The following is a 69868-nucleotide window of genomic DNA, read 5'->3' as shown; positions in this document are numbered from 1 at the left end:
TTGGGCCTGAGATTTGAAGAGCTGATTTGTCCAAGTGTGACCTGAACTACAGAGACTAAGTGGTCACTTCCTTCAAATAAGGGGAAAAAAATCCCGTAGGGATGATACTACTTTTTTAAGTGGTAGATTCTGTAGTGTCATAGAGAAGCCTGTCTGAAGCCTTCAAGGGTTAAAAGCAGTGTGTCATGACAACGCAAGTAGCTGAACAAATACCGGATACCAGCGTTTACTGCAGTTGCCAAAGCATTTGGTAATAATGGGAGCAACTAGGCTGGTGGAGGGCAGCCGGTGCACACCGGCCCTCGCTGCTGTGCCAGCATCTGTGTTGTACAAGGGATGGAACAGCAGCACTTGGGTGAAAGACTGATAGAAAAGACAGGGAGAAAGCAAGCAATGTAGGAAAGATTCAAGAAAGAGCCACTGTTTCCCCTTCATTTCTAGCTTAAGCTCATAAATTCCAAATGTAAACCACTGTGCGTGTGTGTGAGAGGGAGATTTGCCTACCAGCACAGAGAGGACCATGTGCTCTGTCCCACAGACCGACACCAAGCCCAAGTCACAAATACTCTTTTCTCAAGCTTGATGTTTGTTCCTTGTCTGCATCGGGCAAGAAGTGAGGAAGAAGCACCATCCCAGGTGCTTGGCTTGGCAGGGGTTGGGAGGGCAAGGCACAGCAGCAGATTTGGGCTGGACCTGCTGGTGAGCAGGGTTTGCATTTCAGCGACCAGAATGGGCACAGTGTGTGGATGGGAGCGACAGCCGCTAGCCCTGTTGGGCCAAGGCCGGGAGAGGTGGCAGAGGTGGCAGGTTTTCCTCTGGGGTCTGACGTGCTTTGGGTGCTGGTGCACTGCTCTGGGCCCCAGCGCAGGCTGACGAAGCCACAAGCACCGCGCCAGGGCGGCGCGGCCGCTGCAGAAGCCGGGGCGCAGCGTGGAGGGGCCCGCGCGGGCGGCCCGGCCGGAGCTATGTGAGGAATGCGAGCGGCATGCTCGAGTGGACGGCTTCAGAGCCCGCGCCACCATCTGTTGGGAAGCCGGCGGGCCCATGGCAACAGCGTCTCGGGAATGGGCCGCTGCTTTTTTTGTGAAGAGATTCTTGCCGGTCCTCTTCCTTGCTCATGAATAAGCACTGTTGAGGCTTGGGTTCCTGCTACAGCGACGCGTGCGAGAGGAGGAGAGGGGCTTTGGGAGCTCAGCTTGCATTGGGTTTGGGGAGGCAGTTTTCCTTCAGAGTTGTGACATCCAGGGAACTTGACTGGATGTGTCGGCAACTGAAAAAATGTCGTTTTGTTTAAATTGGTAGTAGGTCCATATTTGCTAGGAGGTATTTTCAGAAAAGTCTCATACATATATATATACATATATATATATATATATATATATATAGCCACACAGTTTTTCTTAGTCAAGCAGAGACTTCTGCCCTGCTTTTGCACATGCCAAGGCTGTAACTTCTCTAGCTAACCCCTGTTTATTCATTTATGGTACCTGACATTTTCCTCCAGTCCTGCAAAAGTCACGTTGTATCTGAGGGATCTGCTGTAATATCTAGTGATGGGGCAAAGGCTGGTGACTCTCAGAGGCTTTATAGCTTCACTGAGCCACACAGGCTCTTATGCCAGGAGAACTTTTGCCACACAAGAACTGTGTCTCCTAACAGAGTTTCAGCGGGTTAATGCTGTAGGAGCCTTGGTGCATCAGCAGGAACAGGCTCTGAGGCTGCGCAAATGGTTCTACTTCTTCCCTTTCTCTGCAAAATCACCTCTTACATGCAGGCTTCTTTTTCCTTACATCGGAACTTTTTTGCTGCTGTCAAGTAACTGTGGCCTGTGTAAATTGCCCAACCTCCTGTCCTGACTCAGCGCAGGAGATTTTCTAAGTGTTTTGATTCCTGTAAGATAGGGAGTTACTGGTAATTTTACATAGGAGTTTGACGAGGTGTGAGGTGAGGCTTAAGGGCTACTTAACTTTTCCAAACAGCAGTATATTGACTTTTTAGTGGTTCCTATTTCTACATTTCTTTAGCCTGTAATAAATACAGAAATGTGTGGAGAAATCCCCTAGACAAGCAGGGTGGGAGACCTGGCAGACTGAAACCACTCAGATGTGTTATGCAACTCCGGAAGGTCTTTTGCATGGGGAGAGGGAAGAAAAGCATCAAAAAAACCCTTCTGCACATTAGGTTGTGTTTGAAGTGAGGCAGGCAGCTGTAGTGGCTTGGTTGTGGGGAGGAGAGTTTAATTTCAGTGAAAGCTGATAGGTATGTGGTGGGGGTGAACGTCTCCCTACAGGTATTTATTATCACTTGACAGCTGTCATTTTCGAATAGGCGACTTGCCTTCCTGACAGCTCTCTGAGAACTAGGTGTATTTACCTAAGGTTGTGGAAAAAAAATCCTGCTTTCAAGTGCAGATATCATTTAACCCTGATAAGAAGGCAAGTAAAGCATTTCTGCTGCAAGACGGTGGCGGGGAACAGGGAAGTAAAGTCTCTCTGGGCCTGCTGAGTTGGGAAAAACAAGTCATTAAAATCTGATACGTACCGGCTTTTAATGAGAGAAAGGTTGCTCTAAGAAATAATCCCAGCCCTATCGCAGCAGAACTGTCTTCAGGAGCCATTAGCCTTTCACCTGCTCAAGTTTTGCTTTTGTTTTTGATCTCGCTCAGACAAAATGGCTATGCTTCTGCAACACGAGATTTAGCTGCAGTCGGGGACTCGGTGAGAGCTGCCTTCTGCATGTCTTGCCTTCAAGGAAAGGATCTGTCAAAGAACTAGGGGTAAGACAGGAAAAGCAGTAACAGCAGGAGGTGAAAAGTGTGCGACCTTCACTTCTTGGGAATTCCCAGCCGAGCAGTGAGACGTGGATGATCTCTGAACTCACCAAAGGATTCAGGAGAAAAACTTTCTTTACCCTTATTTACTCCCCACTTTAGCTGTGTTGGCTTGAATGAGGAGTACTACCCTGCTAGTAGAGCTACCTGCTGCAGGTTTTCTAACGATCCTACACCGCTCACTTCATCTTTAGTCTCTCCCCACAAACTTTTGTTTTCCCCAGCAGCTGGGGCCTCGTCTCCTAGTTACAAGCTGGAACTGCGAGCAGAGTTGCTGAACAAGCACGAGGCTCCTAATATTTCTGGTCTCACTAGAAAAAGCGAGGAACAAAAGCAAGCTACAAATGGATGTTTTGAGGTGCATTGAGCAGAAACAAAATCCAGCTTAATTTAGAGTAAACTGCCAAAGTCACCTATACCTTGATATCTAGTTATCCCTCTGATCTCTCTGAGTTTCTGCATTCTCTGCTCAAAGGCTGTTGTAAGGTAAAATCAGATCCTTCAACGGTGTGTGGACACTCCCATAATCCCTGCTGAAAGTATAAGTGGTGTTGGGTTGTTTTATTTTTCCACAGTGAGATCAGTAACGGAAGTAGGGAGATGATTAAGCTCTGTTACGGTTCAGTTTTTTTCTCCCTCCTCAGTTTTTATTGCAGTTTTGCACTTTACTCCCTCCTGAGTATTTTTAAAAACAAACCAGAGAAGAAGGCTGGGCTCTTTACTTAGAGAACATTGCCCGCTCATGTGACAGATAATATTTGTTGTAAATCTCTGGATCCGGCGTCATCAGATCTGTGAAGCTATTGACTTTGATCAGCTTCAAGTTTCTAGCCCTCACGATTCAAAGCCTGGAAGACAAGTCATGCCTTCCCTGTACTACCTCCGAGAAGTGCTTTTAACCTGCACATCTGATTTGGTAAAGATGATTTGCTTCTATCACTGCTCCTGGAGCAGCACTATCCCGGAAAATCCAGCCCATGGCGTAAAGAGAGCATCCACCCATGTTGGTTTCATGGGAGGCTGCTTCAGCTGAAATCTGTTTGAGATAGTACAGTGTCACTTATCATCAGGTTCCAGTAACTCCTTCAGGGATGAGGGAGGAAGGAGAATGAATTGCTTCCTTTGGCATCATTTCAGTGCACTCCTCCACCCTGAGAAGCATTAAGATTTCAGGAGTGAAGTGTCTGCATCAGAATAACCATCTAGGTAAACCTCCTGTTGACTCACTACAGCAGGCCTCTAAAATGCCTCCTTTGGGCTATTTTCCACCTCAGCCCCTGCATGCAGCATTAGATGAGCTTTGATGGTGATTCTTTTGTGCATTTGTTTACCTGAAACTGGGTTCTGTTTCAAATCCAACACAGCTGAATTTTAAAAGTTCTCTCTCTTCCAAGTGTGGGGAAATTTCTTTGCTAGAGATGGAGTGAGAAAGGATGTGAGAAATAAAGCCTAAGTGACCCACTCCGGCATGTTTAATCCAGTATGCCAGTTATCCCTATCTCCCTCTCTTTCTTCCTTTTGTCTATGGCTATCAAAAAGCAAAAAAATGCCAGGAATGCCGCGTCCTATTGAGGTTATGCTGACACTATATTCAAAGCAATGCCCAGCAACAGCTGTATTGCCTGTATATCTTCAAGCAGAAAATTGTACATGACCCAGGACAAAGCATCACATTGCAGCCCGACACAAAGGCCACATTGCAGTCCCGGTGGGAACCATCACGCGAGTCCTCTGCGCTGTTGGTGTGCACAAGAATCATGCTTATGATGGGGCTGCAACATAGCACTTTGCATCTCATTTAAACAATACTGTGGCTTTTGTTCGTCTTGCAAGGTTTAACGTAAAGACAAAAGACAGGGTCCGGCCTGAAGTTTATGAGATGTTACCAGACATTCATGTTCACAGATCCACGCTCTGTCAGAGGAATTTATGGCCATTACCATGTTCTTTAATGAGCACAAAATGAGACCGTTACATCTTCACTTAATTAGTTTGACAGATTTTCATTTAAATATAAAAAGGCTTCTAGTCTTTAGGGAACAAAAAGGAGGGCCTCGTTTCCCTGTGCAGTTTTTGACTCTGCTTTGGTGGAGTAGGAGACTGGGGGTGACAACTGAAGGGAGATCATTTAGTGTCAATAGTTCTCATCTTTTGGTTTCGTGTTGCCATTTCATTGCTGCTTTTCCCCTTCTCCTGGAGCACCTAGAGGAGCGTGGAGGGATGTCGCTCTCATTTATGGCCAAGAAAGTCCTAGTGAGCACTTTCTCAAAGCGTAATGGATGCTCTGAGATTTGGGGGAAGGAGGAATATCAGGGAGCTGGTGTGGGCCCTGAGATACCTTTTGTTTCCAAGCCTGTTAGCCCCTTCTCTCCATCTGTCTAGTTCTTTGGCCTAACTTACATGGTGCTCTCTGCCTGTTTTTTCTTCCCTGCTGCCCTTTAACTCTACAGAGTCTGACAGCACACGAGCCAGCACATTGCAGCTGTGAGAGCAGGTTTCTCCAGACACCTATTTCTTCTGCCACAGAGGAAAACTGCTCCTGAACTTAGCATCTGAAGTGTTTCACCCCTGTGTTAGGGACTTGCAGGCTTCCCCCTCATCTTTCTTACTTGAAGGCCTGAGAGCAAGGAGACAAAAGGCAGATAGCTGCTCTGGCACAGCCAACTTTCTGGGTTTGATGGTGTTCCTTAAACAGGGCAGCATGGGGAACTGAGATTCTGCTGGGAGCAAAACCCCTTTGATCCTCTGACTCGGCAGATTTCCGTAGGCTGAGTAAGTAGTTCTGGCTGCCCCACAGAAACTGCTCACAGCGATGTCTGGTCGAATTTCAAACATAGGGGAGGTGCCCAGGAGCATTTCTGAGCCTCTCTCCTAGTCTGATTGTATTTCTCAGGATTTTTCTTATTTCGCAAGGATCAGCAGGACCATGTTCATGTAAGGAGCAGTCAGTGAGGTAAGGAACACATTTGGGCCTCCCTTTGTAGCCTGTTTTCCTGCAGAGGAGACACGTTTGGAGCAGAGGGAGAAGGACATGGTGTGGGCATGCAACACATGAGTGAGAGCCCGAAGGTGGTTCACAGAGGCTGCTGCCCGGCCAGCAAGGAAAACAGCAGCAGGGAAGGTATTCTCCAGACACCAAGGCATCAGCTGAGCTTGGTGTAGGCTGGGAGCAGACAGTCCCTTTCCGTTGAGAGCCAAACTTGCAGGGTTGCCCCATTACTGAGGTAAGACTAGCCTCAGGAGATGGCATGTCACTTAGCAAAAGTATCAGGTAAGTGCTCCTTGGTACCGCTTTTTTCATGGTGAGGCAAGGTGCTGAACATGCCCTCTCTCCTAATGCTGTGCCAGATACTGTGGTGGTTGTTGGTGACGTTTGGTTGCAGATTGTTTTCACCCTTTTAACTTCAACGACCAGGAATAACAAGCGGAGCCACCCAAGCCATGAGGCGCATGAGCAGGGAGCTCACTAGAGCCTGTCCCAGGCTGCCCCTTGGTGTGCTCCATGCAGGCAATAGCACCCTAGGGCACCTTCTCCACCAAGGACCCCTTCCTAGCTGAGCCCAGAGCTGCACCTTGCACCAGCGCACCAAAGGAGGTTTGTGCTACCTCGGGTGTTATCACCAAGTGCCTTAAGCTGGCACTTGGTGCCTCCTTTTCCAGGTCCCTTCCCGCCTTTGTTTCTTCCCGGCACTAAAGCTGGTTAATCTTAAACAACCTAGGGCTGGGCCGAGCTCTGAAAAATGTCCTCGCTCAATTTGCATGACAGAGACAGACTAAAGCACAATCCTTTCTGTAGGTTAATAGTATTTTAGCAGCATATGAATGACCCTTTCTAAAAAGATCAGTGTTCCCTTTAACCTAGTATTTTGTCTCTAGCATCAGTTAACAAAGGGAGCCTCAGAGAATGTGTAATTGCTGCTTTTCTGTCCTGTACCTGGCAAGCTCTACGCTTGGGAAACTGATTCTTCCAGCCTTTTTTTCAGCCTCACGTTTTTAAGATTTTTTTTTCCTCCTTGATAACATCCTGCAGCAGCAAGTTCTTTTTCTCAGATACTTCAAGGGAAAGTTTATTTCATTTTCAATTTTAACAATTTTTCCTTGAAAAGGTCAGCAACATTCTATCAGATTGCTCTCTTACCTTTTCTTTACGCACTTATTGTCACATTTTTGCCCTCTCAAGTTACTTGTCCTTCGGTTTATTCATCTATTCTATATGCTTGGATTCCACTTCAGTTATGTTTTTTGTTCTACATGGTTGTTGTATGCATTTCTTTCTGTGACTCATGAAAGAGTACTTGCTTTATTTTGCTCATGTTTTTAGAGACTGCACATCGGCTCAGTCATATTTACGTTGGGAGCACTAAGCAATGCCTTAGGGTTCTTCCCGGGTCTCCTCCAAAGCCCCCGTGCACCCGCGGGCTGCCCCTGCCCTGGCCTTCCTGGGAGGGGCCGGCTTGGCGGCCGCCTCTTGGAACTGACCTTCCCGAGCAAACACAAACCTTTGGACAGAGGCAGTGCTTGGCATAATCCGTTCAGGAGCCGAGGGCGTTTATTTGGTGCTGTTTTGTTCCATCCCCCTTGCCCGGCAAAGGCTTTTTAAATGATCTAATGAGAAGTTTTGCCCCCATGATGAGTTAGTACTAGGGGAATTTGAAGTCTTCTTGTGTGTTTCCCCCCCTTGCCCCCCAAGTTATTCTCCTCAGACGGTCCATGTTTCTGAAAGATGAACAGAGGCTGTTCCTTGTAGCAAAGCTAAGAAAGCAGGAAATGTAGAGCCAAGCCCTTGACAAAATATCATAACTGAACATTTACTTTGAGCCCCAATGGGAGAGACCCAGACTCATATTTCAACCCATTAAGCCCTCAGACATAGATTTTTGGAACTCTCTCAGCATTCTTTTTCTGCTGTTGATAAGAAGCCTTTCAAGGGCATTAGCTCCTTGATGGTATTAAGGACAAGAGCAAGTGATACTGCCTGAAGGGGAGGGGAGGGAGTTGCCCTCCCCCGTCTGTTCCTCCTCCTGTAACAACCTGGAAGGAGACACTGCGATTTCATAAAATTACCTCCTCTGAGATCTGGCCTTCCTCGGTTGGTGACTCTTTTCTAGGAGGGGTACTTTGCAAGGAGACAGTCGCTCTGTGTGGATGTGGATGTTCAGGTGTAAAGAAAAGTACAGACTGGCAGCACTCAACATCGTTTAAATGTGGGAGTGAGACGGCGAAGTGTTTTTCTGCACTGTGTGCCCAGCATTAATTCCCTGGGAAGCATAAGGGGAAAAAAAAAAAAAAACCAATTAAGCAATGTCTACTTAAAAAAAAATCAGCAGTGTACCTCTTTCCCAATAAGAAGCATTAAAATAAAAGCCCATAGTTAGCCTGTGTAAGGTGTAATTACGAGGTTAGATGGCTCTAATGATCGGGAGCTGCACGCTCGGGAATCCTGCGCGTTGAGGTGCTGTGCTTAGCGCAGCCCGGGGCTGGCAGCAGAGAGGCAGAGGTGGCTCCGCGACGCTAGCATGTGCCAATGGGCTGGTTTCCTCCTAACACGCAAAAGGAGTGGACGTCGTATGACCTTGGCAAAGCAGCACCCACTTATCCCACAGGAAAATACTGGGTAGCATTCTCTCTCTCTCCCACAGTTTTAATGGGAATTATCTAGGAACACAGAGCTCAGAGAAAGCTCTAACTGTTCATTAGTGCTAATCTGCAAGACAGAGACTTCTGTCTTTGCAAGAGTGTGAGAAGCTGCCATGGAGAAACGTAAGTGCTGGTTCCTCAAGAAAAAGGAAGGTCTGTTGAAGTGCATTGTTCCTCAGTCACCTTCCATTGCTCTAAACCAAAATCCATCGCTCAAAGAAGCACTTGTTTAGTCCATGAACAAGCTTATGAGGTTAAATAGGCCATCAAGTTGTAGAGAGACACGTATGTTACGAGCAACTGAGTCTCTCTCTCCTTGCCAAACCTCTTCTGTATCAGTCTGGGTTTTTTTACCATTGTTTTCCTCATTTCCCTTAGTTTGCATTGGAGCAGCCATGGAGCCGAGGAGGCAACCTGGTGTCTGTGGCTGCTGCACAGAGTAGGATCCGGGTTAGGAGGCCTGGATACCTTGGGTCTGTTTCCGACTGTGCCACATGGTCGCTGTGAGACATGAGGTGAGGTGTTTGCCTTTGTGTGTTTGCACTTCTCCATCTGCACAGCACCTGTGACTGTCCTTGCTACGGGTAAGGGATGTTATAAGGCTTAATTATGGTGTAAAGTGCTTAACAAAACATACTGCACTGCTGAAGGTATGAAATGGAAATTAAAAAGAAAGGAAATAAGGCCTTTCTCTCTAATTTTCACAGGAATGTCTTTGTACTTTGACCTGGTTGCTGTAACTGCAGCCCAGAAGCTTTTCCTGCTAAATGGGTGGTTAGAAAAGCTGCTTCCTGGCGAAAGCAAAAATGCCACCTTCCTCAGTCTCAGTCACCTAAAACAAGTCTTTTGCGGCTGAAACCAGAAGCAGCTGCTCCATCTCCCTTCCTCCCTCCCATCCCGGCTCCGCAAGGCCGGCATTGCCAAATCCCTGCAGCTTCTGCAAGGCTTCCAGTCTCCCGAGGTGGCAGTAACGGAGCAGCCAGGGTGCAGCTGGGGAGGAGACTGACCCAAACATCCCACTCCTCACAGGCAAGGAGGGCTCTGAGGAGCACGAGCTGCTGCTTCCTCTGGCTTCAGTTGTTTCAACCCGCAGGAGAGTGGCCTGACTCAGTGTCGCGCAGGCTCAGCAGGCCTGGGCAGCCTGAGTTGCAGAGGCCTTGTAGGCTTGTAGCCCTCAGTTGGGACAGCTCATAGAAACAGGCTGTCCGGGAGTATGTCTGTCACTGCCAGCCTCTCCTAAGGGCCTTTCTGTGTCTTTACCACTGCTGTGTGCACATCCGTGGTGCCTGGCCACGTCCCTGTGATGACACTGATGCGCAGGACCACCACCTCGCGATGCGAGGCGACCAACAGGAAACTGCCTGCAGTGCTGCCCCAGGGCTTCCGCCTTATGGAGTAGGGAAAATCCCAGTCTTGGCACAGCTTCCATCGCTAAGGCCTCCTTCCCTCCTCCCGCGGGTTGGCACGGGTGCCCCCTCCAGTCGTGACCGCAGCGGGACCAACGGGAGAGCCCGGGCTGCACGGGGCTCGCCTGGCGTGCAGCTCCCCAGGCTGCCGGCGAGCTGGGCTGCGGGCCGCTCGTGCGGAGCCCTGACGCTGTCAGCTGCCCTCCCAGCCGTCTCGTGGCCTTCTGACCCACACCATGCACTGGGCTGAGAGGGGCTTTCTCCTTTGTGCACGGTTTGTGTGAGCTCTAAGGAACGGGCGGGCTGAGAACTCCTGGACAAGGGGGAGAGATCCAGCAGTGGCAGTTTGGCTTGACCCTACAGACTGATCCTGAACTCCTTTGCAGTGTTTAGCAGGGTGGAGCAGCTCCTATGTCATTTCCTGTGTCTCTTTAATTCCCTTCTGTATCAGCTTCATGACCTACTTCCTATTCAAAGGATGCTTTGGATCAAGTGCAGTCCTGCAACGTGTTGTTGGAAGCGGGTAGCCAAAATGAGGACACTAAGACAAGTATTTCAGGGGCAACCACACAATCCCCTCCACGTGAGCCAGAGGCAGCAAGGTGCCCTGGGTGCAGCACCGGCCTCGGCACCACGGCACTGCCTTGTGGTTCCCATCAGTTGGTCTCTGTGCCAGTGCCTCTGCTAGGAGCCCTGCTCATGGTTAGGAACCTGTGGTACTTGCTGCTGTATAAGCAGAGCAAAGGCAGCTTCTGGCCCCAAGGCAGTGGAAATCTCCAGGCAAGCCCTGTGCTATTGAGTAGTCCCCATAAGCCCGAAGGGCGTTACAGCCATCCCTGTGGCTCACAGCTATCAGATCTGATACAGCAGGTCACATTCATCTGCAGTAGAAGCGCGCTGCCCATGAGGTCACAGTGCTGAGTTACTCGGCCCAAATACGTTTTCCTATTGATGTGTGCTGTGAAATGTTTGTTTTTGTCGTTTGAAAAGCCCAGACTGGCATAAACAATGCCAGAGCTGTTTTGAAAGAGGCTGTTCCAGTCATGAGCCTTTCAAGGGATTTGTCTTTGAAACAGGTGAGGTATTCCACATGTTTTCCATCTATGTAAGGACTGTTTTCCTGACATTTATCTTTTGTAGGAAGGAGCAAATGTGATATTCCAATGTTTTTTGTCCCCATCACATTTTTCATGCTATTGGTTCAAAAAAAGTAATTCACAAATAAAGATACGTCATTTTAACAACCACATCAAGTAAAACTATTGTAGCAGCTCTTTTCTGAATGCCTGATATCCCTTGTGCCTGTTACACGTGCGAGGTTAGTTCTCAAAGCACTGTGCAATAGCACACAGCCTGAGGTTTCTCCTATACTGAGAGAGCATAACTAATAATAATAATAGTTGTTGTTGTTCTTCACCTTTCCATTGGGTTGGGACATACGAGACCTCTCTCTACTCTCAGCTCTGCTGCCTGTCTCCTGGGTGGCACCAGATGACTCCTTTTTCCCCTGTGTCTCAGCTTTTCCATCTGCAAAACTGGGCTAGCCATACTTTACCTGTTGGTAAAGAAAAGACCAGTCTAGGAGCTAAGCATTGTTTTTTGTGGTTACAGTAAGAGGATCTCATTTCAATTTTAGAAGTCATTAAAATGTCCTCTGTCCTGGAACTTGCAGGCACATTTTCTCCCTCTGGTTTGCTCCTCTGTGTGTGTGCTAGTGAAAGCTGGTAGTAAGCGTCTCTCTCAATATCTCTAAAGGGCCATAGTTACCATAAGCTGCCTGAGAACTCAGGAGGGTCTTAGCTTTTAGTGGAAAGTTGTCATCTGTGGACTTGTGCCAGCATGGGGCTCACGTCCGTGCTCAGGGAGGAGCGCTCAAAGATGGAGTCACCAGGGAAGAGTCTGCTTGCTGAGGAGATGGTTATTTTTCCGTGTCGCTGCCGTTAGACTCGGCCACGCCGGGAAACGTGGAGCTCCCGGGAGCAGCTGTCGCGATTGCTGGCTGGCTCTGCAAAGCAAACCTGGGCCGTGCTGCTGGGAGGTGGCGCTTCGCTTCATGTTTCTGTAGGGCAGAAACGAGTTGTTTCCAGGAGTGTCGGAGGAAATGCTGTCCCCAGATACCTGCGGGGAGGTTTCACGGAGACAGGGTGCAACTGTATGGCCCTTCCTCGCTCCTGCTTTGTGCCAGGGCTGCAGCAACTCTCTCTAGGGACTGATCTCCCAGAGCAGGAGGTGTCGGTCACCCGTCTTTCTCACCTGATGCTTTGGCAGGATGGGGGGATGTCTGTTCCAGGAAAGCAGGGGCAGGATTTGTTGCTGCGGTCAAGGGACCGCATGCCCCTTGCCAGGTTGGAAGCACCACCTTTCCAACCAGTTTGTCAGCTCAATTCTTTAGCAACCTGCTTTGTTTATGCTATAAAACTTGGCTCCTGCATTGCGTGTGGCTTGCCAGGGGGCACAGGCACAAAAGAGCAAGTTGCTTTAAGTCCTGTGCATAAGGTACATGGAGCTTTGGACATGTAAAGGGAAGGCTTCTCTCCAGCTGAGGGATTTATTCTCAGTCACATTCCTGTGACTCCGGTGCAGGAAGTGGGCAGAGCAAACAAGGTGGAAGGCTCCCCATGGGATTTGGTTAGACTAGCTGGAGCTCCAGTATGGAAGACAGACCACACTGCCCTTGTGAGGATTCAAGTTGTGCTCCCTAACAATTTCTTGCAGCTCTTTCCCCTGAAGTTGTCTTCAAACCCATTTGGCTTCCAAAAGAAATGAAGGGCAATGAGGACATTTCCTTACAACCCAGCTGAGGACTCCTGGGGGTGCTGCTCTCTCACCAGGGGCTCAGAGCTGCCCAGTAGGGTCAGTGTGAGCTGCTGCAGGCCTGGAGCTCGGATGGGCTCTCTTCTAAAGCACCGACATAGAAGCAGGCCAAAAACACGTAGTTTACAGCCCAGTCTGGATTTGACCTGTCCCAGGGTTTGGAAATTGCTCCACTCACAATCTCATTGCCTTTGTTGCAATCTACAAGCTGAGGATGCATGTTGGGCTGCTCACGTGCAAGGGCATGGTGCTTGCAGGGAGGAGTTTATATTGCAGCGTCAAGCGCAAGCAGAGCAGTGCAGAAATGCCCTTTGCCTGCAGCGGTACTGGGCAGGCGGCCAGAAGACCCGGCCTGCAGGCTCCCTAAAAGAAATGGTTCCCCAGTGCCGCAGGGCCTTGCAGTGCCAGACGTTCTGGTTTGATCCAGCAGAGCTTTTAAGATCATGATGAGCTTGAAGAACGTGAGTGGTTGTGCCACAGTGATGTGGATTACCCCCACGCTGGCTTGGGGACTGCACGTTCAGCCCCGCAGGATCGAGCCCTTGGACAGAGAGGCCCTGTCCCACCGCAAATGAGCAAGGCGGCTGCTCTTGTCACGGCGTAGCACCCTGGAACTCAGGGCAAAAACGCATCACACTTCTTTGTTTAATGCCAAGCCGCCTTGCGTCCCCCAACTGTGCAAACTGAGATCAACGAAGGGGGCTAAAACCCTCTAGCATGGGCTCCGTGTATCTGCTGACAGCAGCATTGGTCACCAGCGCAAATCCTTTGTAAGCGCCAGGTAAGTCGAAGTCGGCAGAGTGCCCCAGAAGGGAATTCTTGAGGATTTATGTTCCATCAGCGAGACGAGCGATAATTAAAGCCTGAACATTTCTGCTAAGCCGGGAAACAAAAAAAAGCCTCTCTCAATTCCTTAAATTCCTCATAGCAGCCTGTAAAGAATATTCCATTCATGGTTGTGTCTCGCTGCTTGTTCTCTGTGCGTCCCTTTCTTTAGCTCTCAGCCACCTGTTTGTCAGCAGCGTCGCGCAGCGTCTCGGGGAGCCTTTCTTCCCTGCTCCCTCTGCCCTTGCGCTTGTTGCTCTGACACTGAGGCCCTGTTGTCTGTGAGAGACGGTGCGTTAGAGCTGCCCGGCTGCCTGCCTCGCTCCCGTAACTTCATTCTTGGAAAGTTTCTGAGTTTCCCGGGTGATAAAACATGAGCAACATTTGCTCTGACCTGAATCATTTCTGAAGGCATTCAGCCCTGTTTTGTTATGAAGGTTACTCAGGGTGGGTGGCGGGGCATGAGAATCCCCCATGATGGCCATTCCTGAAAAGTGTCCGAAAGTCGCTGCCTGCACCTTTGGCGCTGTGGGATTGTTTTCATTAGGGTGGTTTTTTTTCAGGGTGTGCTGAAAAAATAAGTTCAACAGGCTGGAGGGTAAGAGACAGCAGCAGAACAGATGGGCATGTTACAAGACTCAGTGTCTCTGCCTTCCCCCAGCTCTCACCAACAGAAAAACAAAAAAAAAAAAAGAAGAAAAAAGGAGAAAAAAATCTAAGCCCAGCCCTAAATATACAACAGCTATGAACTTGTCAGAGATCGCTACTAGTATATCTCAAGTTAGAATGACAGAGCAGGGGAGGCTTTACTAGACTTGTAAAAACCTCATGTTATTCCTCAGAGATAACGCTAATGACTGAAGCAGGACAGTGTTTAGAACAGTTTAAAAATAATAATAAATAGAATGGCCAAAAATACAGTAAATAACTGTGGAATGTGGTGAGCTGTTTGCATGGTTCTTTTTCCTTCCCTCTCCATTATTTATCCCTTTAAATAAATATCATATGCATGATGGGTGGCTTGGGGCTTTACAGTGACCTACATAGAAAGTTTACTAACAGCTCTCAAGCAGTAACTTTGGAGCCTGATTCTGGTGACATTTATTTTGAAGTAAGTGGGAATAATTGCTGTATGCAATGCGGGCGTATTTTCCTTAGAATAGCGTTCGCTAGAAAACAGTAAGACCGTGAATGGCCCTCCTTTGAAAAAGCCTCAAATTTGGTTCCAAAGATCTCGGCCCCTCCAAATACTTGCCTTTTGATTTTTGTGCTATTTTTAATTATTATTTATTTATTACATTTTTGTGCAGAAAGAGATATTCTGCTGGCATCAACTGGTTGGCTTCAGTGATGACCAGTTGATTTTCTGCCGTGAATCCCAACTCATAAGTCCATCATCATTTCCAGGAGAAATGAATAAGTTTCACATAGCAACCTCCGTTTTGAACTTTGGAAATAATTCAGTCCAGAGGCCCAAACTTTGCCAACAGCCTGTTTCTTTAATGATCTGTACTTAATTTCTGGAAACCCCCAGTCTTGGAAGTGGGCTGTTTTACTTGGTAAGGCTCTGAGAACTTGCATTTTCACATATTTTTGCTCATGTATATGCTATATACCTAGAACAAACAGTAAATCTATAGTAATCAGCAAAACCTGATACTGGCAGATCAGGTAGTCCAGAATCTGCCAGCAAACCCAGGGACAGCGTCTGGATCTCTGTGTCTCTGTGGCAGTTCTAGCGAAAACTGTCCCTTCAAATATTTTGTTAAAACATTTAAAAAAAAAAACCCTAAAGACACAGATTTTGAAGAAAAAAAAATATTTTCATTCTGGATGACTCACCATCCCACACACTTTTGAAGCCTGTGTCTCATGGTATGTCGCTTGTTCACCACAGTTGATCTGTCTGACGCGAGGGGCAGGCCATGAGGAGTGATCCTCACAGGGTGACTGGGTCATTTCCCAACCCCAGGAGCATGGGCTCTTCAATGAAAATAAGCATTGTTTTCTGTTCAAAACAAAATCTTTATTTTTAAGCTTCATTTCCTGCGAGAGACCTGTGGAAACCCTGGAGCAGGGTCATGCAGCAGCCACGCGCCCCCTGCACACGCGTTGCCTTTGCCTTCCATGGACCTTCCCAGCACATGGAGCGCTCCTGCCAGTGTGGCTGGAGCTGAAGGTGCTGCTGTGGTGGCTCTGCCAGCAGGAAATTCTGTCTTAGGCAAAGCTTTTGAGCTTGTAGGTCAGGATAAGCAAAAATGCTTCGTTAGCCTTATTTTCCCCTCTAAAGTTGTTTCAAAAATAAAAATATCTTATGGCTGTGATGGGAAGCTTAGAAGCTTTTCCTGCATTTGCTGAAATGTCAGTAAGGGCAAAAACAAGAAACCCACCAAAAGAAGCTTAGCAGGAGTGGTAATTACTACTTTCAGGGCAGAGCTTGTGGTTGTGAATGCCACTCTTCTAATACCAGTATAATAATGATAGCTCTTGCTTACTTTTGCCACAGAGCAAACTCTGACTTCAGTTCTCTACCAACAGGTCCTATTCCTTGTGTGTCTACCTTTCTCTTGTATGTGCATTGGAAAGGTTTGACTGGGCTGAGCGTGAATGAAAGGAAGTAAATGACTTTAGTGAGGGCAGAAAAGGAGAGAATGAAAGGAAATTCAGAGGCAGGAACTTTGTTAGTGAAGCTTCATATTTCCTGAACTTGCAGAGATCTGTCAGTGTTGTTCTTTAAACAAAAGGCATCATCGAGATAGAGCGTTCAGCAGGAGTGGGGCCTAGTGATGAGAGACAGCTCTGGGGTTGGTCTTCTGAAAGAACCATCTGCTGGTGCTGGGATGCTCTCATTCCAGAAATCATTTTGCCTCCAAAGTGTCAGGGTTTTATTTGCCCCAGATGGAAGGGGGGAATGTAAGATGGGAACCTTTGTGCTCTCTCAGCAAACGTTTGCTTTTTCTTTTAGAAGGCAATGCATGATTTTCCAGCTGGTTATGATTCATGGGGCTGCCAGACTGAGTTTGCTGAGCGGGTTCCTGCTTCGCAGGCTGTGTAAGTAGCTTTGGAGCATGGTCTTGTTCAGCGTCTCATCAGCGAGCCACCTCCACCGCCTGCATTTGAGGACGCACTCAAGCCTTTCTGCCCTCTGAGCCTGCTGATTCCCTCTACCATTGGAGTGCTTTTGCCTCATCCATTGCTGTATTTAATTCCTTGGAGTGAAGCAATGCATTTCCCTGTCATGTCATGTGTGAGATGATCTGACCGAGATCTGAACTTCATTTTCAAAATTATGATTAACTTCACAACCCCTTCCTACTTGACATCACAAAGGCTTTTCTGCCGTAATGAAAATGATGGTTCATTGACTCTGAAGAGCAGCGTGTGCTCAAAAATGCCCACTATTCGCGTCACCCTGCCCACGTCCCTGAACTGGAGCCAGTTGCAGAGGCAGATGCTGCCTTTCTGCCCCCACTTTATATGAGCTTGCAAACTCTGGCCCATGGAGCAGCAATTAGAGCACATTTCATTTCACTTGCTGGAGTCTTGTTGACAAGGTTTGTGCACAAGCTATGAGGTGTGAACAAATACCCCCTCCTTTCTGCCCTGTCATGTTTTATCTTTTAATTGGACTGTGGCGTGAAGGCCTTCCACAGGGTTTATCAACTGTGTGGGTGGATGATATTAATCCAAGTTGGGCAAATCATAAAGCAAAATCTCTAATCCGCCCAGAGTTTTAGGAAAAGCAAGCCAGCAAGCCATAGTGAAGCTTTAGCACAGATGTCGTTGGCATCCACAGTGGTCTTTAATCCATATATAGCTGCTCTTAGCATTAATAGCTTCACAGATATAAATGATGAAGAAGGAGGCACCATACTTGGATAATTTGACGGAGCATTTGGGGATGTGGCAGTCTAGCGACCAAATGTAATTAAAAACATTCCTGTCTCCAGCATGAGGCTTGTGTATCTGGCCCGGCTGTCTGCAATTAGAGCTGCCAAGTAGGCATAGTGTTTTTTGAGTGGGAATATTGGCACCTTGCTTGCATCTGTCCTCCTGTCTTTCGGCAGCCTATTTTTGCAGTGTGCGGAGGAGTTCAGTGTCAGGGAGAGCAGGGAAGGAGCAGAGCAGGAAGCGGTGTGAGCAGCTTGGGGATCAAAGGCGGACACTGCCCTGCAGGCTGGTGGACGCTCTAAGGAAAGCAGTTTGAATTTCACCACCTCATTAATTAAGCTTGGGCTGGACTGCTCTCCTGTTGCTGATCCGCTGGGAAGACACAGTCCATTTGCAGGAGGAGAGGCAGGAGGAGTCATAAATTCAGCAACCCCGCAGTGCAGCAGGACGGCGAACGGGGCAGGGCTGGCTTCCCCCGGAGCATCCCCCGGAGCGCGCGCAGGCCTGCGGATGGGGCGAGCTCCGCCGATGCGTCCAAACGTGCCGGCACCTTCCTGCGGCTCTGCCTGCCCGGGCCTGACCCCAGGCCAGGCCGTCCATAAAAAGCCCTCCTCGCCTTTCCCCGCTGCGTGCGGAGCGGGGCTCTTTGAAGTCCGCGGGGTCTGCAGAGTGCTCTGCGCTTCTGAAACCTGGGCGATGAATTTAGGCATCTGGGCTTTTTTAAGAGCTTTAGCTTAATTTGGGAATGGTTCAGCTCGCCCGTCTTAAGATGGGTCCTGTGATTTGTGCTTCCTTCAGGAGGTGGAAAAGGAGGGGTGGGGTGAAAATACTCTGTAACCCTGGCCACTTCACAGGAAAGTCTTATTTAACTTCATGTGGATGGGTACAAGATGGACCTGTCTGAGCCAGTGACCTTCCGAATATAATAAAGAATTAAGGGCTTTCCATAAATATTTATAATGCCCCCATATTAAAAATGATAGGATGGCATAAAATATGCACAGAAAGGTTATCATACGTGATTCAATAAGGTGACCTTTTCTCATAAAGATTCCCTTGTCTGCCTTTCTCTAGGTTTCTTATTCTCTGCTGTTTCTCTGGCATTTCTTTTGGTTTCCCTTATTGATTTCAATATGTGGCGTGCTCTGGGTCACCCTGCTTGAGCAGAGGGTCAGACTCGATGATCTGCAGAGGCCCCTTGGGGCCGCAGCCATCCTGCGATGCAGCCATCCTCACTCCTTCACCATCCCTTTTCCTTCCCTTGCTGGGCAGCTGAGAAGCAGCAGCCGAGGAGGAGCGCGGGGACCTGCCTTACAGCAGCCTGCACCCTGCTGTCCTTGCGTGCAAGGGGGCAAAGGGCTTGCGCAGGTCTGGCTCCCTGTTGGGGGAGAAAAGGCTGTGCCTGAGAAGGAAGCTGTAAGAGCTGCTTGTTACCCAACCGTGGCCTCTAGTTCCCCATGCCAGGGCTGGGCTGAGAGCACCTTTAGGTGTGGCTGTGAAACTGGCAGTAAAGCTGGCGTCTGATCTCTCGTTGCGAGTGCTGGAGATCCCACCGGGTGCCTGATCAGCACAGAACAGGTGTGAGAGCTGCAGGTCTTCCCTCGCTGGCTTTTTCTTACCATTTCCTGAGGAGTCCTGACTCTACTATGAAACTGCAGTAGCAGCTTTTAGGAAGGAGTTCCTTCTAAAAGAAGAAAGCTTTAGTGCAAGTTGGTGGGACTGTTTGAGTACCAGACAGCCCAGGATCCCTCGAGCACGGGGCTCTGCCATGAGCTGCACGGAGCAGTCTGCTTCTCCGTTGTGGTCCCAGGCACCCCGCTCTTCCCCGCGCTCGTCTCCCGAGCTCGCTGCCCACAGCAGTGGCAATTAGGGCGAGGTGAGCGCACGGCAGGCGACGGCCGGCGGCGAGCGCCCGCGCTCTGTCATTATGAGCGGGTGCCTGTTAAAAGGGAGCACGAGGCCGGCGCCCGCGCTCTCCCCGCCTGCCCAGCGCAGCCTTGCAGCCCCTGCGCGGCGCGGCCCGGCGTGCCGATGGTGCGGGCGCCTCGCCCTCCTCTCAGAGCGCACCATGCACCCCAGCGTGCCGGCAGCTGAGAAGATCCTGGCCTTCTGGAGCACGCCGCGACGGTGCGTAGCTCGGCCCCGCGCTCAGAAGCAAGTCTTGCAGCCTCTGTGCAATTTGATGCCCGGCTTGGGTGCTGGGCAGACCACGTATTGCAGCTTCCTGCTCTGCGCCAGAGAGCTTTGGCTCCCTTGCGCTGTCCGAAAGCGCTGTCCTCTGTCCTCTCTCTTGGCTTGAAGGGGATGGGACCCACAGAGGCATAGCGAACTGAGACTCTGAATTCTGCTGCCACTTCTCCTTCTGCTGCCTGTTTTTCACTTCTTCCTTTAATTGTGAGCCTGTACAGATCAGTGCAGGCTACTCTGAGACACCTGGCTGTGCACGGGAAAGGCATTTTTCCCTTCCAGCATACACTAGCTCCACTACCAGCAATGTGTAACTGGTCTTGTCATTACGCTGCTTTGCTTGCTTCCTTTTCTCCATATACAAAGACTGTATATGGCCTCCATAACTCAAGTACGTGTGTTTCTATTGCGAGATTTATTCTTAGAGTTGAGAAGATGATCAGAGCAGCAGCATATCACACTGGGGGTTTAATCGCAGGTTGGCATTGCAGCATTCAGGCAAGTCCTGTGCTAGCTCACTGTAAATGTTTGATCAGCTGGCTGTGAGACACAGTGTGTAGTATTTGCTCCCTTCCTGCTGGTTTATTTAGTCAGAGGCAGGGCATGAGATTCAACAGTGTGCTGAAGTACTAGAAACTGAGGAACAATCTCTTTTCCAGACCTAGTGCTGTACTTGCAGCCTTTTGGATCAGCTCTACAAAAAGATCTGCTTTGCCTTTTCCCAGGTGCAGAAATGTCAGAGGAGGCACTGAATATTTCTGCCCCAAAGGAGCTAGGACCTAATACAACCAGGTAGGAGGCAGCTTGGCTTCCTGGCAACAACACAATTTATAATTTCATCTCAAATATTCCTCTTATAAAATGACAGAGCACCTGCCGTTTCTGTCAGGCCAGTTTGCCAGTGTCACCATACTTAGTGCAAATTGCACAGTGGTATTTTGCAGCGTGGACACATTTTTCTGGGGAGTGGACTGAGGGCATGGGCTCATTTTCAGTGGATACCGAGCAGCCATTAAATGTCCACTGTTTGGATGCTGTGTTGTCTTGTAATCTTGAATTACTTTGTTTTTCCTGGAGGCATGTGACAGTTTGCATTAGCCTGTTCAAATACATTAATTTCCCATGATCTGAGAATTTAGGAATTAAATGGCAACTGGCCTAGTTTTCAGGAATACTTAGCGTTTAAGGCAGCAGTCCGAAGGAAATCATTGGGAGCTGCAGCTTAGGCTGCCAAGGAATAACCAGGCACCGTTATTTAGATGTCTGACGTTTTAGATACTTTACCTGACTCTGGATTAAGTTATTTTCTACCACTTACAGATCCAAGTGTTTCTTTTATGCTGTTTGCTTTAATGTTAAGTGTGAATTCCTCCGCTAGGCCCTTCCAATGCAAATAAACTGCACTTTCTTCCAGCGACGGAAGCTAACGAGAGCTTAATTGCATGACAGCACGGGGCGACTGTCGTCACAGGGGCTGGTGGCATCAGCGTGGGCTGCCGAGCTGCTCCCCCGGCTTTCCCGCTGTCCGGCTGCAGGCCTGAGGAACGGAGGTGCCGCTTGGCAAGCCAGGCTCTCGCTGGGGCCTTGCACAGCGTCTGGCAGAATCAGTCCACACGGAGTGGCGAGACCTCTGAATGTCTCCTAGAGGTTGGTGTTGAAGGAAACCTTTTCTTGCACCGCCTGGGACACTGCTAGTAGGGGAAAAAAAAGGGTTCCTGAGTAATGCCAAGCAAATTTAGGAGCAGAGGAGCAGATTCCTAAATACCTGTGTTGCAGGTGACATTTGGCACAACAGGAGATCCCTCTGCCTGGAGATGTAGCAAATTCCCTTCTCCATAATTTCAGGAACAGTGAAAGCCATGCTACTCCAGTATGTAACTGCAAGGAGATTTACACTCGTGGCTGCATTCGGAAGCAGAGAGGAGGTGTTTTTAGATGTATTAGCTTGCAAATAGGGCCGGGTTGATGCAGGAAAAGCAAAGCCTTTTCCAGTTGTAAAAGGGAAGATAGGGGCTTGGAATTTTAATCTGGCCGTTTTGAGACTTAAAAATCTAGGTTAACTTAAGTGTGCTTTTACAGGCATGGTAAGTGTGGTTCTCCTGCCAGGAGGTAATTAGTAAGGTGTCTTGCACAGGACTAATAGCAGGGCAGAGAGGAGAGAGTCACCGTCCCGTGAAACAGCCTTGGGTCCTCGGAGCCCACGTAAACAGTGACTGGCAGCAGTGGATGACACAGATGTTACCGAAGGCTTTTCCTGTTTACTAGAAATGGGACAAGCCGCAGTATTCCTGTTTTGGGGGACAGTGGAAAGTGCTCAGTCTATTCTGCCATGGAGCAAGAAGGGATTGTGTAGGACAGCAGAGGGGTACAAATCTCCAAGGTTCTAATCTGCCCCAACGCTGTGTCACTCGGGGTCCCCAGCCATGGATCTGCAGCAAATTCTTGGGGTGTCTGCCCCATGCTGCTGAAAGGAGCCGTCTGCCCCGGTGCTCTGCCCCTCTTCTAGGCTGCCTGCAATGTGTGTGAGCTGAATCAGGGGAATAAACTCCTCTTTGCCATCCTCTTTCAGCAACAGCCCGAGTTTATTAGAGATTAAAGTGTTCATGAAACTGCAGCCTCGGTTTCTTCACCTGTGAATTGGAGATAATTATAATACTGATCTCTGTAAAGACCTTTAGCAGCCTTGATTAAAAAATGCTCTATAAATTTAAAGAGCTGTTTTGAGCTTCCATCAGAGTTGTGCAAGCTATATTTAATTGCAAATTACACAGTGATGGGGGTTAGTGCTTCTTGCTTGGTCTTAAGTTAGGTGTTTCTTAGGGTGCCTGGTGGAGAGGGTGGGAGAGAGGGCAGCAGGCAGAAACATGCTTATGAACTATGAAGTGAAGCAGCTCTCCAGCAGACAGATTAAAGTCTCCCAAGTTTTCGTCTGCGGGCCACAAGCCACAGGCTCGCAGAGAGGATGGAAGAGGCAGGTCGCCTTGTGTTAGGCTGCTGGCTTGCACTTGGGAATGCCAGCAAAAGGTCCATTTGCTTCCTAAACCTCGATAAAACCATTAAAGTAGAAGTGACCACTGACCTAGAAAGGAGGCAGCTGCATCCCTGGCAATCACAAAAATAGCCTCCCAGTGACCTAGTTTCTTCTCACAGGGAGCATCCACTGCACAAGCATGCGTCCTCCCTAGTAAACTAATCGGGGAATGTTTCGTGCTGCCGAGTTTTTGCAGAGGTTGCAAATGAAGTGGTAAAATGATGATTATGACTGGGAAAATCTGGCTTTAGATAAGTTTTAAAGGGAAGAGCTGTTCTGCTGCTAGTGAAACTTTTCAAAAGCCACTGCAGATCAGAAAGAGCAAGTGCCAGTTTTCAGACAGAGCCCGAATGACACAGGAGCCCTAAAACTCGCCAACGCCAGAGCTGCCGGCTGTTTCGGGAAGCGTGACCTTGCACCCGAAGAGCCCGGCCAGCCATACAGACGATGCAAGGCAGTGCGTACCGTGGGCGTGCAGGATGCAGCATCCAAACACAAAACTAACCTCCAGCGCAGCCGCCCGGGCACTTCCCGCGCGTCTCCTCCTGCCCCTGCTGCAGCTGGCCACGGCGCTGGAGCACAGAGGAGAGCCACGTGCAACGTAAGCAGCGGAGCGGGCCGCAGGAAACACTGCGCGTGAGCCCCGGGGAGCTCTCCCTCTCTTGCTGGGCATTTCTGTTTTCACTCTCTTTGTTTTCCGTTCCGGTTTATATAGAGCAACAGTGACATCCATTGGCCTGTTAAGCTGTTCAGGTGCACTGTACACACCGTATGTATTTACTCAAGGTGGAGGGCTACAGGAAGCCTCCAGCACTACGATTTCCCATGTAAATACCAGCTGCCTGCTTTGCAAAGCAGCACCCTTTCTCTGCATAAAGCAGCCTGATTACCTGTTCAGTGACTCTCTATTCCTATTGGGATGTTTAAACTTCATTTTAAAACTAATCCTTAAAACTGCTATTCTGAGAGGTACTGAGGCATGCAGAGATAAAACTAGAGCTGTCCTGGAAGCAGAAATGTGGCCGCTTGGGGCTGGTCCTGCTGCCTCCCTGCATGTACCTTGCTCATGAGCGAGTCTATAACGCTGAGCTGCTTTCGTACTTTCCAGAAGTGCAGAAGTCACACAGGCAGAAAAGAGTAAAGGCTTTCTTTGTTTCAGCTCATTCATCTACAATAATATTTGCTAACTTTAGATTAAAAAAAAAAACCCACAAAACCGAAGAAGAAGTCGTTTCAACTCCTGCATCCTTCCTTGCAGACAAGAGGACACAGGAGCAGCACAGAAAAGTTAGAAGACGTGGGAATGTGCAGTGGGGTAGCTGGTAGCTGACAGCAGCAGGGTTGCTTAAGAAAAAGGTGAATGAAAGACTCAAAGCCTGAAATAGTCAGAGGATTCGGGGACAAAAAAAAAAAAAATCTATTCAGCCAAGAGTGAAAACTGGAGGAGTCTGACTTCGCTGCAAAAGAAACCTGATGAAAATTCAATTTATTTCTAACCGTCTAAGTAAATCAGTAGATGTTTCCTGCAGACATTGCATTGAACTGAACGAGCGGCTGCTGTCAGTTTTTGACCAGCTGCAGTCACATTTCAAGTCAAACAACCCGTGGCTGCAGCGGGGCCCGTCTGCAAAGCGGGACGGAAGCCGTGAGCGGGGGGGCCGTCCTCGCTGCCCCGCCGCGCGGCGCAGGGGGATGCAGCCTCGTCCTTACGGCTGCGGCCGCTCCCGCTGTGCCCAGCCAGGGCAGCGCCGGGAGTTTCCCTTCCAGCGCCACCAGCAAGGGAGTCGGAATGAATCCCCGCTGCTCGGTGCCGCCCGGGTTTTAGCCGCATTGGTACCTCTTGGTGAGAAAGGAAATGGCACATGTGAGTGCTGTGATTTCTTCCTGGGCATGCTCCTTTCAGCTGAGCACAGTCCTCTGCGTTCTGCTCAGCATTTTAGATGCCATCTTCCTGTACAGCTGACTGCAGACAGTCTGTTCCCTTCAGTACCCTCTCTTCTCCCTGCCTGGCCTCGGAGGGCTTTGCTGGGGAGATTTTCTGATGTTTTCCTTGCTTCCTCACTCCTCTCACAGGTGTTTTTGTGCCTCTGCATGGAAGCAATGGTTGGTAGCTACCCTAGCACCCTTTTGCTACTCTTTCACAGGCCAAAAGGGGAGTGTGTTGTTTCTTCTACCTGCCCTTGCTCATTCCTGGGCCGATTTCTGCCCCTCACACCCCTGCTTCGCAGATGAGCCGTGTCCCGCGTTGGCGTTTGCAGGAGCCCTCTGCAGACGGCGGCACCGCTCTGGGCGCCGACTTTCTGCTGTCTGCAGAGCTCCTTTTTCTCCCTCCCACAGCACGTGGTTTCGCAGGGAGCGGCTGACTGCTGGCTCAGGTTTCTTTGCCTATACTTTGTATACATTTTCCACCACCGGGAACCAAGACCAACGGCAGATAAAAAATCCCACCACTGGTGGAGAACAACGGATGACTTTGTTGTGCTGAGAGGCACATTTGCATGGGAGATATGAAAACAAGCCCATTCGCAGCCGGGCCGCTACAACCACTTTGAAATCTGAGGTGGGTCAATGCTCCGTTTCCAGCACCCCGCTCGGGCTGCAGGTGCGCGGGCTTTTCCCGGCCACGTGGAGCCTGTTGATCCCGGCCTGCCGAGCGCTGCCGCCTCTGCGTGGTTTCTGCCCTGCATTTGTCTAGCTATATTGTCACGTCTGTGCTTTTTCCAGATGTGCCCCCACAGGCCGCACCACCTCCTGTCTTGTCAGCAGCTATTTTAAGGCTTTGGCGGGTGCCTAATGCGGTGAGCGGGGCCCCGTTCCTGTGGCGGCCGGCGCACCCCGTGGCGCTGCTAGGGACGCGTCCTGCCGCGGGCTCCCGCGGCGGGGACGGAGCCGAGCGGAGCGGAGCAGGTGGGAGGAGAGCCGGGGGCAGCGTTTCCGTGCACGGCAGCGTTTTCAGCAAACAAAACTTTGTTAGTGGCTTGGTGAAAGGAGGAAGGCAAAAATAAGAAAGAAGGAGATATAGAGGGAGAACATCTCATGAACCTGCTGTTCTCCCATCTCCTCCAATAAGGCCGGTTCCAAGTGCGTGAGAAGTTTCCTACTCAGAGATTTATTTACTTCTCGAAGAAAAGCCACTTTCATCTCATTATTTTATTTTCAATACAGGTTTTAATTTGGTGAGAAAGTATCTTCCCCATAAAGAGCCTATTCTGCCTCATTAACTCCTGTAAAAAGCATCCCCCACGAGCTTGAAATGTTAAAAGAAGCATAAATTAAGGCTAAGTTTGTTGTTTGTCACTTTAATCAACAAACAACCTTAAAAAGCATCCACAAAGGGTTCTGTAAATGAAATTTATTAGTGAGCATGGAAGCAGGCCTTCAGCTGCAGCTCCCTCCCCTGCCAGCCCCCGGTTTCGGGCGTTTCGGGGTAACTGGTCGTGCTTACAGCATCCCTTGCTCCTGGGCAGGTGGTTGTGGTGCCACGGATCCCTGTCAGACTTTCGTGATGCAGCTGAACTGAAGTGACTGGGGACAGTCTGAGGTCTTCACAAGCCTCCTCCTTTTCTTTTGCAGCATGAAAATGCCCCTTTTTAGTTCCTCTTTTCCCTAAATCTGCTTGTCAGTAGCTCAGGAGGAAAGAGGATCTTTTGCTGAGGGAGAGAAAGCTGCCGTTCCGCCTGCCTTGCTTTCCCCTCTCCAGGATGCTAGGAGAAAAAGCTAGACACACGTCTCCTCTTTTCCCCTTTTGTTCCCCTGGGCGTGTTTAAGAAGGCCTCCTCTCTCTCCTCTCCATGCTGTTATTTCCATCATTCATCCCTTTGGGATGTCTCCCCTCACCCAGAGAGGTGTTAGCCAAGCTGGGTGCCCATGGTGAGTACTGTACAAGGAACTCAACAGAAGATTACATCCCTAACCCAGGAAGTTTCAGGAAGGAGGATAGAACAGCTGGACAAAAACATTAAGAATTAGCTTTCCAGAGCCATGTGAAAATACAATTTCTTTCCAAATTCCCCTCCACATAACAACTGACTTCCTTACCAACCTCTGGCATTCAGACTCCTTTCAAACTTAAAGAGATTTCTCACTGTTTGTACTCCGGGAGAGGAGTCCCTGAGAAAACTTAATGATAGATCTTTTTCCCTTTGCTACTTTGGACTTCTCAGTCCTTAATCCTTTTCACAGCTATCTTATTTTGACTCTGAGATATGCAGTGCAAGTAGAGGTCCAAGACACATCACTTCTGTGCACTGGAAAAAAAGGGCCCCGACCCATTCGAGAGCAGTCTCTGACATTTATCCGAACACCTCTTCACCTTCCAGGAGTTAATTTGAATTGGAGAGGAGCCAAAAGAGGGAGTTTCTCTGAATTTCCCCAAGCTTTATGGGCTTGGATTCAAATGGTCCCAGCTCCAAATGACTTTTGGCGCAAGTTTGCAAAATCCAAAGGCAACCGGGCAAGTTTTGCACAACCTGAGCCTCCCTCGGGGTTTTGCTCTCCCCTGATTGATAGCCCTGGCCCCGGCCCCCTCCTCGCTCCCACTCTTCATGGTCTGTGGAGAAGGCAGGATTGCAAACAGCTCCTCCAAGGAAATCATGCCTCTTAAACACAGCCCATGTCTTATTTCAAAAACTAATTTCCTCCCATCCCTCCCGCTCCTTTCTTTTCTCCGCTGACAGACCTGACGCAGGTCTCGCCTTTCACAGCAGCTGCTGAGCAAATGCATGAACTGGCCCAAATGGAGTGTAGCCTGCCATCTGCACTGACCAGAAAGCTCCTGACATAAATTACAGGCACAAGACAGTTTCCTTTTGAGGCATTTGACATTGTGCTTTCATCCTTCAGCTAAAATCTCTCTTTTTTTTTTTTTTTCCATTTGTGTGAAGTAACTGTAAGCCAGGTCTGTGCCCAGCAGCCTGTGTTGGGGGCCAGAGCAGCGGAAAGGGGGACAGCAGGAGTCGGGGCCTGGGTCTCACAGCGCTGCTCCACTGCTGCTCCTCTCTATTGGAACGGGAAGGAGGAAGCTGTCTCAGGCACCACCTCCCAGAGCCTGCCAGCCCCAGGAAGCACCTGGCACCCAGGTGGCCGGCGGGGAACGCCGCTGAGATGCAGGAACAGGGGCTCGGGGGTGTCAGGGCGAATGCGGCTTGGGCTCTGGGCACCTGTGTTCTCCAGCGCGCGGGCTTTCCCACTGGGCCAGAGGTGCTGTGTTGTTCTTTAATTTGTTACTGAGTCTCTGGCCAGCTCTTCTGTTACTTGTTTCCCTTTGGAGTCTTTGCTCTTGAATTGGGGCTTTGCATTTCTGAGGTAGTTCGGGGTTTTTGGAGGATGTTAAAAAAAAGCTAAAGAGGAGGAACTCCCAAACATCCGAGTCCTTTGTTTCCCCTTCACCCCCACCATCATTGCTGTCTTCTCTGGTGAAATACATGGGGAAGGGGATGTATGGGGGGTTATTAATGACATGAAATTGAGGAGTGTGCCTGATTACTTTGCAGGTCTAGGGCCGTCGTATGCACTTACTGTCATGCATGCATTGATGCTGCTAATGCTCAGCAGCCTCAGCTCAAGGAAACACACGATATCTGTTCCTGTGTCTCCATTACAGTCTCTCAGTGACACAAACTGAAGTGCTAATAGGCTTTCAAGCTCCGAAACGGCCCTAGTGAGTATTTGACAAATGGTGCAGTTTAGGATGGGGGACCTGCTGCCCCAAATACTAGATTTTATTTCAAAGCGGCCCCTGACAGTGCACAAATTGAGGGCAGCGGAGTGGGCAGCTCTGCCGTCACGGCGGGCATGGGTCAACGCTCCTCTCGCCGTCCGAGCTCTGGTTCTCATGGCTCCTGAGACGAGTTCCCAGCAATACTGGCAGGGCTGGTGCAAACACAGCCTTAGGGCGTCTTCCTCTGCTCCCGAAGGCAAACACGGCAAACGCCCGTCCGGGTGGTGTGTACACAGGCTTTGCTTAGCCTGGCTCTCCCTGCTGCAGCCCAGCTGGCAGCGCTGAGGACCGCGGCGTCTGCGCTAGCTGCTCCCGGTGACGTGGGAGAGAAGCAGCAGACTGTGGGCCTGCTTTCCATCTCTCAGAGATACCTCGAGCCCAAGCAAATACTCCCGGTTATGGGAAGCCTCGCGTTTCTGACGTCGGGGTTACTTTTTTTGTTGTTTTTATCACAGAAGGACAAATGTTTGCGAGCTTTTATGGCCACATCCCCAAAAAGGACTTTGCTTCACGGCCAGCTGAACTGCTGGGACGCTGTTTACCACTCTCAGTATCTCTGAGAATTGCCGACCAGATTGCAGAGTGTATTTGAAGCGTTAAAACTCTCCATAAAACCATTTGGGATCATTTAGCGGGGCTGGACAGGTGGCACCCGCCGTATACCCTGACGTGGGAAAACAGAGCGCTCCGCACGGCTGTCCTGCCAGGAGCGGGCTCGCGTGCAGGGGCCGCTGCCTCGGGGCACCATGGCCTTTGCCGCGGGGCCCTCCTGCGTCGCCTCCCGCTGCGCCACCAGCAGCGCTTCTCCCATAGCCTGGTCCTGCCTCGTCATCGGCCCGGGGGTGCTGCGTCTTGGTGAGCACTGAGCGCCGTGGGCCCGTGGCCAACCTGAGGAGAGTGAGGAAGGGGTGGCTGTGAGCGCGAGCGCTGGCCGCCGTGGGCTAGGCCAGCACGGGGGCCCCCAGGTGAAAGGCCAGCACAGCAGTTTGACTGGATTTCAAGGGTGGGATGTTTTGATTCAGGAGCGAGAGGAACCATTTAAAGCTAAGGCAAAATAAGTTACCTATGAACTGAAATAAAACTATCCATGTAGCCTTTTATAGCAGCTTAATGGTTAGGTGAATACATGCTCGTGAATCCAGGGGCTGTTTCTTAGGAAGAGCACGTCAAGGCCTGGGATCCCTTAGGGGCTCTTCCATGGACGCGCTGTGTGAATGAGACGCTCGTCCCTGCATGACTTTTTTTTCCCTCTGTGAAATAGGGACACTTGGGCTAGAGATCCATTCCAGGGCAGCTGCTCAGAGGATGAAGGGGAGTCTTTCCAGCATCTCCTTCAGTCACCGGTGTGGGGCCATAAAAGCTTTTCTGTTCCTTTGGAGACATGCCTCGCTGCTGGCTACCGGCCTTCCTCGCGTCCCACGCCCCCAGGGCCCCCGCAGCCAGGGCAGGACAGGGAGCCTTGGTGGAGGTGCCGAGGGCGAAGGGAGATGTGGGCAGCGGGAGGCGGGGGTGACGCGTGGCAGGGGGGCGATAGGGCAGCGAGGCCGATTTCACTGCTCCCAAACCCGGCGGCGAGCGGCGCAGGGTGGGTGCAGTGGGATAGGTGTGAGGACGATCGGGGTGCAACAGGGCGTGGTGCAATGGGGCTCAGTGCAGTGAGGATTTGGGTGCAATGTGGATCTGGGTGCAGCGGGTCTTGATGCACTGAGGATCTGGGTGCAATGGGGCTCGGTGCAGGGGGCAGTAGGGGGGAGCGCGCCGGGCCACCGCCGGGCTGGGGGCAGATCGGTGCCCAGGGCCGTGAGGGAGCCGTAGGGTCCGCTCAGGCCGCCTTCTCCCCAGGCAGCCCGACACGAGCCCAAGCTCGTGCCGCGAGCCCAAGCAGCGCCACGCGCCTCCCCGCCATGGTGCTCACCTGCGGCACCCGGCGCGGGGACATCAGCCTGTGTGAGCAGCTTGCAGTTAGGCCCCCAGCAGCAGCAGGCAGCCTCCTTCCTCCTGTGCAGACACAAGGCATGCGACCCAGGGACGTTGCTTTGCCGTGGGGCTGCACTCCAGCTTTGCTTTCATGCGACAGCTGAAGCTGCATTTTGTTCTTCCTGCTCCTCCTCATTCCCACCTTTTGCTCAACCCCCTTCTTCCCATCTCCACATTATACCTCTACCATCTCTCCTGCCGCTCCTGCCCGGAAGGTCAGAGGTCCCGTTTCCTCATTCAGTGGCATAAGGTCTTTTTAACAGGCACCTCTGTGTTCTCCTGCCCGTACCCCACATTGAATTTCCTGTTGGCCCTGTGCCCCTTGCCTGCGCAGTGGCACCAGTGGCACCTGCCTGAGCAAGTGCCCTTTGCTCCGCACCTCCGTCGCGCACCCCCAGCCCCACGCGCCTGGACGCTCATCCACGCAGGCTCCAGACTGTGGTGGGCACCTGCTCACCCGCGTGTGTGCCCAGCGCTGCGTGCCGCACCGGGGCTTGTTGCCAGCGCTGTCGTGCCTGCTGGCAGCTACCTTCGCTGTCTACTCTATCACCTGTCTGTCCTGTGGCTGCTCTGTTTCCTGTCCCGTCTCCTTCAGCTGCTTTTTCCTCCAGTCTGTTTTCTGTGCTGGGAAAGGAGTCAGCCACCCCAGGCAGCTCAGTTACCGGCTCTCCTTCTGCCCAGGAGAGTGAGTCCTCCCAGCCCGGTGTGTTTGCTCAGTGGTGAAGGCCTCACTCAGGTTCTGTCCTGGATTTTCTCTGATTCCAGCAGGAGCAATGTTGGGAAATCGTTGCCCCAACCCTCGTGAAGCCCAGGCGCACTGGTGCCAGCAGATCCATAGCATGAGAGGCTAGAGGAGTGAGAGAGTGCCGTTTGGTCTGTGCTTTGGTGAGACAGGCACCTGGTCTGCGCGCAGACCCGCGGTGGCCTCGCAGTGTGTAACCCCAGCACAGCTCTGAGCGCCAGGAAGGAAATCTGTTATCAGCGTGGAAGCGGAGCAGGGCCAGTTTCTGCTGCCTACAGACTTGGCCCCAAATCCGTGACAGGCCAGACATGTGAAACAGGTATTAATTGCCTGTTACAAACGCTTATTCATGAATGTCCCCAAGTGGAAGCTTACTTCTGCTCTGGATTCCCGTGGCAGTGCGGTCGGAGGCTTGCGTCGCAGCAGACAAAGCCTACCTTTATGTCTGCTCCGCGGGGGTAAAGCGACTGGCCTGAATTACCAGCACATAGAGCTCAGCCGCGCTGCTCTAAGCTGGGGCATGGGCAGCCTCCCCGTCCCCCTCCTCCCGGGACCGCTTTCGGACAAGGACTGACCCCGCTCCAGAGGGGGGTTCCTGCCTTTTCAGCCGTCTTCTTCAACAGCATCCACAGAGCTGTGGAGTGGGATTGTGCTATACACGAGCCCCAGAGGTGTAAGATAGTATAGATACCAAAATTAGTGATACCCAAATGGAAAGAAAAGGCACTTGAGAAGAGAGTCTCTGCTTGAAAGCAGTGATTTCGGGGCCTTGTTCCCAAGTGTAACGTGAGTGAAAAGGGTGCCCAACCGTGATGCGATGCGTCTTGGCCTGTGCTCACATGACAACGACTTCTCTAATCCTTTACAATCTGGATTGAAAAGGCACTGGTGCCTTTTTTGGTGGCACAGGCCTTGGCTTTAAAGAAGTGAGGAGAAGTTTGTTCATCAGTTGCTTTGGCAGGTAAGGGAAGGGGTTTTTTGCTGTAGCAGCAGCTACTGCATGTGGCTCAGTTCCAGCGGAGGGAGAAGGATCAGAAAGGTAAATTTATGCTGTCGAAAGAGGAATCTGATGCAAATGAAACCAGCTCCCTTCACCCTGATTAGATTTGATCATGTTGGGACTTCAGAATGTCTTCAGCGTGGTGGCAGCAAGGGGAGAGATTTGAGATATGTCTGAAAGATTAAGGGACACAATTCCTGTGTACGATTGGCGTATTTTTAAAAAAGAAAAAAAATAAAACAGCAAAAAAACCCCTCATCTTTACTGATCTTTGGAGCAGCTTAGAGGGTGTCAAAGAAAAGTATTCAGGCAGACAATAAAAATAGCCAGGCCAAGTGCTTTCCAGCAGTGACCTGATCCTGTCTGGTGTGTTAGGGAGGGCACAGATTCCTTTGCAGTTACAAGCAGGCTCCAGGCTGGAGACAGGCTCCATTTCAGACTAATTTAAGCAAAGTGCGCAGCGATACTGATGACCAGCCCGCAGGAGAGCTCGAAGGGGGACGGGGCCCCACACACAACGTGGCTGGGTCCTAGGAGTGCTCTGACAGCTCACGTTTCCCAGGAGAGACACGAACAAGCCCGTGTTGTTAGTCCACGCTCTAAAAGTTGAGCTACAATCCCAAAGAAAAAGAACAAGCCTAGAGCATGTTTGTCTTGCACTGGGTCATGTTGTCTATGCCGGGTGAACAAAACCACAGGGTTAGATAGCTCCTGGCTGTTTCAGAAAGATTATTCGGTCCCCGATGCAAAGAATGAGGAATATGGTAGCAAACATGAAAGAGAAAGAAGAAAATGCATGGGTAAAACAAGGCCTTGCAGCGAGCATACGACAATAAAATCTTGCATCTACTTCTTGTGGTGTGCAAGTGAGGGGCAAATATAAATCCAAATAGCTTCACTGAGCTGTGTTGGTTGAAAGATCTGGCACAGGCGCTGTGTTTCACCCAACTTGAACTCCTTTTTGTGGTCAAGATATCTAGGAAAGCTGGTTTTGACACAGGCGTCTTCAGCCAAGTCATCTGGGTTAAGTTGCTCTGGGCTGGTTGCCTTCTGTGGTCGCAGTGTGGCTGCTCTCGTGGTGGTGGCAGCACGCCTGAGGGGAAGGCTTGTATCCCCATCCGGGGCAGGCACCAGCCAGGGAGAGAAGCAGAAACCACGATGCTTTAAGTGGCTCTTGTGGCCAAGGCGTTTGCCTTGTGAAACCCTAGGCTTGTTTGTCTGCCTTCCTGCATAGACATCCTTGGTCCTGGGGTGCTGGGATCCGCATCTCCGTGCTGTCAAAGTTTGTGTGGATGCCTGGGCCGCAGAGGTGATGGTGTTGACAGGTAGATTAAAAAGGAAAGACTTTGTGGGGCCCAGTAGCTTTGCTGTGAAGGGTGGCAAACCTTCAGGCCAGAGTAGGTGGGCTATCACTGTACGAAGTACAAAAGGAGCTTAGTTTCTAAGTGGCTAATGAGTTTACTAGCTTGTTTCTGTCAAGGGTTATGCCGGGGTGGTGCTGATTAATGTCGTGCCCTTTCCCCAAGCCTATCCTGTAGCTCTTGCATCTCACCGGGCTCTGTGTGACACCATTTATTAGGCTGCTTGTGCCTGACTTGTGAGGAACAAATATTGACACTGATGGCTGCCTAATTGGATTTGTTTTTGCTGTTTGTTCTGTGAGTTCGGCACTTCTGACTCAAGTGAAAATCTGTTTGGGACTAAGGGACTAACTTTGCCAAGACTTAATTTGGTAGTGTTTTTTTTTTTCTGTTTGCTTGTTTTTTGTTGTTGTTGTTTGTTTGTTTGTTTGTTTGTTTTTAGCATTACACTTGTTAGTCCCAGCTAGCCTGTGACTGCAGATCACTGCAGATCCCTGGCAAGGATATGGCTCCCTGAGGGAGGGTGCAGATATTCACTCTGTGGAACAGTAATCTTGCAAACCAGCTTGTAAAGGGCTTCCCCTTCTTTGGCTCTAGAGGGGGCATCAGACAGAGGCCTCTAACCTAAAGGCCTCAGGTCAGTCTGGCAGTTCGTACTGGGCTGTGTGATCCGTCTCCCCAGCGCCTGCTTAACGTGACTGGGAGATGCTTTAAGGAAAAGTCATCTAGCATCTCTTAACAGAATGATTATAGGTGTTTTTTTAAGCTGTGTTTGAAGTGACTTATGAGCCAAGTCCTGTGAAAAGCCAATAACCAGCTGTGCTTAATGTTGCCATGGTCTGAAGAGGCTCTTGAACTCTTCAAAACGGTTCCCAGACACTTCCACTGTTATGCATGTTGAAGAAAGTTTTCCTTTCCCATACGTGGAAGCCAGTGACAGAATTGATAATGATTTTGGCATACGCAGAAGAGTTGATTTCAATCACCTTTTCAATTTTACTTGCAAAACACCCGATGGCTGGAGATTTCTACTCTGTCGTGAATTGTTTTTCTGCTGCACTGTCAAAGCATCCCTCTGGTGTGTAGGGCAATATCTCCTGGCCGTTCCTTGCCCGGCTGTTTCTCAAGGGCAGCATCACTGGGGAGGCCTGTGGTCTGTGCCCTCCTTGGGTGACTCCTCCAGGTGAGGTGCTTGAGCTTACCCGCAGCTTCCAGGGACGGGAATTCAGTACTACAGCACTTGCTGTAGAGCATCCATAGGCCCAGCTGCAAACTTTGCTTTGTGCCCAATGACTGACCCGCGTCGAGAGTCAAGATCACCGAAACCAAAGCAGGAGAGGCGAGATGTTGAGGAGGAGCTTTCCAGTTTGCAATGGAAACACAGGGTGTGTACACAAAAGATACCTGAAGGGTCTTGCTGGCAGGAGGAACTTAGAGGTCTCTTTGTGCTGCATAACCACAGCCTAGCCTGGGTGGTCAGTGTTCTCGTAGGTCCTGTAGGGATTCTGCATTTTATAAAGCAGCTGGCTAAATCCTTAGCTCCTTGCTCAATTTTCCCTTGTTTCTCACTTGAGCAAATCTCCTGCTGAAATCCCAAGGAAATGAATGGATGCTGTGTTGAGTAAGGGATTCAGGAATTTGTCCAGGAAGCATGTGTGAGAATGATGGGAAACAGCTCTTATCACAGCGATGGGGCACTGCGTGAGAGCAGGTGCTCTGGAGTTGTTGTTACACCTCTGGGGGTGATGCAGCCCTGTAAAACGCACTCCACCCCTCAAGTTAGTGCAGTCGAAATCTGGCGTATCGGGAAGCACTGCAAAGACACGGCCAGGTTAGAGAGCAGAGAGAAAATCCATCTGCAGCCTGGAGTCAGTTCTGGGTTCAGAGCATCCAGCACACCTTGTGGCACATGGGAATGTGAGACTTTCTTCTGACCACTCTGAATAGATGCCAAGGTTGTCATATGGTTCCTACAAGCCCTGGGACCCAATTTTCCAAAAGCCCAGCTCAGCTGCCATGCTCACATTTCAGTAAGCTCCATGTTTCCAAAGGAGAGCTACCAGGGTAAAATTTATGGTGAGGTTTCCTTAAAGCACCCACCTCGCAATGGTTAAGCAAGCCAGGAAGAGAGATCCAGCTGTGCTGGTGGAGGAGATTAATGCCCTGGCTCGCTCATCGGCGCCAGAGCTCTCATCCATCTGCCAGTGCAGCAGTTCATATAAGCGCTCCCTAATCTTTTGCTTTAAACCGTTTAATTTGTTGCTCTGGACTGACCTAGTTTGCTCTGCCGTTAACGTGTTAGGAAGTGCCCACGCAGGCCACCGCAGCAGCAGCCCCTGCCTTCGTCCCGGGCAGCCGTGTGCGGCCCCGGCTCCCGCGCGCTGGGCACCGAGGATCCTGGTGAGGGCTGCTCTTGCCTCGCAGCCCGTGCAGCCCTGCAGCCAGGCACCAGGTAGGATGCATCCTGGGCCCTCAGGTCTCTCCCCTGGCGTTACAGAGGCTGTTAGCAGGCAGGATGCCAGGACCAGGAGGGATTATCGTCTGCGTCAACAGCGTGAATCCAGCGGAGGTGGTCAGTGAGTGACACTGTAGCCTACCTACAGTGGTGGCATTTTGGTGAAGTTTGGTTCAGAGAGAGACCCAGGGATTATTAAATTTGAACGTGAGCAGATCAGACTGCGGAAACATGAATCTGGATACTGAAATGTCGGGGCTATTTTCACTGCAGGCTCCTGAGGAGGAAGGAATGTCCCTTTTGCTGTCTCTTGGCATGCACAGCCCCAGGCACGGTGGGCTCTCCGGGTGGTACAGTGACACAAAGAGCAAGTTACAGTTGAGTATAACCATAAACCTCTATTTTAAAAAAGCCAGGAGTTGACTAGGGGTAAGAAATAACTCCTCAGCCCCGCAGGTTGTTCCTTGCAGCTCAGGTCGCGCTGGCAGAGCGGCGCAGGGAGCCGCGCGCCCGGAGCTCACGGGCGGCGTGCCCAGCCCCGTTCGCGCTGCCCGAAGCGGTGCTCTGCCACGCCAGGGAAGGCCAGCGCCTCTGAGAGTGCCGTTCTGGGTGCCCTGGGAAGGGTGGCAGTCGCCGGGGTCGAGGTCTGGGTGCAGTGGAATGCCTATTATCTAACCTAAGCACCCAAATGAACGCTGCATATTGTAGACCCGAATGCAGCTGGCACGGACCAAAAATGTGCATGTGAGTGCCTTTCTAAGTACCCAGTAATCCTCCGGGGCAAAACGGGGATTAGGGCTCTCTGGTAGACAAAGAGAGACTTCATTTTCTCAAAGATCCCTTGGCCAACACCAAATTAAGTGAGGAGCCCGAATGAATGCGAATACCCCATTCAGTTCTGTGCTTGCAAACAGGTACAGCGGAGAAGCTGCTTTTTGTGTGTGCGCTTGTGTGGGCCTGTGCAAACACAGCGTGGCCTGGCCGTGGGATTGAGGGCAGGTCAAATAAAACCCATCCAATCTCAGCAAAAAGAGAAAGCCAAAGAAAACACTGGCCAAGTAGGACTAGATGGTATTGCATAGCAAAATGCAGCCTCCGTTCTCCAGCTTTTTCTCTTGCGGACCTGAAGGTCGGCGCATATTCTCTGTGCTGCTGAGTGGTAGGGTTACTATGCACAGAAGCAGAGCTTAGGCTTGCTTAAGTAACGAGCCCTTCCTGGGAGGAAAATTATGAGTCTGAATTAATCTCAGGTGAAGTCTCCATTTGGTGTTTGTCTTACAGCATGAAGATAGCTCTAATAATCCTATTTTAACAGGTGTCAGCACAGATGTAGCTGTGATACAAAAATATGTAGTAAATAGTCCTGTACCTTGGAATTTGCTTTCATGTGTCTCTTCTTTCTCTGTCCAGATTGCCAGTGCCACTCGGAATGGCTTCAGGGGGTTGTTTTTCCTGCACTCCGCTGTCCCCATCTAAGTCCAGGAGGCGGAAGTTACTCTTTCTGCTTAGGACTTAGATACTGCTGCAGAACTCCGGGGAAAGCCCCCGGTTCGGTGCTCAGTAAGGCATATGCTGCTCAGTGAGGCATATGCTCACAGCGCCGCAGACCTCTCCTGCTCTGCGTTAAGTCGAAGGGTTTTAATATGTGGAGCCTGTTGTGTTTCAGGGTGTCCGGGAAACAGTTTTGAATTGCTGACCTGCCTAAACAGACCGTGGACTTGAGCCTGGCTCTTCCACACTGGGGGTGAGTAAGTATCAGCTTAGAGACTTTCCTCGGGGCACGGAGAAACCCTGTAGGCTCTGAGGACAAGGTTTAGTTCGGCCTGGCAGAGCTTTTCTGACGAGGAATTGTTCTGTGCACCCCGAGGTCCCCGGGGCTGCTCCCGCGCAGCCCCTGCCCTGCTGGGAGCCCTGCCCAGGAGAGGAGCGGGGCCCTGGCGCCACCGCTTGGGCCGTCCCGCTGGAGCCAAAGGAGATTCGCCGAGCGAGCGTGACAGATAGGTGGATTATGGGCTATTTCTGGCCCAGCCGCAGGAGGTAACAAAATCGGAAATACGTACAAGCTCTCCGCTCTTTCCCCTGGGGCAGAGCAGCCGGATCTGCACAGCAGCCTGCGCACCGCAGGGCGCAGGGCCGGTGCCCGGCACTAGCGTGGCCGCTGTCCCCTGCGACACTGCCCAGCCAGCCCCCCTTTCAGCGGCAGAGAGGGGGCCGAAAGGCTTTCCCTTTGCCGGGAGATGGGGCTTGTCGCGGAGGCAGCCTGCCTGTTCCCGAGCAGCCGTAATTCCACCTCGGCAGCGGAGGAGAGCCTGCCGGCAGGCTGCGGCATGAGGAAAGCCAGAGGTGAGCTTGCCCAGCTGCCCTTGTCGCGCTTGCCTCGGGCTTGGGCTGCTCGCGCAGGGATCTCGAGGCGGCCTCTGCCCTTATGTAGCACGGGCTCTGGGGCCACAGGGATAAAACCCACACCTCAACCCTTTTGCTCCCCTTCTTGCAGGGCCGTCAGAGCCAAGTTGTGCTTTGCTGCTGCTTCTCCTTTCTGAGTTTGTGCGGAGCTGTTGGCTGTTTCTGTGGTGGAGGAGAGTGGCCTCTCAGACTCTGGCTTAAGACAGAGGGAAAAATCCTAGGAAATGTAGAATTTGGAAGGGGAGTTCCAATCTTTAATCCTAATTTGGGGTGCTCCAGTTTGGATGCTCTAGAAAAGGTTTTAGTTCTGATACTGGTTATAAACACTCCTATCAATCCAATCATCCAAATGACATTTAAAAAACAGAATTTAAGCTCCATCCTACCATCTAGGAATAACCCTTGGCTTAGCAATAATGAAACATTAAAATTACTAAAACTATTGGTAATCTGTGGTTTTCTACCTGTAGGACTTAGATCTAGAAAGCCTAGAGTGGCAGGAAACCTGGCATTATTGTAAAACAAATATTTGTGGCTGCAAGCGATGGAATCATTAGAAAAGACACCCACTACAGAGGGGTTTTATCAACCTTTAACCATTTGCGTTTGGGAGCTTGGAGGAGGAGGGCGGCCCTCGGCTGCCACGGTGGTCAGGAAGGCAGGAGCGGCGCGGGCAGTGCCAAGCGGACAGGGCCGCGTGGGCCGCGACAGGCCACTGCTTGTGCCCAGCGCGGGCGCGACCTGAAGGGGAGCTGCTCGGTCTGGCCCCTGCTCCTGGACTTGAGCAGACTGGGGGTTCATCTTGAAAATGCGGCTTTCTTCGATAGTGCTGGATTCTTTCACTGTCAGCCAAGCAAGTGCCAAGAGAAAACGGGAGGCTGTGCTCGTAACGGTGGGAATTGCTGAGCAGAGTGCCTTGGCCCGGCTAGCCGTTAAATGCCGCGTGGCAGGGGCTATAAATAACATTTCATAAATACCGGAGAAGTTTGCAGGAAAGGAAGGATTTCAGAGGCAGCTGCCAGCTTCAGGTGGGAGGCTAAAGGGTGTTAAATAGCCCACGCTAGGTTTCCTGTCTCCTGCTCATGATCTTTAGAAATAACACAACGACACAGAGAACAACTGCAGACCACTCCTTGCCAGGGTGCGTTTTGCTGTGCAGCTGTGAGGCACCTCTCCATGTCCTCAAATAACAGGTGGGGCAGTCAGCCGGGCCGCCCCCAGCGGGCTGAGTGGAGCTGCAGGGCAGGGCGGGCGCTGTGCCGAGCTGCCGAGAGGCTCCATCCCCGAGGATGCGAGCAGAGGCATCCGGATCGCGCACGTTCCCCGCCAGCCTGGCTTAACGACGGCCTTCACACCTGTCTTACAAATTCTCAGTATTTTACTGAGCCCATTTCCTCCATGTGGGGCCTCAGAAAGCCTCAGTGCTCCGAGAGTCCCAGCAATGGTGCAATTTGCTTAACCAATAGTGCACATATTTGGGTACACGAGCTGGGCATATGCAATCTTTCTAAGTCTCCGTGCATCTGCAGCAGCTCTCCTATCTTTGCTTTGCAATGAGATCTGCTTCTCTGAAAAAAACCTTTTCATGGAGAGAGAGAAAGCTGTGTGGGGTTTGGCGCCTGGAATAGAAAGGCAGCTAAGGGCGGATTTGGGGTCAAATTGGCATGCAGATAAGCGGGGCGAGGGAAAGCGCTGTTCCGGAGCAGTCCATTTCCCTGATCGAGGTGAAAGTGCCGCTGCGCTTCCCTGCTAGATCTCATCTGCAATGCGAGGCTTAACATTCCTGCCTGGCACGTGGGGCTTGGGGAGGGAGCGGGGGGGAGGACCGAGCCGGACACAAAGACGGGCGGCCTCTCACCGGAATGGCATCCAAGCCATCTCAGCTATCCAGAGCCCCCGACGCGGGCATGTGCGCGCAGCCTGCAGCGCGCTGAGCGCACAACGAGCAGCCACCGCAGCGCGCGCCTCGCAGCACGGCACAGCACGGCCTGTGGGGCGGAGGGACGCGCGCGGGGGCCTCTCGGGCCCGCTCCTCCTGTGCAGCGGCGGGGGCTCTGCCAGCTGGCAGGAATTTCCCCTCTGCCCCCGGTCTCAGGGCTCACAATGGGAGCTGGACAGTCTGAGGCTCTCCTGCGCCTGCGGGGAGGAAGGAGCTGCAGCCGTGGTTAGGCGACGTCTGGGTGACTGCGGCGCGCGGGTGATAACGCGGGGTAAATACTTGTTTGCCGGCAAAAGGGGAAATTGGCCTCCCGTTCTTGCGGCCGCGGCGTGAGCAGGCGTTGCCTGGCAGCGCGAGGTCTCGCTGCGCAGGGCCCGGGCCGCTGCTTTTGTCTCACAGCCGCGATGCGGTGCAGTACGATGCGCGTTTCTTGGGGCCCGGGGCTCCCCCGTGGGTTTCCCTGTGCCGCGCTGCTCAGGAGCCTGGCTCAGAAATAAGGGAGCACGTGAGCCCCCCTTGGCTGTGACGCAGCCTCCCTGGCTGGCTGCCGTGGGTCCCTTTACCTTCTGAGGGCTTGGTTTTGCCTCTGGGGTTGCAGAGGGGATCCTGGGGAAGGCAGGACGGCCTTGCCTTTCTCCCAGCTTTTTGCTCGACTGTTCGGGACGTTCTCTAAGCCCTCATAAGATGATTAAGTGGGGATGGGTCACCTCCTGCAGAGGAGTGCCTGAACTCAGCACAGGGATTTTGAGTCCTGGAATACAGATTTGGGTAATGAATTTTGTGTCTGAATGCTGCAGGCGATCTCTTTTCTGCACACTGAAAATCAGGGCTGTGGTGTTGTGCTCCTCTAAATGGTTATGAGGGGCACCCTGAAGGACCAAGCACTGCCCAGCTATTAAGGAGAGCAAAGTCTCACTCAGCCTGCTTGGGCAGTGATAAAGATGAAGAGAGAAACAAGCGACTTGATGTGATTTTGTCTTTACACACTTTAAATACAAGGCTGATGTCCCTTTCTAGTCTCCTGGGTCTATATATTGCCTCGTTTTTTTAAAAGGCTTTGTAAGCATGGACTGGAAACATTAAACCTCCAGGACTGTTTTGTGTGTTGATGTTGACGTGGCCTTTGTTTCTTTTAACAGGGACACGTATGCGGCCAAGGGATGCGCCAACCTGCAGTCTGCCAACCCGCTCAGCCCCGGCTGCGTGACCACTGCCTTCCAGCCCAGCAAAACCCCGTGGTCGGGAGCAGTGAAGTTTCGGCTGAAGACCAGGTGAGAACTCGTGTATCTGTGTCTCCATGGCAGTGCATGTCCTGCAGCAGCTCTTCTTGGAGAGCAGCTGGCAAATGCCGCTTCCCTCTCGTCAGGGCACCAGCATTTTCAGTTCTGGAGCACTGCAAATCCCTAATATCTGCGGCACCAGGAGCTGGAATTGGCTCAGGAGGCTCAACCCCACCTTTCTTGTGGTTTGCTTTCCTCTGGTCTGGTGCCAGGGAAATGAAAGGAACTGACTTCTTGGGCCTTAAATCAAGCATCAGTTTTGCTAGATGTCGTCAGGTTTACAAAGGGCTGTGTGTAAACATGTTGTTGCTCTGGCTGCAGGTGAGGATGACTCACTGGGAAGGAACCCTAGAAGAGGGGTTCTTTCTTCTAGGGAAATTCTGTCTGCCATGATCAAGTTTGTCATTGGAAATGTGGGACTGAAATAGCTCCACAGCAGTCATGTAGGTCTGGAGTGGCTTCACAGGTTTATCTGCTTGGCTTTCCAAACCCTCTTCTGAGTTACATGTTTAAGTGCTTTCAGAAGTTGGCTCCCGAGTTGCACTGGGTAGACCAGGGCTGATTTCCTTCACCTAGGTCTGCAGGAGGGCAAAATTCTGCAGTGTTTACTCAGGCAAAACTTTTGCTCGCATCAAGAGAGCGTCTTACCTCAGTCAGATGGTAATCTGGATGACCAGGTAGGTTTTTCTGTCTCAGTCTTCTGGGAATTGCACCATGGAGTCTAAGCAGTGACTTTTATGGGCAAAATTGCATTCAGGCCAGCCTTGACTTATGTGAAGCCAAGAAGCTACCTTGATTTCCAATAGTCAGAGGAAATCTGGCCCATCCTGTATTGCCAAACAGGTGAGAGAAGGGCATGCGGGACACATGAAGTCATATTCTGATGTAATCAAAACTTCGAGAGTAAACCCGCTGCCCTTTGGGGAGTTGCTGTAGGTTTAGCTGCTGCTGGCAGTTACAGGTGCTGTCCCTGAGCAGCAGGGGTGGCTGCAAAAAGAGGAGGAAAAGGCTCAGTTCTTCAGGAGATGTTCCCATGTGTAACCTACCTGGGTTTGTATTGCTGTCCTGCAGCAAAGATTTACACATAAAATGATGTTCTCCCGAGATGGAGCAGATTATGTCACTGAATTTTCCCATCAAACTAGTTTTATCAGGGAGAGATTTATCTGTGACTGGGGTGTGGGCATCAGTCCCCACAGTATGTGAGCAGGAGGCTCCTCTGAATCCACCACCTTTTTATATTCTGCTGCAACAGCAGATCTGTGCAGGAGCTCCAAAGCTCAGCATTTCACCTGGACTGATAGGTCTCTGGATGCAGAGCCGATGCTTTGCTTCCCTTTGCCGGCGGTGCCGGAGGCCGTGTGTGCCTAGCCCAGCAGCTGAACTTGGGTTGGAGCTCTGGTGACAAACAGGAAGTCGCCTCCATGTGCAAGAATCTCAGTGTGGGAGGGTATTCCACACCGAGCAGCCTTTGCTTTGGCTGCGGCTCTGCAGGCTCGAGTTCCAGCTGCTCCCGCTCACTTTTTCTTTCCTGAGGTGCTTTAGGAAGCAGGCTCATAGGGAACAGAGCCCACTGCGATCAAATGAGCATATACCTTATAAAACACGCACCCGCTGCCCCTTTGGCATTTCTGTGTGGCTGTTTCTGCGCTGAGTTCATTAGAGCTGCCTCTGATTTGTGTCGCTGCGGTTCAGAGGAGAATTCCGCTGCCGCCTGAAACACTTGCCCTGCAAATCCCCTTGGTTACCTGCCGTGACTCATTGTCCACGTTGCATGCGGATAATCGGGCTTACAGGGCAGCGCTTCGGCTGGCAGCCACCAAGTTCCTTGTAGGCACTGGGCAAGGCTGGGAAAACACATTCCTCCTTTTGTTCCTAAGTTTCTCCTGTTGCAAGTTGCTGTGTGGTTGATAGCGGGGTGCGAAAGAATCCAAGCTATGCTTGTTTTTCTGTCTTTCTAACTAATTTACCGTCTGGCAAAGAATGAGAAGAAATTATTTGAATTAAGCCCATTGGGCCACTTGGTCAATGGGATAAATCAGTGTGACTCTGCAACTCCTGCAAATCCACGGGCAGGTTGAGCCACCTGAGGGTCTGTCCAGGGGACCTTCGTGCCCACGGTCTGAGGGGCGATGGGAATGTCTGGGAAAGGCAGGAAATAGCTAGGTCCTTTTGAAAGATAAAAGCTGAAGCGATCTGTAAGATACAGACTCTTTTCTGTGCCTATGCTTTCTTCTTTTTCCAATAAAGGAAGCAGAGGAAAGCTGTAGCAAGAGGAGGAGTGTTGCAAAGGGTCTTTAATCCGCTGTTCCCCAGCTTCTCACTGTAGCCTCTGTGTGCTCTTCGTGCCAGCCAGGATTGCCTGGACTCCCCAGTCTCAAAGCCACAGTCTTCTGGGGCTGACGCAGGGACTTCTCCAAAGTGGAGCTGCAGAGTTCCCTGTGTATCACAGTTTAAATCACACTTACTCTATTACTTAGTGCAGTTTCATTAACCGAAGATCCCAGCAGGACAGAGTCACCAAATGCAGTGCTGAGCGTGAACGAAGGCTGTGTACAGCTCCTGTCACACTAAGAGCCCAGCCTGGAGTCTGGTTAGCATCAGGCCATGTCAGCCGGGCGCTCTCACCGCACAGGGCCAAGCCCTCGGAGTAAATATTGCCTGTCAGGCATGGGCTGGGGCAGATGGAAAAGGGAGCAGCAGCGCAGGAAACGCTTCCTAGCCCTGCACGCTGCGGTAGGCCTGCTGGGTGCAAGTCCCTCCACCTCCCCAGACCTTTATTTCTTTTCCTGGAAAACGGGATAAATGCCCCTTGCTTGGATAAGACAGCCTGAGGGTTACCGAGGGGAGGTGATAACACAGAGGTGTGATGAACAAGACCCATAATCATTAATTAACAATGTTTGACTGTTCGTGAGTTCAGCTAAGGAGTGACTTGCTCACAGCTGCCGTCACCTCCGAGTGCTCCCAGCACCTCCTCGGCAGGCAGAGGAGAGCATTTCTTGCAAGGAGGAGCCCTCTTCACGCTCCTGCAAACTCAGGCAAGTTCTACTGCAGGCCTTGGACCTTTCATGTGCCCACAGCCACCCAGACATCTCAAATGATGGCTCTCAAATGGAGCAAACAAATGGCAGCTGAACAGAGCAGCTGGGAGCCAGGAGCAGAGGCAGGACATCCGCCACTGCCACGGGGAAGGGGGCTGAAAGACAAAGGAGACCCGGCTGATCTGGGGTAGCACTGACCTTGGCCAGGGTCTTTTACCGAGCTGTTTTGGCTTTACACTGAAACGGCTAAAAACGCTGCATTCGCACGCCTGACCTAAGCTTTCTGAGGCAGGTTTTCTTTGCAGTGTTTTCTTCTTTAGAGGGCATTGAAGGGGAGTATAGGAGTGCAACAGACGCTGACACCGCTTCTTCGGAAATATTATGTCCTGGGTCCATGATGTAAACTCACATTTCACAAACTTAAGATTTTTCTAGCAAGTCCCCCTTTTTTGGTCAAAACCGTGAAAGAACAGAGCTTATCACAGATCTCTCCTGCCCCAGAAGGGCTCTGTGAGCCTAAAAAGACAGAAGCAGTAAAAAACACATGGAGCCGATGCCGTTATGGTCCCACGTCTTTCTAATTGGCCTCGTCTGCTGTGCTTATTTTTAGAACCATGACTGAACCTTAATGAAGAGTGACATCGCTTTGAGGAGATCCTGGCCAGGCTCTGTAGAAATCCTAATAGGCTTCCGAGTGCTTTAGTTTTTCGTTCATCTCCTACTTAGTAGCTCGGACTGCCGAAACGCGCAGGATGTCCGGAGAGGGCATCTCTCCATGTTCAGCTCGTGCTCCTTTGGGATGGGGCACCCCGGAGACAGCTCCTCAGCGATGAAAGATCAGCCCCTTTCCCATGCGTTATGTTTATGCAGATAGCACGGCTCCTCTGGGAGAGGGGCACTGGGGACAGCACCGGGTGACCCTGTCATCCTTTTATCTGGTCTCTGTTTCTTCCCCTCTTCCTTGGGAGCAGCAGCTGGCCAGAACTGTCCCTGCAGCTCAGGGGAACGTGTCCCTGAGGCCTCCACGCCTGCCTGCAGCTGCACACTGGGGCTGGTTCTCGGAGAGAGAAGCTTTCCTAGAGGGTTTTGCTGTTTTCCTCTCTTGTTGCTGTGGTGGATTTTGAAGCACTCTGCGAGAAGGGAAAAACGAGCCCGAGGTCGGTGGCGCAGGAGTTACTCCAAAGTGGGTTCTATTCATGGGTCTCAGACGTTGCATTTGCCAGACGTGAGACCGATGGAAAGTCAACTCCCCCCAAGCTCCGTGGGTGCGTCACAGTGAAAATAGAAAGGCCAGTTTGTTGGGGCACTGAGAGCTCGCTCTGAGCTGCTAATTGCTCAGCCACAACATCCCCTCCGTGACTCTTTGGCTTTCCAGGCAGCCAAGCTGCATCCCCTTGTTGTCTGCAAGGGTAAAATCAAGCGGATCTGTGTTTCCTAGGAGGTGCTTTCCTTGAGACACCCACCTCTTTGTGCGCCCTTTGCAGTGGTGGTTCTGCGGGGGGAGAGCAGCTCCGGTGCTTCCCCGGGGAGAGCAGAGGGGCAGCGGGCACGGCTGCGAAATGGCCTCTGCTGCCCTCTGCGCCTGCCCTCGCGGCGCTCCCGCCCATCCTTGCACCGAGCGGTCGCGCTCAGGGGCAGCTTGAGGCCCCTGTGGGCTGCTGCTCCCGGGCTGCGCTGGGGCAATGTGCTCAGTTTACCTCTCTCCTAAGCCTAACTCCAGCCTTTCGTTTAACTCCCTGGCTCGGCAAAGCGTGGGCTGCGGGCAGGTTTAATCGCAGGCAGAAGTAAAACACTTGCTGAGTTGGTTTGGTGCTTATGTGTGCAAGTGGGGCTGAGCGTGGGCTGTAGTACTGTTTGGGGCAGAGGCAAGTTTAATGAAGGGTTTTCAAATCACATGAAGTCTTTTAAACTCACACTTGGCTCCCTAGCAAAGCAATGCAGTGCACTGGGGCACACCTGTGCAAGGATTTTTTCCTGTCTAATAGAGTCAGGCCAAATAAGAGGTGAAGGAAGGTGTTATCTGAAGGAAAAGTAAGTCGGACGTAGCGAGGGCTTTCCTATTTAGGCTCTTGGCTGAAGGCAGGGATCCTGGTGTGCTGGAGCGGCCCTTGGCCTTTGCAGGAGAGCAGCAGGGTCTATCTGATGTGCAGGCACAGGGCGAAGCGCCTCCCGTGCGTGCACATACATCCTTAGCTGTGCCACGCAGTCAGGACTTGCAGTGTATGAGTCTGGCCTGTTGCACGTGCCCCTCTGCAGTGCCCCTTAGCCTGGAGAGTCCATAAAACAACAACAAAGCTGCAGACAGGTATCTTGGGGACTCTGAAGGATCATCTTTTTTTTTTTCATTCATCTTCCCTTTCCTTTTCCCTTTCCTTTTTTCTTTTTTTTTTTTTCTTATTTGGCTTTAAGGTGACAAAATCCAGGGTTTGTGGGTCTGTCTGAGGTCCCGTCTTGAGATGAGGTATCATTGCCCTTCAGTGGCCAGGCAAGGCAGAGCCATCTCGTCCTTGCTGGGCCGGGCTCAGTGTTGCGCCTGAGCCGCCTTTTGCTGTTCTGCTCTTGATAATCGGACTCAGAACAACTTGGCCAAGGAGTTAAAGTGGATTTGGTTTAAGGTGATTTATGTATGCAGTGACGCTCAAAATAGGGAGCTCTCTACCCTGTGCCAACAGATGTGGCCCAAGAGATGCGGCGGGCGCCGTGCCGCCATGCTCCTCGGCCTCCAGCGAGCAGCCAGCCAGGAGCAGGGGCTGCTGTGGGAGGAAATCTTTCTAGGCAAACGCGAGGAGAAAAAGACAGAAAATGGCAACTGAAAGAAGTTGGAGTGTTTGTTTGACTAAAAGGAGGCATTTTTGCAGAGGTGGCGTGCAGGCTGTCGGTGGACGCTGGGCTGTGGTGTGTTTGAATTGCAAAGCATTCTGGTTGTGCCTGGCGAGCAGCAGAGAGCAGGAACAGAAATTGGACTGGACATGCTGTTTGCTATGGCCTTGGTTTGTAGCTGTGGCAAAAAGATAGCTCAACCTTCTGTTACACTGTGAAGAAGACTTCTGGTGGCTTTTCTTTAGGCACTGCTTCGTTTGCAGAGTTAATGCCAAGATACCTTATAGAGTGTGCAGGTCCATCTCTGTTTTGCGTGCAAAGCAGAAAACTGATCTCTTTTACTCCTGAAAACTACGCTCAGTCTTTCCTCCTAATAAAAGACAGCTACAGAGCTCTTCATGGTCAAGGGCCTTGGCTGCATGAGCGTAGCCCCTGCAGCCCGTACAGGCTGTGGCAGAGGAGACTGCTGATGTGATGGTCACGTTTCTGGCTGACAATGTTGCAAGCAGTATGGTTACAAGCAGCTCCCAGATAACAGTGACCAGACAAGATTAAAGACTTTTCCCTTCAGTTTCCAGCGGCCTGTGTGAAGCGGGCACTATCTGACATGTAATCAGCGTTCGAGCCTCTGCCGAACCGATTATGTTCCAGTGTTGCTCCGAGGTCTTCTCGCGGCGTGCTTGCTCCTCAGCATCTGCCGAGGTGCCAGCCCAGCCTGCACGCCCGGTGTATCTGATGGCAGGAGGTGTCAGCAAGGAAGCGAGGGTCTTCTCCCCAGCCGTGGCACTGACGACGGGGGGATCGCTTGCTCCGGTATCGCAAGCGGAGAATTTTGTGATAATAAAATTGTGTGGGCTCTTGCAACAGCTGTGGTGCAGGTGCAGCCCTTGAGAAATGGGTGCAAGGCACAAGGGGACAGGGTGGTTTGGAAGGGATTACAGCTCTGTGTTATCAAATCCTTCAGCTTCCTGGGACAAAGCATCAGTTGCTGCTCCTGGTTTTGCCGAAGGCAGCTGAGCTCTACCACATTTTTACCTGTTAAGATCTAATGATTTATTTGTCTTTGCTTAGGACAGGCATTAGCTGCTTAGGAATTTGCAGCTTTTATCCCTCACCCTGTTTGTCTGCTGTGGGCTTTACAAAAGCAGGTCTGCCCCACTCGCCAGAAAGCTGAATCTTGGGGCGGTTTTAATTGAGTTCTGAAAGTTGTGCAGGTGTAACCAGAAGCTCCTGCAGACCTGGCAAATGAAACGTGTTCAGCTGCCTTCAGATCTGTAATTGGAGATAGCTGCTCTCCTGTAGACACAGGGGTGCTCACAGTCCTGTTGCACTCCGGTTCCAGGCCTTTTGCCTACTTGGCCAACAGCAATTGCACATAAAGCCTAAGGGTGTTACAGAAGGCCAAGGCTAGGTGCCTATTGCCTGGAGGGTAGGAAGGCTCTGCAGAGGGGTCTGGCAGGATCGATGGGCTGAGGCCAAGTGCCGGCTCCTGCCCTTCGCTCACAACAAGCCCATGCAGCGTGACAGACCAGGGGCAGAGCGGCTGGAGAGCTGTGTGGCAGAAAAGGGTCTGGGGCTACTCGTTGACAGCCGGCTGGACACGAGCCAGCAGTGGTCCACGTGGCCAAGAAGGCCACGGCCTCCTGGCTTGTACCAGGAACAGTGCAGCCAGCGGGAGCAGGGAAGTGATCCCTGTACTCGGTGCTGGTGAGGCTGCACCTCGAACACTGTGTTCGGCTTTGGACCCCTCACTACAAGGACATGGAGGTGCTGGAGTGTGTCCAAAGAAGGGCAAGGAGGCTGGTGAAGGGGCTGGAGCACAGACCTTATGAGGGGAGGCTGAAGGAGCTGCGGTTGTTTAGTCTGGAGGAGAGGAGGCTCAGGGGAGACCTTGTCTCTCTCTCTACGACTACCTGAAGGGAGGTCACAATGAGATGTCTGTCAATCTCGTCTCCAAAATAACTACCAATAGCACAAGAGGAAATGGCCTCACGTTAGATGTGAGGAAAAATTTCTACGTGGAAAGAGTAGGCAACCCTTGGAACAGTCTGCCCAGGGAAGTGGTGGAGTCACCGACCTTGGCAGTGCTCAAGAAACGTGTAGCTGAGGCACTCAGGGACTTGGTTTAACAGCCGTGGTGTTGAGGGGCTCACGGTTGGACTCGGTAATCTTGAGGGTCTTTTCCAACCGTAAGGATTCCATGATCTGTGGCTCAGAAGAAGGGCTACCTTGCTCTCCTGCAGCTTCTTGCCGAACAAGTCAAGGAGCAACATGGTTTGTTTGAGGTCAGATAGGATGTTTGCCCAAGCAAGAAATTAAAATATTGGCTGTTCATTCTATGCCAGAGTACAAAGAGAGTCTTTAAATCTCTGCAGTGGATATTTTAGGGCTCAGAGAAAGCAAAATTATGGGTTGTTCTTAGTAAAAAGGGCTCTGTCCACCCACTGTCCTACAGTGCTCGGCTTTCTGGGCGAAATGAGCCCAACGAAGCAGTGTAACAAAAGGGTCCTGTTTTAACACACCTACATATAAAGTGCTAAAATGGTGCTTGGCTCAACTCTTATCAGCATAATCTCATCCTAACAGATGCTGGAAAGGATTTTTTTCCCCTTTGGTTTTCTTTGTTTCAAGTGGACCACCAGTGACTGTGCTGTTCTGCTCAAAGCTGTAGCGAAGGGCTAGGAAAATACCCTGGGGAAATGGTGCTGCTTCCTGTGGCCTGCCAGCCCTTTTCCATCAAATGGGACACAAGGCCCTATCCTCAGCACCAGGACAGGCCGCAAGCTGAGGCATGAGAGACTTGAGGCATTGAGAGCACTTTATTGCTATTGCCCAGCCTTGAGCTTCCATTGCACGATTACATGCTTTAAATAAGGTTGTTGGGCCTTTTTTTTTCCCCAAAGAACTGTTTTTCCCAAGAACGGAAATGAGCAGGACCAATTTTAAATCTATCTGTCAGTGCCTATTCACATGTTTCTTCCCTGGCGGAGCCAGACTGTTGCTGATGTGGAAAATCCTTCTGCTTTCCCTAGGCGGAGTGAAGCTCTGGGCCGCCCGCACTCCTGGCATTCAACCAAATTTTCAGAGAACCAACCCGATCTCAGCATGATGCAAATATCTCCGGGTACGCTTGGCACCCCTTGGCATCAGACCTACCACTCCAGGTAAGCACCCCGCACCTGCGGCCCTGTGCCGCAGAGGCAGAGATGTAAAGCAGTCTGCTGCGCTTTCCCCTACTTTGTCAGTGCAAAGAAAAGCATTTTCTGCTCCTCTCTAGAGGAATAATTTATTGCAGCCCCCGGGTCAGTCTTCCAGGCTAATGTGCTTCTAACCTACGTGCCCTGGTCCTGCCACCTTCTTTTTTTCCAGCATAATACTGGTCTCAAGGAGGCTCTGCCTCCTGCTCAAGGCTATGTTTTGATGATGCTAACTGTGAGATCAGGACCTAAATCTAGAGCACAGAAATGAAGGAAGGAGCCAAAGGATTTTTGGGCAAAATCCATGTCACCTCCATACAGCTGACAGGTTTACAGACAGCCATAGTTAAGGCAGGGCTTTGCAGGGCTTTTGGTTCCTGTTGGGTTACTTGGACATCTAAAGCCAAAATACATGTGTTTAAAGAATAGATAATAAAGGGGGTAGGGGAGGCAGCAGGGTAACCTGCCCGTCAGTGAGAGCTCCCCCGGAGCAGCCAGCGGGGTTGCAGCGCTGACCACGTAGTCCCAGAGTGAGAAGTTCAGCAAGAGATTTCCTGGTTTGGGCAATTGCTTTCTGCAGGGTCAGCTTTATCGTGACCTTAAGTTGCACGTGTGTTTCTCTGAGGAGTCAGGGCAGTCTAAACTAGGGTGTTAGTCTTGTCTAAACTAGGGTGTTAGTGCTGGGAAAAGCAGACGGTGCACGACACTTAGTTTCGGCAGCGAGCTGTGCAGAGGCTGACTGGGGTCCGTGGGGTCGTCCCTGCAGGCTGGGGCTACCTCTGCAGCCCGTTCAGGGTGGCAGAGTGGGCTGCAAGCAGGAGAGCTGCTGGGGGCACCCGCTAAAGCCCCTCCAGCACCCTGGGGGCAGCATCAGAGGGACAAGTTCAAATTCTGCCATAGGAGAACTTTCCCTGGAAAGGCAGAAGGTGTCAGGAGGAGGAAATGTCCCCATAGCCACTGGCATTAAAACTTCATTTCTTGCACAGGTGAGACCAAGCCTGAGCAGGGAGCAGGAAAGAGAAAACAGGGCATAAAAAAAAAAGCGAGGGGAGGATTACAGGAGAAACGTGTGCTCCTCTGCAGCCCTCGGCACAGCTCGTCCCGTAGCCTCTCCGTTTGCCACCGAGGGGCTTCGCTGCAGCGGCGGCTCCTGGCAGAGCCCTTGGCTGGCATGGGCAGCCAGCGTGGCTGAAGAGGAGCACGGGGAACATCTAGTGGCCAGTCAGTCAGTGCTGCACTGGGCATTGCCAGGGTGATTCTTTCTTATTGTTATTGAAAGGGTGCAGTTCGTCTTGATGAGTAAAGCAGGTTTATCCTAAGTTTTGCCCGTCTGCATTCTCCACACCTCTCTGCAGATCTGCTTCCTGCTTCCGGGGGCAGGCAGGTCCCCTCGGCCTTTCCTTGAGCTCAGCAGCTTCTCCCTCCCTCCCTGTCTTTGGCCTTATGGGCGTTTGTCCGGGAAGGAGGGAGTGACTGTGACTGGAGCTCCCTTCCAGCTGATACATCTCCAAATATCTTTTGTTCTGGAGGCCACAAGTCCTCTCCAAATCATGTTGACAAGTGCCATGATGCACCTGTGTCTGCTTAGCTACGTGGTGAGGAGGCTTCAAACACTTGTTAGGACTTTCTCAATGCGGGTTGGTTGCACCCCCCCATTTGTCTGCACACACAAACACATGCATCTCTTCTCTGCCTTGTCTGTTTAGCTTTCTTGCAGCAAACAAACTGTCCTAGGGACAGCCGAATTTCCAGGAAGCCTGCCAGGGCATAGCCTTCATCTCCATAAAAAGAAATGAAACGGGAAAAAAAAGAGAGAGATTAGATTCCCCCCAGAATGCCTCTTGTGCTCCTCTCCTCCTCCCTGGCGGCGTCGGCACTCATTCGACTTTCCAAGTGCTGTGGGTAGGTTTGATGGGTGGGGTTGATCTTCCCTGGCTCCAGAAATGCACTGCGTTTCTGCCTGTATTTCCCTCCCACCCCTCTGGTAAATAAGAGCCATGTGTTGCAATGTCAAGCAGTTCCTCTTTGTGAACTGGGATGACTGCAAACAGGGGATGGAGTAAGGCCCAAATATGGGTTTTAATCTGCACTCCTCAAAGCTAAACATCTTGCTTCTGAGCTCATTTATAAGTTGTTGTGCCTCTCCTCTGCTACCAGTTGGTCTTTACTCTTTTTTCGCTCTTCCCCAGCTCATCCACCAGCGATCTCTCTGGTTACGAGCATGGCTATCTGAGGAGAAGTCCTGACCAGTACAGCTCCCGGGGAAGCATGGAGAGCTTGGACCACTCCTCCCCTGGCTACCACCCTTGTCACCTGTCCCCAGCCAAGTCCACCAACAGCATTGACCAGCTCTCCCACCTCCACAGCAAGAGAGACTCAGCCTACAGCTCCTTCTCCACCAACTCCAGCATCCCCGAGTATCCCGCTGCTCCCTTCAGCAAGGAGCACTCCTGCTCCATGGACAACATGCACTATCGAGGCGGCGCGCAGGAGGGCATGAGGCAGGCTGACATCAGGTACATCAAGACGGTCTATGACGCGCAGCGAGGGGTCTCCGAGGAGTACGAGGTGAAGTCCCCTGCTTTGCTTCCGAGCTCTGAGGGCCGGTCGCTGGCAGACGGCCGCAGCCACGGCCGGCTCCATGGCTTCAGCCGGCACAGTGCGGCTCCCTGCTGGGCGCAGCCAGGCCAGAGCTCCCCAGATGCTGAGAGCCAGCCACACAAGGGACCTCCCTTGCCACCCACTCGCAGCGACAGCTACGCAGCCATCAGGCATCACGAGAGGCCCGGCTTGTGCCCGGGCCTCGATCCCAGCAAGCCTGGTCGAAGCCAGCCAAAAGGGGCCTGGCCTCCCCTTGTCAGCAACTTCTCCCAGGGGCCGCTGCTGAAAGCCCCGTTTGGAGATGGGCATCTGCACACCGTGGTGGAAAAGAGCCCGGAGAGCAGCCCCACGGTGAAGCCCAAGCAGAGCTATTCACCGTCGGCCCAGCCGGGGCAGCCCCTGTTGCCTACTGGTGTCTACCCAGTCCCTTCCCCAGAGCCGCACTACGCCCAGGCGCCACAGCCTTCTGCGAGCAGCAACGGGACCCTTTACCCAGCTCTGGCCAAAGAAAGCGGCTACCCTGCACCTCTTCCAGGCTCCTACGACAAGGCCGTTGCCAGCAGCCCCCTGGACTTTGATGAGAATGGAAACCAAAGCACTACCAACAGGTCGACTGTTTTTTACCAGCCTCCAGCCGCTGAGCGAAAGCAGGATGCGGCAGCGAAACTCGTGCAGCACAAACCGGCTGGCACCGCGGGCCCAGACGCCTACCTGACCATGGCGCGGAAGGAGGAGCTGCTCCCCCCGTACAAGGCGGTGCAGGTGCCCACGGGGCGGGAGGGCAGCAGCACCGCGCACGGCCCGGCCCCGCCGCCGCCAGCGAGGGCTGCCGGCGAGGGAAAAGCACGTTACCAGCCCAAAGAGGACTGGGCAGCCAAACCCCAGGAGGACAAAAATGGCAACCCACAGCAAAACGAGAGAGATGCTGCAGCTCAGCCCCCCTGGCCTCACAGCGGGGACAAGCACCATGGCTGCTCCTCCTTGCAGAGCATCCCAGGCAGCTCCGAACTGAAAGAGATGCCACCCAGTGAGGGTTATTCCAGCACCAAACTGTCCTTTCTGAGCAGCAGTGGTAAAGAGGAGAAGGATCCCAGGGCACAGGGGCACAAGCAGTTCGGTGATGTGGAGCCGCAGGCCCTCGCGAGGCTGGGGGAGGCCAGCACGAGCGCAGTACCCTTCCACGCTGCTGAGCCAAAGGATGAGGAGCCCCCTTCCCCACAGCACACAAAGACCTCAGATTTTGGAAGGAGCCGGCTGAGCTCTGGCAGCACCCAGAGCTTCCCCTACGGCAAACCAGACCCCAGCAAGCTCCGCTGCTCTGTGCTGGAGAAGGTCAGCAAGTTTGAGCAGCGAGAGCAAAGTTCCCAGCGGCCCCAAAGTGCAGGGCTCCCCTCCTTCGGCCAGCACTATGGGCCAAGCCGGTCGAGCCAGCCTGCGGGCACCGTGTGCACGCTGAGCAGCCTCGAGGACATGCGGGCCAAGCTGGGCTCGCGGGAGGCCAGCCAGCTGCCCGGGGAGCCAGGCAGGGGCTCCAGCCCCTCTGGCGGGAGCGGGAAGCCCGAAGAGCCTGACTGGCACCCTGGGGAGCTGCAAATGGCGGCCGCAGCGAAGGAGCCCAGAGCGAGTGAGTACTACGACGTGTGCGCCGAAAACGAGACGCAAGGGAGGGTGGCTCAGCTGCCGAGGAGCAGAAGCACGTTCCAGCTGGGAGGGGAGCCGGAGAAGGAGCTCCTCTGGAAGGATAACGTCCAGGATGCCCATGGCTTGCAGGTGGACTCGCCGTTCAACAGGGCTTACAGGAACAGCATTAAAGATGCTCAATCCAGGGTGCTGAGGGCCACATCCTTTCGGCGCATCAGCCCCCCATTTGGGAGTGCCCCCAAGAGGGTGACCCAGAGGCCTGCGTCAGCCCACGTGGGCATGAGGAGCGTGGCGTCCTCTCCCCACACACCCAAGGAGCGGCACAGCGTCACGCCAACAGAAGGCAGCCTCTCCGCGCTGGACTACGCCAGGGCGCAGCACGTCTCGCGCATCGGGGGCCGCAAGCGGCTGACAGCGGAGCAGAAGAAGAGGTCTTACTCGGAGCCAGAGAAGATGAACGAGGTGGGCGTCTCTGATAGCGAGCCGTCACCTTTCTTACTCCAAAAAAAAGGCCTCTATTTCGTCTTCCCAGAGAATACGGTGGCTGACCGGCGTAAGATCTTTGAACGGGACGGCAAAGCTTCCTCCACGGCCAGCCTCTCCAAGCCCGAGCTCAAGCAGCTCCAGCAGAACGCGCTTGCTGACTACATCGAGCGCAAGACGGGCCGGCGGCCGTCCTCTCAAGATGCGGGGCTGCTGCGGGAGCGCTCGCACAGCTCCTATCTGCAGCCCGGCGGCCCGGACAGCCAGAGCCTCTCCTCCGCCTCCAGCATGAACTCCCTGCAGGACCACAACCTCTACCGCCGCAGGGAGTCTCTGGAGCGGATATCCAGGACGGGGCGGATATCTTCTACCCTTCCTCCTGGCTTGATGGGGTGCTTCGACCTCAACGGAGATGAGCACAAGAAAGGGCGCCGTGACAGTTCAATCCTAAACCAGCCCAGAACGGACAGGTGCCGGGATTACAGAGCCCAAACGGAGCACGCCAAAGGCACGCACACAGACACTCTTGGCCTGCAGGGCCAGCCTCGCCGTGGGAAGCAGGAGCCGGTCTTGGAAACACCTTCCTCTGCCAGGAAATCTGGGAAATCGGTGTCTGTGGAAGACTTGCTTGATAGATACGACAATCAGTCAGTCACAGTGCATATACGCTCGAGGTCGTCTCCCACTCCCATAGCAGTGAAGAAACACCAGGTATGTGGCAAGCAGATCGTCCTCTCAAGCAAGTGGGGCTCTCGCACGCAGGAAGAGGGGCAGGATGCTGGAGAGCAGATCGATGTTCAGTCATGGCAGTTGCTCAATTGGTTATAGAGGAGTTAAATATGTGTTGAGATACAGACTGTTTATTGCCTTGTAATTAGCTTTATGCTGCTTTAAGTGCTTACTGGTGGGGTCCTGCTTCCATTCTGCTTCCTTGCTGCTGGAGCTCTTGCAGGGGGGAGATGCTGTGACCCTTAGGCACCTCACCTAAGGGTCTTAGCCGTGCCCGTTAGCATCCCTGGAGAAGCAGGGCGTACAAGTCTGGTGGGAGGCACTAACACAGTCATACACTGCTGCTGCTGTCCTGCATGAGCTGGGCACCACGCCGCCTTCCTCACGCAAAGCAGGGGAGCCTGAGGGCTGCCTGAAATTGCACTGGCTCCTGCTGCTCCCTGGAGAAGCAGAAACGCTGCTGAGTGTCCCCTGGGGTTGCCTTCAGCCCTGGCGGAGCCTGGCTGCGTGGAGCGGAGACCCTGGCCACGCTCTTCATGCTCCCTGCTTGGTGGTTGGGAACGTAAGGCTGATGTCACAGGCGGGGAATTCTGATGACAGTAAATAGGAGAAGCAGACAAGCTTCTTGGAGAAGAAATGCCAAGAAATGAACCAGCCCTTCAGCTGGTTCAAATCTCTTCAGACCTGCTTGGGTAACTGCGGCTGGTTGAGCCATGCCGTTTTACTGCAGAGGTCTGACCCCTCTGCCCGTTTTCACATCAGGCTCCATTCATAATGGGCAAATGGAGGGAAAAGCAAAACGTGGGCAGACTCCTTGGTCCAGATGCTCTCCAGGTGTTTGGCTGGTCGCACAGACTTAAAGGGCAGCTGAGACCGAGGGTGCCTCTGTCAGCACTTACGCTTGCGCTCAGCCTAAAGCAAGTTATCAATAAAGGTGCCCTCCGTGGGGTAACATAACCCACGTCACAGACTGATTCACTGCTGTGCCCTGAGCAGCACCCCAGGGCCAAACTGAGGCAGGCGAGAAGAGCCCTGTCCCCAGATCCATGCTGTGCTTCATTCCGAATAGCCTCCCTCGAAGCCTCAGACCCCACGCTACGCTTGAAAATAGCATTTAAAATGCAGCCTGTGAGTATCAAGTGAGCGAGTGCATTTCTGTCACCACTGCTCTCTCATCGTTGGGATTCCTCCACACCAGCCAGGCACCAGGCTCGTCTGCGCCACTCTGTCACCCTTGCACATCGTGAAGCTTTTTGCATTCTGTAAAAAGACAGTCCTTCAAAAAGAGTTAGGGTGAAAGTCAAGCTGCAACTCTTTTTTTTTTCTGTGTGCCAGTATGGCCAGAGCAGCAAGAAAAATAAACAGGCCTGCAGGGAGAGAGGAGTCTCTGACATGTGCTTTTCAGTGACAGGTTGGGCAGCGAGCAGCTTTAGCTCATATTTATCTGCTCTCGTGGGCAGGAGACAGATTGGGAGGTTCCTGAGATCCCTTTTTTCCCCTTGTTCGCTCATTTTTGATCTTCCAAACATGCAGCAGGAAACCAGAGTTGGGAGCCTGTTGGGAGCTGACTCTTGATTAGGTTTGTTTCTGAACTGGCTCCAATACAAAACCAAAACTATAAAAGTAGGGGCCACAGCCAAAATAACAGGATGATGGAGGTGGATTTTTTTTGCCTTTTCAGATCTTTTGTGGGAAATATGCATTCGCATTTTAGCAGCAGTCTTCACTGCTTCTCTGTTTATTTTTCAGGGTCTCGTATGCAGTATATAGAGTTTTTTGCAGGCTGCCCGTAAATTACGTTGCAGTGTCACAGCAGGAATTTGCCTAAAGCCACACGGAAGCTGATAGCCACGGGGCGTTGCGAGCTGTCAGTGCACAGGAGGCCGCCTCCTTCGCCCTGGCTATTTCGGTCCGTCTCGGCCTGCGCGTCTGCCCTGGCTCCTAAGGCAGGACCGGCGCTTCCCCTCCCTCTGCAGCGAGGCTGACCAAAAAAGAAACAGCCACGAGCATGGGGAGGGGGCACAGGAGAGCTCGGTGCCAAAAAGATGGCATGTGAGGAAATAGCAGCCTCTTCAGAAGCATGCTTGGCACTCGCTTTCATGTCTCCTAATAGCCTGGTGTCCGATGGTGGGAGCTCTAGGCGAGGGAGAGTCCGATTTACAAAGGGATTTCAGCTCCTAAATTTCTCTAGTTTCACATGAATCAAATGCCTAAAGAGGAGGTAGATCCTGAGACATTTGTGCATCTGTGCTTAGATTTTCCAAGGAGCTGAGTGCCAGACTTCCTGGCGTTTCTCAGCACCCCCACTCATGGCTGGAGTTTCAAACCTTGGTGGCAATCAGCTCTTCTCTCTGCTTGGGGACAGGCAGTTTGCTGTTCAGTTTTCCCAGTTAAGGCCATTTCAAAGATGGCTCAGTTTCTTCCTTGCATCTAAACCAGGGGTGAACACATAGGTCCCGTCGATACCCTTGGGTACACTTGGTGCCTAGCCATAAGTGGCACACGCAGGGGCTTCTTACCAGCAGGCATCAGTGTTTTGTTGTTTTGCTTTGTTTTCTGCTTGCTGCTAATTGTGTCTTTGCACTCCAGGACCTGCTGAGAAGGGAAGCCAGTGAATTTGGCCCTGTGGTGAGAGATCCTTTCTACGTGATCAGTGCAGGAGCCAGGTAAGAGTATGTTAATGTCCCCTCTGTCACTGCAGGCTTGGCTCTTGCCATCCTGCCGGTATGTTGTGCCAGCTGTTATGCCAGTAACAGCTGCCATATGTTGCCCATGTAAGTGGCTGGATCGTGATGAACAAGAGAAAACATCTGCATGGATGCAGTTTGGGGTGTGCAGTTTTGGGTGTGTTGCACCCAGCAGAGTTAGAGGGAGTAAGCTGCTGTGAGCCATTTATTTTCACTGCAGACATCCACTCACTGTAAATTTTTCCTCTCCAATCATGTCATCTCGGAGCAGGTTTCTGCAGCAATAGTCACATTACATGCCTTCCAAAACAGGTCCGATCTGCTGTTAGGAGTCATGTCCAGAGGTTATTCTAACTGAAGGATCCTAAAAGAGAAAAATACCTTGATGTTTCACTCTTATCTGGTTTCCCCCAGTGTGTGGTGCTGCCTTCCCACAAGCAAGAGCATTTGCATGGGCTGACATGGGGAGATCTCCAGTGTCTTGCTGTACGTGGGGCTTTGTGTTTAGGCTGCTTTCTGTTGCGCAACTAGAATATTTTGATCAGCGTCATAGGAGAGAGAAATGTTTTTAAAAATGGAAGAGTGTAAACATAAAGCACAGAATATTAGAGCATATGTAACTATGAAACTACTTAGCAGTGGTTGTTTTGACGTTAAGTAGAACTGATCTGGTTGTATTTATATATAAATAATAAATACGTCTGCCTTATGCTGTAAGTGCCCAAGCAACTAACTCTTGCTGCAGTAAAAAAGGGACTAAAGCAATTATTCAGAAAGGAGCTCTGTCTCTCAGAAAACTGCAGTAAACGTCTTCCTGTTCTGCTGTCACCCTGGCAGTTAACGGAGTGGGCTCCAAAGGTTTCAGTACGCAGCACTGGCCTGGGCACTGACACCCAGGAGTGTAGGCAGACTCCTAGTCTAGCTGGATCTTAGTTCACGCTCTGGCTGGCAATATTTGTGCCTAGGATGACATAAATGTTCTTCTGGAGGGACTTGTTTTGCCTTCAGGCATGCCCTTTTATGATTATTTCAAACATACCCTTTTGCTTAGGTTTGGAATAGCTTTCCATTTCTTTCCAAGAAAAAGACACAGCGGCTTTGGTTCATTTTGCCTCTCCATTTCTTCTAAAACTGGCAGGACCTTACCTGCGTGCCAGCAATTAGCACAACAAGTCCCACTTTCAGGATCCTGCAGAGCTCTCCACCACCGCAGGGTGAGCAAGTACAACACAGCTGGGCTCGTATACACAGCCCAGGCCTGTGAGAGCGTCCTGGCAGAAGGTAGCATCTCTGAAGAGGCGCAGCCTGTGCCTGTCCTGTGATTGCCAGCCGAATTAGCTGGCTTTCCGGAGGCTCCTTTGACGTATAACCAGCTCCACCCCATCCCATCCCTGCCCGCTGTGTACCCCATGTGGGGCCCTTCAGGGGAGGCAGCAGCAGGCTAATTGATCCCCCGGGATGCGGGAAGGTGTCTGTCATCTCAGAGGAGGAAACTCCCTGCCATGGTGAAGCTCAGGACGCCCTGGTAGCCATCGCCGGGCAGAGCCTTGGCTCGGCGTGGAACGCCCCGTGCCCCGTGCGTTGCTCCCGGGCGGCGCGCGGCGGCCGCTCCAAAGCACGGCTGGACACGCTTGTCGCTCCACCAGCTTGAGACTCGGCGGTTGCCCCCACAGTAGGAGAGGACTCTGAATTAGAGAATTACCATCTGGCTTTTCTGACACTGAGTATCTGAAAAGAATACACATTGCTACTGTCCAGGATCCACAGACAATACGAAGAGCTGCCTGTCTGGGAAGCGTCCCCACCCCAGGCAAAGGCTGCCAAATTCTATTCTCAGTTACACCAGAATAAAGCCAGAACAACCCATGTCTTTGACAAAATTAATTTTAATTTGTACCAGTACATCTTGGATCAAATTTGGGCCCCAAGTCTCAAACATCATGGATAGACAATATTTGATTATATGAACCACTAGTCTTGAGAACAGCAAATATATTGACAGTACTGTTTTGTTGTATTTTATTGTTTTACGGTGTGGCCTCATGTTTTTAAACTGTCTTCTCTTAGATTTGCTAGCACTGTTGTTATGGCTCATTTTGTTTGCCAGCTCAATAGCTATACGGGCAGATAAGTTTGGCTACATTTTCTAAGCAGGAGCCTCACTTAGACCAGCCGTTCTTTCTCAGATTCACATAAGAACGTCTTAAAAGAGATAGAAATAATAATTCAATCTATTGAATTTGCAGCCTTGATATCCTGCTTCATGTCAAGTTTATTGGCCATGTTTTTTGTAACACCATCCTATCTGAATTGAGCTCTTTTTTCTAACAGGATCCCCAGGTTTTAAGACTTTTTTTTCCTCTTGTCAAGAATCAAAATATTGCAGTTTTTGTCTTGCTCTCTTCTTGAAGATCACCCAAACATTTTAGTGGCAGCTTTCCAAAAGGAACAAACTGCATAATGAGAAGCTTTTGCCCATACAGCTCAAGTTGTCAAAATTATCAGTAATTGAGAATGGGGTCTGATGGTTGATAATGTCAAATAGTCTTCCTTGTAGCAATCACTACCTGCCCTGTCTTTAGCCCTGTCTTTAGTAAATAAAATTCAAAGTGAGGCAGGAAAATAATCCAGGCACTTAGATTTTCCACATATAGATGGCTGCCTAGTTGCTGTGCTACTGGAGAAACTCTGGACTCTAGAGGTGGATCAAAAGAAGATTCATTAATCTTGGATCTGCAGAAACGCATTCATTTTCCCTGGAGTCCAAAACTGTATTATTCACACTCTTGTTGCTATACTTGACAGCCGAGTCTCACAACAATAACCAGAGAATAAGTGTGGTTTTTTTCTACTGGGTATTTCTGTGACGCTCCCCAAATGTGTGCGTGATCTAACACGCTGTGGAAGTGGTGGTAGAGGGATGAGTGGGAACGGAGCCAGCTCTGTGGCCCCAGGTGTAGGGGACCGACTTTGCCTCTAGTTTGAGCAGCACAACAGCACGGTGCCCCGCTCAGCAGGCGCTGACGCAGGCTCCAACACGGCTGCAGAATTTGCCTTTTAAGGGGGTGTGCAATAGCTTGGCCTGCTCACTGATTAACCGTTAGCCTTATCACGGCCTGTCTCTTGGTTTTCAGGTCTGTCGGCAGGAAGGAAAGAAGCCACTCAGAAAAAATGACATTCACAAGCTATTACCCTCATCCTCAGCACAACTGTGAGGCCGGTGCCAGTTCCTCTGCACTTACTGAGAGCCACAAGGTCTCAGAGTTTTCCAGGCAGGATAGCAGGACTTCTGCATTTATCCCATCCCCGACAGAGGCAAGGAGCCACTACCCTGAACAAAAACAGGGCTTTAAACCCCTGTTCCTTGACCTTAGTCCTTCTGGATCTGGTCAGTCTGCGCCTCATAAGTCCACCCAGGCAGCCTCGGACTTGCACACAGCGGGAGACGGCCAGGTTCCGAGGCAGCATCATGCCAAGCGAGACGCCCTTCCCGCTGAGGGCGGCAGTGATATCCAGGGACAGCCTTTGGCCGCTGTCCAGGATAGATCCCCTGAGACTCCCACAGAAGAAGTCATGTGGAGAAGGAAGGCTGGGCTGCCTCATAGATCCCTGCCTACCAAAGTGACATGGGCCCATTCGGTCAAGGATGGCAGCTTCCCCAGGGCCATAGTGTCTCCTCCAGCAGCTGGGCCGAAGCTCTCCCAGAGGTGGCAGTACCTGCCGACACAGAGCAGCACTTCCTCTGACCCAGAGACTCCTTCTCCCCACGGGATAAACCCTCTCCGCATCTCAGAGTCGTGCCTGCAGCTTACTCCACCCCCAGTGCTGCAGGATGATGAAGATGATGAGGTGTTTGTCCCTCCTGCCCAGCCTGGTGTTGGTGCTCAACCCTTCTCATCCCCTCTGCCACCCCATCCTCTTCCCGAGCTGAGCCCTTGCACTTCAACAAACGGCACGCAGGAATTCGCACCTCCTGCCCCTGCAGCAGCCCTTGAGGGGAATGGGGCAGCTGCAGACAAATCCGCCAGGCTCTCGGAGGAGGCCAAAGCGAGGTAAGGGGGAGCTATAACGTGGTGGGTCAGGCGTTGTAGGGCCATATAGAGTAAGATATGCAGGGCTCCAGCCAAATGCGACCAGCCTGCATGGCTCTGCGTGCCGCGGCGACCCACCCGCAGCTGCTTGCTGAGCGTGGAGCTTGTGGTGGAGCGCGCACGTCGTGAGCGCGGAGGGACAGGCGGGCAGCCTCGCTGCCACCAGGCTGGGCTGGCTGCCAAGAGCAGGGGCAGGTGCTGTGGCCCGGGCAGGGCATAAAGCTCCCTGCTCCTGCTGCAGATGCACTGACAGGTGCTTAGAAGGCAAGACAAAAGGGGCTATGAGTGAGAAAGTACCCAGCTCTTCTTCCCCCTGCAGTTCCCCGTGGATTTCAGTGGGGCTTCTTTTTACTCATTCTAGCATGAACAGTTAAAGTGGCCACTGACTCCTTCCAGTTACTGGTTTTTGAGAGAGGACTATCCCATACTGAACACTCCTGTTTTTCCAAACCGTTAAGAGTTTTGCAGAGTACACTGCAGACCTGGTGCCAAATAATCCTGTTATGAAATCATGACTATATGCCAAGAAGTGACAACACCAATCTGCCACAGTAACCTAGTGTAGGGGGTTTTTCCTGAAGGTTAGGAGTTTAGGCTAGATGCCCGCCTGGTTTAACTCAGCACAGCTCCCCTCACTGCCAGGGAACTCTCTGATTTCCATTAGGGAAGAATCTGGCCGACACTGTGGTACTGATTTGCTTTTCCAATACAAAAAGGACAAATGACTGAAGATTGCTCAGATGGGCACTCACTAGTTCTGTCTCTGTTGGAAAAACAAACAGTGGTGTCTACGAAATAAACTACTACTGGTGCCTTTAGCTTCACAGGGTAGTTTTTTCTGCATTGAAATGCAAAGAGACAAAAATGGGTGAGAGAGCAGCAAAGCTTACCTGTGTTAGTCCTTTAGCATATGTGCACAAAGATCCTATGCAGCAAGTTTTTCTTCGTCTCACAGAATTTTTCTGTCCATAGTAACTCCCGAAGTTTTCCCAAAGCCTTGGTCGAGAAAGAGCTTGGACTGGGCACCAATATCGGTGAAAATAATGGGCCTGCATCAAAGAGGACTAGCTCTCCGTCTGCTGTGGATAAGCAGCACCAGTTAGTTGCATCTTCTGAGGGGCCTCAAAGCTCTCATAGACAATCCACAACTCAACCCGAAGGCAAAAGCAGAGAGTCAGCAGTCACTGCTGGAGAGTCGGAAAATGGCAGCCTGGACTCCAGGACACTCAGCCCGGCATCTCCAGTGAAGGCAACAAAAAAGACCCCAGAGGAGATCAAGTCAGAGGCTCTAGCAAAAGAAATCATCCATAAAGATAAGTCTCTGGCTGATATCCTGGACCCAGATGCCAAAATGAAGACAACAATGGACTTAATGGAAGGGCTTTTCCCCAGTGGAACCAGCTTGCTGAAGGAGAACAACATGAAAAGGAAGATGTCACAGAAAACAGCTATTCGGACAGCTCCCGAAGATGACAAGTAAGCACTGTCTGCTCGGGTTGTTGGCTTTTAAGGACAGGCAAGAATTCTGTGCCGAATTCTTGGACACTGCTATAGACAGACTGCTGGAGATGGAGGTCCTCAGTCCCCCCAGCATGGGGCTGACAGGGCACTTCTGTCTAGCTTGGCTGTGTGTGCTCTTAGTCCTCACTTCTCAAGACCATGTAGAAAATGATTCTCAGCTTGGTAGGGGGGCAGGAAATGAGCTCTGTAGAGATTTTATTTGATTTTACTCTCATAACCTTTGTAACCTGAGCAGGTCTGTCTAAACCAAGATAATGGATGTGAGAGTAAAATCAAGCCCAACCAGTGGCTTGCAGCAAGTAAGAGAGACCCAGGCTTGGAGAGAGAGATGAGGGGTGACCACTTAGTGCCATGGGGTGCAAGGGTGAACAGGGGTTCCAAGGGCCCTAAGTGATTGCTGCAGAACTGTATTGAAATAACTTGTAACACACGACGCAGCTCAAAGGGTCAGCCTAGCCCTCAGCAGCTGAGCTCTGTGGATTTACCTCCGCGGAGCAATCTGCTGTTTGGAGCTGGTAACTAGACAACCTTTAAACAACAGAGCAGCTGTGCTGCTGCTTTCTGCAGCGGGCAAATTTGGGAACAGCTGACGTGCACCCTCTGATGGCGAGAACTGCCTTATTGCCTTTGTGGCTCCTAACACTGAGAACTTGTCAAAGAGGAGGTGCTGGAAAAACCTGGGTCCAGGCACAGGGAAAAGTGGGACTCAGACTAAACTCCTTTTTCTCTACTGTGATAGGAAAGAAAAGGAAGTGCCTGTAACTCTGGTCCCCTGCCCTGCTTATTATAACGTTTCAGCACCCAAAGCAGAACTGCTGAATAAAATCAAAGACTTGCCAGAAGAAGCAGGTGAGGAAGAGGAGTTGCTAGACATCAACGAAAAAAAGGTAAATTCAGAGCACGCACCACCACTTTCTGGTTACTTTCTTGAAATAAGTCATAAAGTAAAGAGTGCATTTTCCCTTGAGGTCAGCATTTGGATGTCACACTTGCACATTACATGAGAGCTGGGTGATTTACGCCACATGTGAAGCTTCATTAGGGCAACCTAGGTCACACCTACACATGCCTGTGAGTGGAGAGTGCTTCTCTGAGTGCTCATCGCGGATCTAGCACGAGCCTTGGGTTGACCTGTAGTGTGCCGCTTGCTGAGCATATCGGTTCTAAGAGGCTGTCCCTGCCCAAAGCAAGGAAGAAACAGGGAGGGGAAAAGTGGCTGGAGCAAGGAGCTTTGAGTACAACAGCAGAGGTTAAGCACACCAAAGGACACAAATATTTGTTCAAGTCCCCTACGTTGTGAACTGCAGACACATGACAAGTTTGCAAGTAGGTGTGAGCCTGCTGCTGGGGGACAAGCCCCAGGCCTCAAAGGTTACATTTGCATAGAAAAACAGAAATAGATTGGAGTGATTAGGTCCAGTCAGGGAGATTGTCTTGGCATGTTTGTTCATGGTCTGTGTGAAATAACATTTGCATAGGCATCAGCTGAGAAGGCAGCTACTCTGAGGGTCATTTGGGTAAACCAAGCTCATTTCCATTGTAAATATGCAAAGGAACCATGTTGGTTGGCATTTGGGATTACAGGAGAGTCACTGATTAATCAACACAAAGCAAATGCTTTGCAGTCCCCTTCCAATTCACAGGCCTTCAGAACAAGGGTGCTTCACTCCGTGCGGCCTCCTGCGAAAGGGGGCTGGAGGGCAGCCCGTGCCTCCCGCAGAGCATGCGGGTCAGCCCACAGCTGTGAGCAGCTCGGGCCTCAGCAGAACCTGCTGTCTGAGCATGCGGGGAGGTGTTGCTCCTTGTCCTGGGTACCATCTGCCCTACTGAGGGAAGCATCTAGGTAAAGGGATTTTGGCTGTCCGGTCTCCTAGCAGGTATTACCTTTGCTGTCATCTCACTTGAACTGCCCTGCTAAAAAATGACATGGTTTTGCAGCCATTCCAGCATAAGCCTCGTAGTATGGTAGCATAATGCTGAGATTTGCTTGAAGAGCCTATTATTCACTTTTTGTCCGGCCTCTGCGCTTGCAGACGCGTGCAAGGGGCCCCATCTAGTGGTGCCTGGCTAAACACACACAGGCCCACGAGCCCTGCGCAGAAGGGCCCCTCAGGGCCACTTTCAGCCTGACCTGTGTTTGAAGATCCTCTTTCCTTTCATGTACAGCACCTTCCTGCTTGAAATTACCAACAGCTTTGATGGGAAGAAAAAAAAAAGACTGTGTTCGTAAACGTGGAGAGATGTTTTTCAGGTGGCCTTGTGATTTACTCCAATTTTGTGCTGCAGTGTTTGTGCGCACAGTAGATTAATGTACACGTAGTGATGGCTCCGTAGTGCAAAAACTGAAAAGACTGAACACACCCAGTCCTTGTATCAAGAGCTTTTTTTTATGTGTTCTTACTTGGGACTAAATGGAAGCAGGAAATGCAATTTGTCTTCGTCTTTTCCTAAATCCTAACAGATATCAGCATCCCCAGCATTTGTGCAATATGGTTGGTTCTGCAGTCACTAAACCCGGCAGACTTGTTTGTCAGTGAAATGGTTGTCAGCATCTTCACAAAATGGGTGCATGTTCTCTGTGTCTTTGCTCAGAGTCTTAAGTAAACTTAGGACATCTTTGGCGTAAAACTTTGCTTGGTGCATCTCTGTATGAGGCAGAGTCTGCACAGGCAGTGAGCAATGGTAATATCTCCTTGGGCCGAGGTGAATTTGAGGCTTGCGCCTCAATGCTGAGATGGCTGAGAAATAAATGTGGTACTATGAGAATGTGGGAAAATAAATGTGGCAATTCCTTCTTTCTTGCTCAGGCATATGTAAGTAGCAAGTTCCAGCTCAGTCACTTATCACACCATTAATAAGAAATCTCAAATTAATTCTTCCCGCTAGTTGTTTCACACAGTAGTGGATAATATAAAATATAACATCTAGACAAGAACCCTGAGGCTGTGTTAGGGAGCAAGGACAATGCAGGAGATGTAGCTCTCTGTGGCTGTTTTCAGCCAGAGACTTGAAAGCAATTTATGAAGAATAATGCATATGATTATCCTCTTTCTAATGTGTGTAGCTGGGTGTCAGAATACGACACTCCAAACTGGCTGTGTCTTTTGAAAATACTGACTGATGGTAAAATAAAAATATATCCATTTCAGGTACTCAGGTTTTCAGCTAGATGTTGAATTTCAGTCATCTCTGTTCCTTCCTTGATGTCTCTTTTGTCAGCCATTGCTGAATGGATCCTGCTTCTCAGTGACAACAGCAGTATCTTCTTGTTTCCGTCATCCACGTGACCAGAGTGATCGTGATAATGACTGTGGCAATGTGTTTCTCTTCTGACAGGCTGAGCTCATCAGGAGCTTGACTCATAAGCTGGAAATCCTGAAAGATGCCAAGGAAGGCCTGCTTGCAGACATAAAGATGAATAACGCTCTCGGAGAGGAGGTGGAGCAGCTGATCAGCGAGCTATGCAAACCCAATGAGTTTGACAAATACAAGATGTTCATTGGAGACCTGGATAAAGTGGTGAACCTCTTGCTCTCCCTCTCAGGACGCCTGGCCCGGGTAGAGAACGTTTTGAGTAGTCTAGGGGAAAATGCCAACAGTGAAGAGCGGGTACGTATGTGTGTAACTGTAGCATCTTGGCCTTTCTTGGGGTGCCAGACAGCAGCAGTCAGAAGAATGGGCTTCTTGTGTAAGCCAGGGCTCCCAGAGTTGCTCAGGGATGCGTCACCTTACTTGGGCATCCGACTTGCGGGGCCCTGAAGGGGTCTGAGCAATAATACCTTTGATCGCAGCATTCAAAGTGATGGGCCATGTTCAGCTCATATTAGCATTAATTACCAAATGCAGTTCTCTGCCCGTCAATCTTGATCCCAAATTTGTATAAACATCTCTTGTCTAAACAAAATGTCTGTTTCTGGATAGCATGTGAGTGACCAGTGGGTGGAGGAAAGGCTGTGTCGTGTTGTGTCATGCAACCTGCTGCCTCTTGTTTCAGCTGGAGGCAATTTTAACGCTCTTTGGATGGCTGCAGGAGACAGGGTCGGACTGTGCTAGCAACCATGGCTTTTGAGCTTTTCCTGGCTTTCTGGGGGGCCTTTTCTGCCCCATATTGCCTAGAGCATTCGGTGTCCGGTTCAGGAGGGTTTGAGTTCAGTCCACAGCGAGATGTTCATCCTCACCTGCCAGGCTGCGGGCTGTGTTTCCCGGAGCAGAGCAGCCATCCCGCCTCCCCATGCGGTGGCAAACACAGTGTGAAGGGCTCAGAGAGGGAGGGTCAGTGAGATCGGTGCTGCTGATACTGAAGCGCTTTCTCTGGTGTGCACAGAGCTCTCTGAACGAGAAGAGGAAGCTGCTGGCTGGCCAGCACGAAGACGCCCGGGAACTAAAGGAAAACCTCGACCGTCGAGAACGCGTGGTCTTGGAGATCCTGAGCAACTACCTCTCGGAGGAGCAGCTCCAGGACTACCAGCACTTTGTAAAGATGAAGTCTGCACTTCTCATAGAGCAACGAGAGCTTGATGATAAGATCAAACTGGGTCAGGAACAGCTCAAGTGCCTGATCGAAAGCCTCCCCCCAGACTTCACGCCCAGGGACGCGGCAGCAGCGGCTGCCCTAGCTGCAGCACTTGCTACCTCTGCCGGGGTCGGCGGTAAAATGCCTCCAGTGGTCTCATCCTCTCTCTAACCTTTTCCCGATGGACCGGTGGTAAAATCCTCCTGCCTGAGTCTGTTTAACCCAAGTACTTTGCAGAAAGTTCTCTACAGTGACAATGAGTGGAGAGAGGCTTAAAACGAGCTTTTAATGAAGGAAAAAAAAAAAAAAAGATTTTATTTCTCTTTCCCTTCACCCCTGCTTCCTGGAAACGTAAATCAGTCTGGAAGGGACTCAGCTATTTCTTCTCCTGCCAGAGATGAGGAAGAGCCTCATGAGAAATAAACACATTACCTTTAATAAAATCGTGACCTCCTTTTTTCCTTCCCTTTCCTGCCTGCCTGGCACCTCGTTAAATAATGAAGGATCTAAAAGAATGAAGCCTTAAAAATAAAACCACCCATTCTCCTGAACATTAATGATATTTATATTTTTTAAAGAACAAGACAGAATGTGTAAGTTTTTGTACATATTATAATCAGTTACTTGATTCTACTTTGTTCTGTATGTAGAAAAGACATTTAATTTTGTATTTTGTGAAAACCTTAACAAAAAGAGGAAACCCCAAAGATAGTCACAGATTAGCTTGGAACATCTCTTGGTGTTTGTTGTTGTTGTTTTTTTTTTTTTAATATAATAAAGAGCTACCAGAAGAAGCCTCAACCTGCTTCAACACATGCCAAATATACCAGTAGGTGCCCTTGCAGAGGAGATTTTGACTAGGAAAATATAATCTTTCTTCTTCCGGATCTTGTGTTCAAATCATTCTGGAATTCAAACTTACAAGAAGCTGCATTACAGGAGTCCAAGTTAGCATGAAGCAATGAATCCAGGTCTGGACTGACCTCATGGGCAAGCCTGTCTTTGTTTTAAATAATTAAGGTCACGATCCATAGCACTGCTGCA

At 51.2% G+C, this 69868-nt stretch overlaps 1 protein-coding gene across 1 annotated transcript; it reads left to right on the top strand.

The window, feature by feature from the left end:
* The first annotated feature begins 41302 nt into the window (after positions 1-41302).
* SHROOM3 (shroom family member 3) lies at positions 41303-69625 on the top strand. The gene is made up of 9 exons (XM_010212912.2): positions 41303-41488; positions 50394-50525; positions 52748-55994; positions 58602-58678; positions 61834-62751; positions 63763-64266; positions 65051-65198; positions 67648-67920; positions 68636-69625. The coding sequence occupies exons 2-9, from the start codon at positions 50467-50469 to the stop codon at positions 68993-68995; spliced, it is 5586 nt and encodes a 1861-aa protein (XP_010211214.2). The 5' UTR covers positions 41303-41488; positions 50394-50466; the 3' UTR covers positions 68996-69625.
* Positions 69626-69868: the final 243 nt, after the last annotated feature.

The sequence above is a fragment of the Tinamus guttatus genome, unplaced genomic scaffold (genome assembly GCF_059628265.1).
Source record: "Tinamus guttatus ecotype Peru unplaced genomic scaffold, ASM5962826v1 Tinamus_guttatus_pri_ptg000423l, whole genome shotgun sequence".
Lineage (NCBI taxonomy): Eukaryota > Metazoa > Chordata > Aves > Tinamiformes > Tinamidae > Tinamus > Tinamus guttatus.
Note: the sequence above shows the minus strand (reverse complement) of the source record. Positions and strands in the feature narration are given on the sequence as shown.

Bases quoted from the DNA above. Each gene is read 5' to 3' on its own strand.
- SHROOM3 (XM_010212912.2), top strand. From the start codon at position 50,467: ATGATGCAAATATCTCCGGGTACGCTTGGCACCCCTTGGCATCAGACC. The intron at 65,199-67,647 runs GTAAATTCAGAG...CTCTTCTGACAG, and splicing joins TAGACATCAACGAAAAAAAG to GCTGAGCTCATCAGGAGCTT. The intron at 67,921-68,635 runs GTACGTATGTGT...TGGTGTGCACAG, and splicing joins ATGCCAACAGTGAAGAGCGG to AGCTCTCTGAACGAGAAGAG.